We start from the raw sequence: 72,089 nt of genomic DNA on the forward strand, positions 1-72,089 counted from the left end.
TTTTAGCGATTTAAGCTAAAAGTTTAAAAATCCAAGCATTTCACCATTTTACAAATTAAGCCAAACATTTACAAATATTACGGAAAAAAAATCAAACGTTTCACCTTTTTTGCAATTTAAGCCAAACGTTTACAAATATTACGAAATACATTCAAATGTTTCCCTATTTTAGCGATTTAAGCCAAATGTTGACGAAACAAATTCAAACGTTTAACCTTTTTAGCGATTTAAGCCAAACGTTTATAAACGTTATGAAACAAAACCAAACGGTTTTAGCAATTTAAGCCAAACGTTTGCATATATTACGAAACAAAACCAAATGTTTCCAAACAAATCCAAACGTTTCACCTAACGTTTAAAACGTTACGAAACAAATCCAACTGTTTTACTTTTTTGGCAATTTAAGCGAAACGTTTACAAATCCAAGCGTTTCACCTTTTTAACAATATATGCCAAACGTTTACAAACGTTACAGAACAAAACCAAACATTTACAAAAGTTATAAGACAAAACCAAACGTTTTACCTTTTTAGCGAATTCAGCCAAACGTTTACAAACTCCACGAAACAAATCCAAATGATTACAAATGTTACGAAACAAAACATAACATTTTAAAACGTTACGAAACAAATCCAAGCGTTTCACCTTTTTAACAATTGAAGACAAATGTATACAAACGTTACAAAACAAAACCAAACGTTTACAAACGTTACAAAACAAAACCAAACGTTTACAAACGTTACAAAACAAAATCAAACGTTTACAAACGATACGAAACAAATCCAAGCGTCTCACCTTTTTAGCAATTTAAGCCGAACGTTTACAAACGTTACGAAACAAATCCAAACGTGTCACCTTTTTAGAGATTTAAGCTAAACGTTTATTACGTTACAAAACAAATCCAAACGTCAAAACGTTACGAAACTAATCCAAATCCAAACGTTTAAATCGTTATGAAACAAATCCAATAATGAAATGATTTGGGGAAACATTTACAAACGTTACGAAACAAATCCAATAGTGAAATGATTTGGGGAAACGTTTACAAACGTTACAAAACAAAACCATATGTTTCCCATTTTTAGCGATTTAAGACAAACATTTTTAAAATTACAAAACAAAACCAAACGGCTAATACGTTACGAAACGAATACAAACTTGAAAAGGTGAAACGATTTGGCGAAACGTTTACAAACATTACGAAACAAAACCAAACGTTTCCCATTTTTAGCGATTTAAGCCACACGTTTTAAACGTTATGCAACAAAACCAAACGTTTTAAATGTTATGAAACGAATCCAAACGTTTCCCCTTTTTAGCGATTGAAGCCAAACATTAACAAAGGTAACGAAACAAAACTAAACGTTTAAAACGTTACCAAACAAAACTATGCGTTTCATCGAGTTACCTTTTTAGTGATTTAAGCCAAACGTTTACAAACGTTCCGAAATAAATCAAAGCGTTTCACCTTTTTAGTAATTTAAGCCAAACGTTTACAAACGTTACAAAACAAAACCAAACGTTATTGCTATTTAAGCCAAACGTTACAAATGTTACGAAACAAATCCAAGAGTTTCATCTTTTTAGCAATTTAAGCCAAACATTTAAAAACGTTACGAAAAATATCCAAACATTTCCCCGTTTTAGAGATTTAAGCCAAACGTTTACAAACGTTACGAAACAAATCCAAACGTTTACACATTTTGGCGATTTAAGCCAAATGTTTAAAACGTTACGAAATAAATCCAAATGTTTCACCTTTTTAGCGAATTAAGACAAACGTTTATAAACGTTATGAAACAAATCCAAACGTTTCCCCTTTTTAGCGATTTAAGCCAAAAGTTTAAAAACGTTATGAAACCAATCGAAATGTTTCACCTTTTTAGCGATTTAAGCCAAATGTATACAAACGTTACAAAACAAATCCAAAATTTTCACCTCTTTAGTGATTTAAGCCAAATGTTTACAAACGTTACGAAAAAGCCAAATGTTTCACCTTTTTAGCGATTTAACCCAACGTTTACAAACTTTACGAAACAAATCCAAATGTTTCACCTTTTTAGCGATTTAAGCAACACGTTTACAATGGTTATGTAACAAATCCAAACTATACAAAACAAATCCAAACATTTCAATTTAAGCCAAACGTTTACATAGGTTATGTAACAAATCCAAACGTTTCCCCTTATTAGCGATTTAAGCCGAACATTTATAAATGTTACGGCCTAAATCGCTAAAATGGTGAAACGTTTGAATTTGTTTCGTAAGGTTTTAAACGTTTGGTTTTGTTTCATAACCTTACAGATCTAAATGTTTCACCTTTTTAGCGATTTAAGCAAAACATTTACAAACGTTGCGAAACAAACCAAACGTTTCTCCTTTTTAGTGATTTAAGCCAAACGTTTACGAACGTTACGAAACAAATCCAAACGTTTCACCTTTTTGGCAATTTAAACCAAACGTTTACAACCTCTACGAAATAAATCCAAACATTTCACCTTTTTAGCTATTTAAGCCAAACGTTTACAAATGTTACAAAACAAATCCAAAAATTTCCTTGTTTTAGCAATCTAAGCCAAATGTTTAGAAACGTTTCGAAACAAATCTAAACGTTTCACCTTTTAAGCAATTTAATCTGATCGTTTACAAACGTTAAGGAACAAATCCAAACGTGTCACCGTTTCAGCAATTTAAGCGAAACGTTTAACCTTTTTAGCGATTTAAGCCGAAAATTAACAAACGTTACGAAACAAAACAAGCATTACGAAAGAAATCTAAGTGTTTGACCTTTTTAGCAATTTAAGCCAAATGCTTATAAACTTTACGAAACAAATCAAAACGTTTCACCTTTTGTAGCGATTTAAGCCAAACGTTTACAATCGTTACAAAACAAATCCAAACGTTTCCCCTTATTAGCGATTAATGCCAAACGTTTATAAACGCTACGAAACAAATCCAAATGTTTCACCTTTTTAGCGATTTAAGCTAAACATTTACAAACGTGACGAAACAAATCCAAATGTTTCACCTTTATAGCGATTTAAGCCAAACGTTTACAAACGTTACGAAACAAAACAAAACATTTTCCCTTTAGCGATTTAAGCCAAACATTTTTAAACGTTACCAAACAAATCAAAACATTTTACATTTTTAGCAATTTAAGCCAGACGTTTACAAAACGTTACAGAACAAAACCAAACGTTTAAAACGTTAAGAAATAGATTCAAACGTTTCGCATTTTTAGCGATTTAAGCCAAATGTTTTACAAATGTTACGAAACAAAGCCAAACGTTTACAAGCGTTACGAAACAAATCCAAGCGTTTTGCCTTTTTAGCAATTTATTCCAAACGTTTATAAACGTTACAAAACAAATCCAAACGTTTCACCTTTTTAGCGATTTAAGCCAAACATTTACAAACGTTACAAAACATTCCCCTTTTTAGCAATTTAAGCCAATCGTTACGAAACAAACGAAACGTTTCACCTTTTTAACGATTTTAGCCAAACGTCTACAAACGTTACGAAACAAAACCAAACATGTCACGTTTTTAGCGATTTAAGGCAAACGTTTATAAACGTTGCAAAATAAATCCAAATGTTTCACATTTTAGCAATTTAAGCAAAACGTTTACAAATGTTACGAAACAAATCCAAACGTTTCCCCATTTTTGTGATTTAAGCCAAACATTTACAAATGTTACGAAAAAATCCAAAAGTTTCACATTTTTAGCGATTTAAGCCAAACATTTACAAACGTTACAAAACAAAACATACCATTTCACCTTTTTAGCGATTTAAGCCAAACGTTAACAAACGTTACGAAACAAATCAACGTGGTTCACCCTTTTAGCGATTTAAGCCAAACGTTTACAACCGTTACGAAACAAATCCAAACGTTTCACATTTTTTGCGATTTAAGCCAACCGCTTACGAACATTACAAATCAAATCCAAATGTTTCCCCATTTTAGCGATTTAAGCCAAACGTTTAAAACGTTACGAAACAAATCCAATTGTTTCTAGCGATTTAAGCCACATGTTTATAAACGTTACGAAACAAATCCAAATGTTTCATCTTCTAAGCGATTTAAGCCAAACGTGAAACAAAGCGTTTGGCTTAAATCGCTAAAATGGGGAAACGTTTGGATTGGATTTTTTTCATAATGTTTCTAAACGTTTGGCTTAAATCGCTAAAAATGTGAAACGTTTGGATTTGTTTCATAACGTTTGTAAACATTTGACTTAAATCGCTAAAAATGTGAAACATTTTGTTTTGTTCCGTAACATTTGCAAATGTTTGGCTTCAATTCTTAAAAATGTAAAACGCTTTGATTTGTTTTGTAACGTTTGTAAACGTTTGGCTTAAATCGCAAAAAAAAGGGAAACATTTGAATTTGTTTCGTAAGGTTTGTAAACATTTGGCTTTGTTATGTAACGTTTGTAAATGTTTGGCTTAAATCGCTAAAATGGGGAAACGTTTGGTTTTGTTTCATAACCTTTGTAAACATTTGGCTTAAATTGCTAAAAAGGTGAAATGTTTGGATTTGTTTGTAACGTTTGTAAACGTTTCCCCATTTTAACAATTTAAGCCAAATGTTTACAAACGCTACAAAACAAATCAAAATGTTTCACATTTTTAGCAATTTAAGCTAAATGTTTATATACGTGACGAAACATATCCAAACGTTTCCCCTTTGTACAAATTTAAGCCAAACGTTTAGAAACGTCACGAAATAAATCCAAATGTTTCACCTTTTTAGAAATTTAAGCCAAACATTTGCAAACGTTATGAAACAAAATCAAACCCTTCACCTTATTAGCAATTTCAGCCAAACATTTATAAACGTTACAAAACAAATCAAAATGTTCACATTTTTAGCAATTTTAGCCAAACGTTTAAAAACGTTATGGAATAAAACCAAACGTTACGAATCATATCCAAACATTTTAAATTTTTAGCGATATAAGCCAAACCTTTGACAAACGTTACAAAATAAAGCTAAATGTTTACAAGCGCTACGAAACAAATCCTAGTGTTTCACCTTTTTAGCAATTTAAGCCAAACATTAATAAACATTACAAAACAAATCCAAACGTTTCACCTTTTTAGAGATTTAAGCCAAACGTTTGCAAACGTTACAAAACAAATCCAAACGTTTCACCTTTTTAGCGATTTAAGCCAAATGTTTACAAAAGTTACGAAAAAAATTGAAACGTTACGAAAAAAATTCAAACGTTTCACCTTTTTTGCGATTTAAGCGAAACGGTTATAAATATTACGAAACAAATCCAAACGTTTCACCTTTTTACCGGTTTAAGCCAAACGTTTACAAAAGTTACGAAACAAAACCAAACGTTTCACCTTTTTAGCCAGTTAAGCCAAACGTTTATAAACGTTACAAAACAAATCCAAATGTTTCAAATTTTTAGCAGTTTAAGTCAAACGTTTACAAACGTTACGAAACAAATCCAAAAGTTTACACATTTTAGCAATTTAAGCCAAACGTTTACAAACGTTACGAAACAAATCCAAACGTTTCACATTTTTAGCGATTTAAGCCAAACATTTACAAATGTTACAAAACAAAACCAAACATTTGCCCTTTTTAACGATTTAAGTCAAACGTTTACAAACATTTCGAAACAAATTTAAGCATTTCACCTTTTTAGCAATTTAAGCGAAACGTTTACAAACATTACAAAACAAATCCAAACGTTTCACCTTTTTAGCGATTTAAGCCAAACATTTACAAAGGTGAAACGTTTGGATTTGTTTCGTAACGTTTGTAAACGTTTCGCTTAAATCGCTAAAAAGGTGAAACTCTTGGATTTGTATTGTAACATTTGTAAACGTTTGGCATAAATTGCTAAAAAGGTGAAACGCTTGGATTTGTTTGGCAACGTTTGTAAACGTTTGGCTTAAATCGCTAAAAATGTGAAACGTTTGGATTTCTTTCGCAATATTTTAAACGTTTTGTTTTGTTTCATAACCTTTGTAAACGTTTGTCTTAAATTTCTAAAAAGAAGAAAAACATGGATTTGTGTCGTAACGTTTGTAAACGTTTAGCATAAATTGTTGAAAAGCTGAAACGCTTGGATTTGTTTCGTAACATTTTTAAACGTTTGGCTTAAATTTCTAAAAAGGTGAAACGCTTGGATTTGTTTCATAACGTGTGTAAAAGTTTAGTTTAGTTTTGTAACGTTTGTAAACGTTTGGATTAAATCGCTAAAAATGTGAAACGTTTCATTTTCTTTCGTAAAGTTTTAAATGTTTGGTTTTGTTTCATAACGTTTGTAAACGTTTGGCTTAAATCGCTAAAAACGTGAAACGTTTGGATTTGTTTCATAACGTTTGTAAACGTTAGGCTTAAATTGTTAAAAAAGTGAAATGCTTGGCTTCAATCGCTAAAAAGGTGAAACGTTTGGATTTGTTTCGTAAAGTTTGTGAACATTTGGCTTAAATTGCTAAAAAGGTAAAACGTTTGGATTTGTAACGTAACGTTTGCAAACGTTTGGCTTAACTCGCTATAAAGGTGAAACATTTGGATTTGTTTCGTAAGTTTGGAAACGTTTGGCTTAAATTTCTAAAATTGGGAAATATTTGGATTTGTTTCGTAATATTTGTAAACATTTGGCTTAAATTGCTAAAAAGGTGAAACGTTTGGATTTGTTTCGTAACTTTGTAAATGTTTGTCTTAAATTGCTAAAAAGGTGAAACGCTTGGATTTGTTTCGTAACGTTTGTAAACGTCTGGCTTAAATCGCTAAAAAGGTGAAATATTTGGATTTCTTTCGTAACGTTTTAAACGTTTGGTTTTGTTTCATAACATTTGTAAACGTTTGTCTTAAATTGCTTAAAAGATGAAACGCTTGGATTTGTTGCGTAACGTTTGTAAACGTTTAGCATATACTGCTAAAATGGTGAAATGCTTGAATTTGTTTCGTAACGTTTGTTAACAATCCGTCTTTAGAAAGTGCTAAGGATTATATCCTATGTAAAAGGGATAAGAAACTGAGTTCTAAAGATATAATTCTCCTAAAGCATTTAGGTACATACACATTAGAAGCAATAATTATACATGTACTAGCACGATTGTTTAAAAACGTAAAAATGAATATCCGTCTGTTAGAATGACAACCCTGATCGATCAGCTGAATTCAAAAGTATTACGTCAAGGTGATCTTCTAGAATTCAAATATGACCTTGATCTTCTACCCATTAGAATGAATCTTCCAATATTTTTCCCTCCTTTACCATGGAGGAAAAAAACATGGGAAGAAATCCAAAAAGAGAAAGAAGCAAGGAATACAAAATTATTAAAAATAAAAGTTCAGGATACAACTAAGGAAGAAGCTAAGGAAGAGGAAGATGAAGTTAAGGATGCAGCAATTAATGCAACTAAGGAATTAAAAAAGACAAATCAGTCTCATTTGTTAAAAAATCTTGTTGGAGGTTACTTAAACACGCTATCTAATGATTTTAGAAATCAGTTTTATTTCTTAATTTCAAAGAACCATGAGTCCTTCCATGTCATTTTCAAAAATCACCATAAACTGTGTAACGTCTTAAATCTCCTTTAGAATTCAGCTTGTGAGATAAACACAAAGGTCTTGAATTTCATTCAAAAGAATAGTGATAAATTAGAAAAGGAGGGTTTACTTATGAATCGAATCCTTACTGATGTGAATATAAAAGAAGTCTCTTATATACTTAGGAATCTATATTACCAAAATAAAGATCTTATGATTAATGTAATTTTATGTGAAAAGTTAGTGAATACCTTACATAAAAATATTCAGCATGCTAGGAGTAAAACATTCAAAATCAATCTGGCATCTGCCTACGACGGTTTGCAATTTTATCTTCCAGACTTCATTGACTTCCGGGGTAGAATCTACCGAGCTGGGATTTTAAATTTTCAGCTAAAAGTAGAATGGATGAAAGTGCTTACGATTCTCAAGCAGAGAATATTTTAACAACTTCTGCAGCATTTATGTATCAAAAATTTACTACATTAGAATGTGCAAATAAATGGTGGTCAAATGTAGTAAAGCAAATAGGTGATTCTGACACTTGATTAATAGAGTTTCTAATAAATGATAAAGCAAAATCCCCATTTCTGTTCATATCCAAGTATCTTTCAATCTCTTGTAAAAAGGACATAATTCTTTAATTACATAAGATCCCGTTGAGTCAAGACGCCTCAGCGAGTGCTTATCAGATAATGAGTTATTTTATGCTTGATAAAAATCTTGCAATGAAAACGAATCTGATTCCCTTAGTTCATTTACAGACTGATATTCAAGATTTGTATATGTATTTAAAAGATGAACTTCTTCAATACTTAAAAGAATGGGCGTCTATAAAGGAAGATAAACTTATTCTACAAAAGTATGAAAGAATAGCAGATTTAATGGATAGAGACCTCATTAAAAAACTCTTTATGCCTAGGATCTATGGTAAGACACAAAGGGCTATGTCATTAGACATTTATAATGTTTATAATGATAGACTGAGTAAATTAGACCAAAATGAGCTTCTTAAAAAATGTAATGATTTTTTTCATATAAAATATAATAAAGTTATCTCTTTGATGTTGTTGATAAACAATATAGGATGGATATGTGCAAAGATAGATAAACCTGTCTTATATAATATTCCCCTGTTCATAATAGTTCAGAACTATACGTTAAGCTCTATCAGTAATGTATGGGTTTACAATAGTATGACGAAGAAAAAACATAAAGTAGCCCTCCGAATACCTGATACTATTAAAGATAAGAAGAAGAGTAAAGTATCTACCTGCATCAACTTTATTCATCAAAAGGATGCATATATAGCTATGTTAGTTTTAGATGAATTGACTCAGAAAAAAGAGAATATCTCTATTTACACTTTGCATGATAATTTCATGATGAATTCTGTTAATGCGAGTATTCTTCTTGAAATTTACACAAAAGCTTATATAAAGCTTGGATGTCCACTTCGATTTATCAACGAATTTCTTAATGATAACCTAATTAAGGAGAATTTCCCTTTTTACATGGATCTAGGTATTTCCCCCTTAAATACCAATTACAATGATTCAAAAGGTCCTATAGAAGAGTGGATTTCGAAGGAACCGGTCCCTATGACCTCTTTCTATCACTGGGTAGAAGATCCTATACCTCTTTCTCATCTTGAATATATTTTCAATTCTCATCATGAAGATGATAATGAGAAAAAGAAGTTAAAAACTTATGAAAAGAAGAGATGGAAAGAAATAGTAGGTCAAATTCTGTCCAATTATAGTGACTACGTTAATAAAGTGTGCGGTAAAGACGTGGCAGATCTACATCCTTCTGAAGCAGGTAAACTCCATGCTCAGGAGTGGAGTCAATTTACACAAATGCTTCAAAACTGGAGAATGTGTAGAAAAACAACAGTTTGACATATTAGAATGTATGTCATCAAACAATATCGATTGTTAGACAAAGAAAACAATCCTATTTGATAGGGCAAAGTCTTATTATATTAAAAATAAGTCAAACTTCTAAAAAATTGGTATGACTTAGAAAACTCAATCGAATTTGATAGATGCACGGTCTCATATCCAGGTTTGAAAATTACTGAAATCAAATATAAAGAAAATTGCTGAAATCAAATATAAAGAAAATTGTACCCCGCGATGTGGAGATTCAGAAATGATACTATTGGCAGTTTTACGACTCCTATTCATGTACATTTACAATATATATTTTCAATATGGTAAGTTTATGATAAGTTACAGAATGCAAATCTTTACGATAGATGCTGAGATTGAGATTCTTTCCTATACAATAGGTCCGGCTATATCTTTAAATGATGAAAAAAGGATTCGTCTTCCTATTCAATGTTTACTACCTATTATACTCAAATACATATTGAATAAAGCCGAGGAATACAAAGATTATAAGCTAAGTGGAATATTTATTCGTGCTTATCTTGAAGGAATTAATAAAAAAAGACTCACATTCACCTTCGACTTCTCCTGAGAAAATATCTAAGGAGATTTGAATAATATATCTTCATGAAAAGAAGAAAAAGACTTTCATGAACCTGAAGCTAAATCTATGGTTAGGAAGCGTGCTATCTACCCATTTATAACAACTTTAAAAGAAAAATCTTGTAAGGATAGGAAGTCATTGATTGGCGGATTTAGAGACTATTCTAATTGATAATGTACATGTGCCATACGCAGCGGAATTCTTTGTGGTCAAACCAGATGAAAATCTTAGTCTTTCTTCTTTAATATAAGTGTTTTTTAGTGAAGATCACAATTTCTTTATCTCTTCATTTCAGGAAAGGAGTCATAGAGTCTTGTTCGACTTTCTTAATCGCATAGAAGGGGTGGCTACTAAGAAAAAGAGTAAAACAATCTACTTTCATAACTTTTCACGATTTGATGGGATTTTCTTTTTAAAATATTTAGCAAAAGTTGATAAGTACAACTTCAATGCACTTATGAGGAATAATAACCTTTATGAAATCAAAGTCTATAAAAAAGGTAAAAGCAAGAATTTGCTCTTTTCTTTAAGAGATTCATTGACTATTCTCCCTAGCAGCCTGAAGGTATTGGCAAAGTCTTTGTGTCCTCATTTAGGAAAAAAAGGCGAAATTCAACATGATGATTTGACTTTGGAGAATTTGAGGGAGAATAGAGAGATAATCTTAGAATCTATGAAACAACATATTCGTCTCTTAGGCGGTGTTAGGGTAATGCCTCAATCTCTCTATATTCTTTATATAAACAGCGTTTCTCGACCTTTCTTACCCTATAGAGATGGGGATAGGTTACTTTTCCCTACCGGTGAATTCTTTGGTGTGTATTCGAGCGAGGAATTGCTTTTTGCGCGCTAGTTGGGTTACATGATTAGACCACTAAGGGGATACTTGTTTGAGAAGAAGGATTCACCATTTGATAGCTTTGTCACAAACATATGTAATGAAAGACTCAATGCTAAAAAAGGAGGGGATAATGCCATGACATATTGCTATAAAATACTATTAAACTCTCTATACGGTAGATTTGGTATAAATCCAGAGACTACTATAACAGAGTTGTTCGAAAAGAATAGATATACATCTTTGATAAAAAAAAAAAAGAAAAAGTTAATAGAGGCACATATACTAAGCAATATTTACTACATCGCAAAATACTTGAAAAATACATTCTATTCTGATGAAAATGGCTATCAACCTCCAAGAATATCTGCCGTTCATTTATCAGCCGCTACTACAGCATGTTCTCGCATTTATATGTATAAATACATTTCCAGACCTGACTGTTACTACACTGATACTGACTCTACAATTCTTGGTAGTCCTCTTCCTGACGAAGATATGTCTTCCAATGAATTAGGTAAGTTAAAGTTAGAGTACTTTGTAAAGGATGGTATCTTCTTAGAACCAAAAAGTTATTCCATTGTAACGGATAATGAGACTCATATCATTAAGAAGAAGGGACTGTCTAAACATTTAGTCAATTACGAATCGTTTTTGAACCAATACAACGATCTCTCACATTTTGAGAAAAATATTATGGAGACTAACTTCAGAATTAATTGGTCCTTTTTAAAAATTGTCAAACTATTAGTAAATGTAAACATTTCTTCCAAAGTGAATACAAAAAGAGATCCAATCTTTGATAATAATAATAAGTGGGTAGACACTAAACCTAAGAATATCCAAGAATTAGGTAAGTACAAGACTTTTTTATATAATCTACAATTGAAAGATAGGCTCAATGATTCAGATTAGACTATAGCTATATTGAAAAAGAGTTAAAAGCTAAACTAGAATTGAAAGATAGGCTCAATGATTCAGATAAGACTATAGCTATACTGAAAAAAGAGAAAGAAGAGTTAAAAGCTAAACTGGATTCGATCATGGTTACTATGCATCCTGAGGATTCTAAGGGAACCAGGATGAGAAGAGCACACCACCCACCCCTCTTAATGAAAGATTGACATCACACTAGGAAAAGATTGACCTCACTGGGAAAAGATTGACATCACTGGGAAAGGATATCCCCTGTCTAAGCTCCTTGTCTTAAAGAAGAGCAGTGGGTCGAAAAGATACGAACGGATAGGTAGTTTATCCAATTGGGATTCTTGTTATGCGGGAAAGGAGATAATAAGAAATTCCATATTTGCCCATTCATGGCAGCGTCTACCTTTAGAAAGAGGATTCCTCTTAGGTGGAACCTTCTACAGATAGATTCGTTCTACTAAACTTGATGAAGATCGCGCCCTGTACAGCTTGCTCAACCCTTCTTCCTAGCTTCAACCTTGATATTGACCTTCTCACGGAAGCGTCATCCCAAGGGAGGGTCCGTAATGAAACTTTCATGAAGACTTGCTCGGAATTGGATCAAAAGTTGTAGGTAAACGCCTCTCTATAGGAAGGGATTCGACAACCTTTCACTCCTACTCTCTTCATACAAGAGATTCTACGGAGCTAGTCATATACCACTAGATAAAAGGAAGTTTGAAAGACTAGAGGTTTCAGCTTAGCAAGAGGAAGACTAAGGCTAGCTAGCTGCCCCTTTCTTGCTTGCTTCCTTTCCTTGCCTATAGGGTGACTTAGGCTCTGCAAGACGTCCTATGTTGCACACTGACTCGAAATCTCCCTCATCTATTCCTGCATCAGTCAGTTGGAGCTTGCACAGGATGGCAATTGACTTCTGTCGAGTTCCTGCGACTCTGTACTCTTCTTATTCATTCAGGGATGGTTCTTGCTCAGCCGGACTCGTCGGCACCAGACTTTAGGGAAGAGGGTCCTGGGGAAAGATCTATACTACTTGGGGTATTCGTACTCTCTATTTAAGGAGGGGTCTCCCGTGTGACCTCGGTCGCAAAGGCAAAGGACTCAACCCTCTTTTTCCACAACAGGAGCTGTATGAGAGACTGAGTAAGTTATAGCAGTCTCTGTTTCATGAAGTGTCAGCGCGAACTGTTGTTCCTCCTCTGACTCAGCAAAGGAACAGAAAGCAATTCAATGGCAACTTCAAGCGGAATGTCTGTATTTATGCTATTTAAATTCAAGAATCTCTGGCCTCCTGTTCCTCTTCCTGGTCCTGGTCCTATCGAACCAGTCAATTCATACCTGGCAAAGGAAATAGCTTCTACGGCCTATGTATGAACAGAAAAACTGGTGTGGTGTAAATTGACTCGCTAACCAAGTGTAATAGTTTGTAATTGAAGTCAGGACAGAATGGAGAAAGATTCTTCCCACGGAGCGAGAAGAAGCAAGGTTCGTAGCAGGCATTCCCTCGAGCTTGTCCTAATTCTTCTTCTTCTTATCCTGTTCCTGACCCTGAGTGTAGAGGGGTTAGCCTTGAGCCAGATCTTGATTGTTTATTCCATTTTCTCAGTTCAAGTACTGGAATGGGAGTTCCGGATATCAAAATCGAAACTATGTCACCGACCCTGATCCCGCTAACAATAGCAATCACAGCTACCGACACCGACTCTATCTTAACAACTGGTAAAGCCCTATCTCTAATATATTGCACTTCACTGCTCGGAGAGAAAGGAATTCTTCTCTGATTTCATCACCTTTCCTTTTACCTTATAGTCAAGCATATTCTAACCTTTAAGAAGTCAATTATGTTCGTCAGTGTCAGCGGATTCAAATTCAACTCAAGCAATAGAAAGAAGACTCCTCTAACTATACTGACCACGTTCAATCAAGCTAAAAACTAGTGGACCCCTCCTTCTTTTGCGCTCCTTCCGTGAAAAGTCACAACTTAATTTCAGTTATTTCAGTCTTTTTCGAGCTACCATAGCAGCAGCGGATATGGAATACCCTGGAGCCTGGCAAAGAAAATTCCGATCTACGAGAGAATTTCATTAAGCGAAAACATCGCCGGAGTCTCCTCCTCTTGCTTCGCTCAAGTGATAACATACCTTATGCTTCACTAAAGCGACTACGTTTCAATCTGGATATAAAAAAAGTACAGTTCAATCGTCGAAAGTGATATCTCTTTTAGTCCGGTCTTCTTTTCTCTTTTGATTCAGGTTCTTTGGACAGGACAGGAAATCGGGTTTTCTGAAGAATGTCTCTTCCGGCCTATTAAGTAAAGTAAGTTAGTTCGAGATCGAAACTAGACCTGAAAGGGACTAAACTATTAGTAATAGTAGGTGCGCCTTCAGTTGAGGAGAGTTCTTCACAAGCAATGGTTATGAGCTCTTTCTTGTTTCAGTTCAGAAGAGGTAATTCCTTCAGTTGCACTAGTGGATTGAATAACCTTTTTTTTAATGCCAACAAAGTGCATGTGTTGTTGGTTAAGAAAAACATGAATTTTGATAGGCTGGATTACTGAGACTATAAGTTAAGCAAGACAAACGCCTCAAATTAAAAGAGAAATGAAAGGCATTTTTCCACTTATCCAAGGAATCTCTTTCTTGGCATTTGCATTTGAGAGAGAGAGAGCTATGCTTAGGTCAGTTTCTTTAGAAAACTTATTTGGTAAGTCAGAAGTGAACCCCACGGAGCAGTAAGAAAGTAGTCCCGTATGAAATTAATAAAAAAATGCATATTTGGCCCTTGAGGAGGTCAATCTTAAGTGTTGGAAGCTACTGCTAAGGTACTCCCCCTCATCTATAAAGGATATGCAATTGATAGAGAATAGGGCGCCGGTTTTGATTGAATAATCCTTTCATGTGCTTGTATTGAGGTATACCGAAGATATGAGTAAAAGTAGGTAACATAAGGGGAGGGGTTGCTGTTTTTTATTAGTGAGGGCGAGCAGTTTTCATTTTTTTTTGTTTGATAGGGCGAGTAGGCGGTTCGTATGTTTTTATAGCCCTCAGAATAATAACTAGGAGGATACGCAAAGCTCTTGCTCTTGAAGTCTACCGGGGCACGCTTCTTAATTCATCCATTTCATTTAGCCCCTACTAGGAACACTTAGATACATGGAACCTGGCCCTATCGAACCAGCCACTTCATCCCTGGCTCGGGAACATTTTCTTACTAGTAGGGGCTAATCACAGTAAGAGAGTCCAATCTCTGAAATAGAGCTTAGTCTCTCCATAGTAGGATACTAGTAGAATGTGTAGGTTATGACTTAATCCAATAGAGTCAGAACACCTTTATATCTAAAATAAATGGTGCTCGATGAAACGATCCAGATTCCACACTATGATGTGGGCTAGGGAGAGAGCTCCTCTGCGAAGCTGGTCGTTCAGTGTTCTTATGGAGGAACCATACTATAAAGAAAAAAAAATAGAAAAGGCCCTAAAAAAAGAGGGGGAGAGTGATGGGCAACCTTAGTCTATATGTTTCTCGTAAGCTGACAAGTCCCAGTTTCGCAACAGTACCGGTGCAAAAGGATCGGTCCTTCACTTGCTGATCGTTCGCGAGTTGAACTCGCTTTCTTGCCACGCCTTTCACTCACTCGCTTGAAGTTGGACTCAATCACTCTTTTTTGTTTGGAGGATTATTCGTTCTTCACCCTCTTGCCCCAGCAGGGAGCGCAACAACCAAGGTGAATATTATCATATAGAAAGAAGCAAGCGTAGCGAATCACATGGAGAAGCCCCTACCTACCAGCGCGTGGATAGATAGGGCGAAGGGGATGGATGTCTGAGCGGTTGAAAGTGTCGATCTTAAAAACCGAACTATTGAGTTGAATAACGGGGGTTCGAATCCCTCTCCATCCTGCTACTAGGGTATAGTCAATGAGTGCACTACCTTATCTCCTTGAAACTTCCTATTCTTATGATATAACTGCCTTTCATCATCCCCTTTCATTATGCCTAGATCTGTACTCGGCTTACCTTCTTTCCTTCCTCTAATTTGGTACCTCCTTTGAAAGAGAATAGGGATCGAGTTTGCACCAGCTTTGAGTCTCGCCTATGCCATAAGTCGAGTTCCACTTTGTACTCTTCTCCTACTGTTAGGAATAGCAATAGACTCCCTTCTCTTCCTTCTATTGAGATGTCCCATTCTTCGAGACGGGAAGGGAATTCCTCAGACGCCTTACCAACATAGATCGCTAGCTATTTCACTTGCTATGAGAACTCACAGGCATATTCCTAGACAACAGGAAGACCTTAACGGCCAGTCCTACTACCGGAGTACGGACCAAAGAAGGTAGTTTTCTTACTCCAGTACTCAAGCTCAAGACAAAGTAGTTCCTCAAGGACAAGAATAGCGAATCCGCAAGGACAACTTTGATAGTGGACCTCCTCCCTCTGTTCGAGCTCCATTTCATCGACCCGAGTGGCTACGCTCCTAGAGGAGAGCAAAAGTGATCTATTGAGTCAACCACCATGCCTTTCTTTATTCGGATTCCGCTCGAAACTAGTCATGTCTTCCTGCGAAACCTATAGGGAGAGACGGTGCCGGCTTATATTGGGTGGACTGGACAACCAGCCATGCTAATAGAAATGCTTTTTCATTCGCAAATACTCATTTGGGATCTGATATACCATACTGATGGGATCAGGTCTCAGGTCCACTCTCGAGGAGCTGTCAATCCAAACTGAATGGAATGGCTTTCGATGTCCAGTATGATTCTGCTTTCCTTCAACTCCATTTTCTTAGGTGGCTAAAGCACCGGGATCTCGTGCATTGACTTCTCTACTCATTTTCCTTTGAGGATTGCTACCTTAATAAAAAAAGCTAACTACCTTCCTTCTTTGCCTATAAATCGGCACCCTTGAGTCGAATGAGCTTCTTCATAACCATTTTTCTTTCATGGAAGAAACGGGAATGGCCAACGCTGATGGAGGTAATACTCGGCATGACCAACTACTAATGCTAATGGAAGTCCCTTTCTTTATAGAAACTATCGAACTAGTGGAACCCCTAGAAGAAGCGAAGACAGGAATCTTGTACTAATTAAGCGGGAAGACTTTAGCATTTAAGGAAAGTGAGTGTCCGCCCTAATATAGCCTACCATTAATACGGTCTTGAATGTAGCTCCTCCCCTGCTAATAGGAGGATGTTAGTGGATAAGCTGTAGAATATGTATTGTATAACGTTTACTACGGCTATCCTTAGTAGGATTAGCAGTCCTTACATGAATACCAAAAAGACAGTGTATACTTTATATAGTACAGCCCTTTCTACCAAAGGAGTAATAGGGCCTTGAAGTCCTTCCTTGGATATTTTGATAACAGTCCTCCTGGTCAGAATCCTTCTCCCATTAAAAAAGGAAAAAGATGGTTAACAAGAATAATAAGACAATAACCGAGGAATAGTAGTTAAACTACCCTTATTAAGGAGCGAACGATCTCAAGGCCAAGGCTATTCTTATCAGTGCTTCTAGGCGGTCCATAAGAGATAATACGTTGTTGGATAGGTTTGAGGCTTTAAAACAACTATTCGAACCAAGTACAAGGTCAAATATAACCTTTTACCATTGGTAAATATGTCTAGTCTAATACGAGGATAAGGTAAGAGGAACTCTTGACATAGAAAGCCATTCTTAGGAATGACACATCAGGCGTTGGATAAAAGAGCTAGTGAGCTATGATGGGTAATCGGCTTAGAGATCATTATATTAGAGAACCTCCCGGAGAATCAAACTATTAGATGAAAGCCTATCGGGATTAGTCTATCTGAAAAATCCTAGTCTATAGACGGTACCCTTATAGAATTCCTTGCCCTAAAGATTGATTAGCTAACCCGAACTAAGCACACTACCCTAATAAAAGGACATTATGAAGAGGGTTAGGCCAGGGACATTTCGATGTCACTTATTAAATGAAAGCAAGAACAGCCCTGAGAAGAATCTATGCCCTAGGTTCTTTGACAGAGATGAAAGAAAGTTGAAAAAGGGCTTTTCTATGATTTAGCAGCTTTCACCTCTTCTTATACTATTCTACCTGTTCCTAGAAGAAAGGATGAAGACAAGTTAAAGGAAGACAAGATTAATAGATCTATCACTTACTGACATCTACAACCCTAAGCTGTCTGTAAGTAGGAGCCTAGCTTTGAAGACAGAAGAAGCAAGGGACTTTCAGAACTGAATGAAACCCATTCCTCAAACAGATGAATTAGCTGCCGTTACTATATCAACATTTGCAAATCCAACCCCTTAAGTGACTTCAATCCCGTTATAGCTAACAACTGCTTCTTCTATATCAAGTGATAAGTAGGAATCATTGCTTATTCGACCGGTAATCCCCTATGCCCTAGTAAGGCTATGAAAATCAATCCATCCAAGCAAGGCTCTATAAGAGAGCTGAACAGGATAAGAAGACTTGTGATTAGATTAGCACTTTCTCTTCCATATCACCTAATAGACTGGCCTGTCTTCGCCCCATAACCACCTTTGGAAAGGTGGAACTATGTATGGATAGTCCTTTTCCTTCACTTGAAGATCTTCCAAAAGGTCCAGAGGTGCACTTAAAGGGTTAGGACGGATCCCAACATCTGAAGAAAGAGGAGACTATTTTATCAAAGTAGATCCCTTCCGTGTGCTCTTAAAAACCTTTCTTACACAAGCATTTCTATACTAAAGCGGTCGTGGACAAAGACTCCATTCTCTTCCTTCTATTGAGAGGTCCCATTCTTTCAAGACGGGAAGCCCCTCTGCTTCTAAGGTCTTCCTGTTGTCTAGGAATAGGCCAGTCCTACTACCTGAGTACGGACCAGACAAGTGAGATAAAAAATAGGTCCTTGATTTATGAGAGAAATGCGAATATGAGAGAAAAATAGGTCCTTGCTTTATGAGAGAAATGCGAATGAGTAGGGAGATAAGAATATTGACTTCACATAAGTTTTGGGATTTATGCCCACATACCCACTCTTCTTTCCCCAGTCTTCCATAGAGGGAATCATCGCCATCCAAGACGATTACAGTATTTCCTTTAGAAGAAAGACAAAGAATCTTTTACCTAATAAGGAGAAGATCTCCATAATCGGAAATGGTTTTTGAAAGAAGAATAGAAATAATTATAGACGCAAAAGAGAAGGCATATGCATATAGAATTTTCTTCTTATTGAAAAATAAAGGATCAAAAGCATATATATCCTCAAACATGTCTTTCACGGTAACATTGAGGGGCTCACCGCACACGCATGGTGTGTGCTACACATCACATATTCATATATATCCCTCAATACATCGACCAAGAGTCTAAGATCTGGTGATGTCATAGAAGTAGGATTACACCTTAATTGTAAAGGAACTAAATCCCACTAAATAGAAAAGCCTAAAGACTATTGATCTTTGAAGGGCCCTGCCTAAGGGTGGGTCATCCCGAGCTGGGAATTGGATATGAGTCCCCGAGTTCTGTCTCAAATAGACTATTGATAAGGGCGTAGATGCTCTAACTATATGGCCTGGGTATGTTGGGAGGGATCTCGCTTCCTAGGGGATGAGACCGGCCGATTCTTTACGGACTGGACTCACAACTATAGCAACGGTCATCCAGGGTTCCTTCGTTCTATCTGTTCACTTAAGACTGTGCTTTCAAAGGTAGTTATGAAATGAACCTCTTCAATCATATTCAACCTTCTATGGAGATGCCCTATAACTACGCTTGAAGCTTCATTCAGATCGATTCCAGTCGCCGCTACACCACATCAATCTGTTATGGCTTGACCCTCATCCTTAGCAGCTACGGATTCTCCGTAAAGCCATATTTCCGTGGAATGGTTCCCCAACAGAAATGGGCTCCAACTTAGATCACTTCGATTCGTTTGGGCAAACGGAATGAAGGACATGAGAGGCGTAGAGGACTCAAGGGCAAGACATGACTCAGATCCCGGAAATTGGATATTCGTTGTGCCTTCACGCATTAGAAATAGTCCATTCATGAGGACAGTATATGCTTTCTTATTGAAGAAATTCTCTCCTCTTTTACTGGTCGAGCTTCCGCTACTTCTGAATGGCAAGGTGCCTACATAGCCCGGCTCCCTCTTTGTTTGAGACTGCTATATACTGGTTTTGCCTGCCAAAAATCTTTTTGTTTGAGTTGCTTTCCCTCTTGTTGTTAAGGAATGATGCTAAGGTTGTTAAGGAGTAAGGAGTGATGCTACGGTCCTGAGGTAGAATCTCCCATTCCTAATGTTGTCTCTCGGCCAGCCCTCGGAAATTCTGTTAGATTAGTAAGCTAGGCCTATAGAGTTGTATTGGTAAACTAAACCCCCTGGAATTAGCCTATCATTACTTCAATTGGCATTGTATCATGAGTGTAGGATTCCATTCATCTTACAGGTTTAGCATTCCCCATAGCTTTAGTCCCCGTATGTTTAGTGGTCGAGTGAGGAAGTTTAACTCTTTTCTTTGGAACATAGAAGTTCGATACAGAAAAAAAATAATAGATCTTAGAGAGCTCCCAAGTGCTTAACTTCCCAGCCATAAGGTAAATGTCCAGAGCCACACTCTCGCGAGAGTCTAACTGACACGTGTTGAATGAATTTGAACTATAAGCCATGCGGTGGTCTTGAAGCTTAAAACACTGGGGGAGCTCTTAGTTGTTGCCACAGATACTGAGGTAGCCTTGATGGATATTACTGATTATCAAGTGCTTGGGTAAGAGCATGGGTTACAACTTCATGTTGAGATGTCTAAGCCAACTTTGTAAACTGAAATCAATGGTCATTGACTTGTTGGTTAAGTTTGAAAGTGAATAAGATTATGACCATGTGCTCTTTGATGGTCTGGTGGCTGACCAGTACATTACGGGGAGGCAATGGCTACCAAATTTCGACCCTGAGGAAGCTTATATTGAGAAAGTGGTGGTTTGGGTGAGGCTTCCGAACATTCCCATTTATTTCTTTCAGTTTCGGATTGACTAGTTCTATTTAGGTTTAGCCTAGCACTCCAACAGTATTGGCTTCTCTTTTTTCTCCCACTAGATAGCTAGCAGAAAGAATGGAATTTCCCGCTTCGCGCCTTGTCTTTCGAAGCAAGCTTCACGTTGGGAACAAGGAACAGGATATGCGACTACCTATCCCTAGAATACTCAACTCAAGAACATATTAAACTTACATGCAACCCTTGCAGACAGGTGAGACCAACAACTTAACGGGTGGCCCGATTGCTCTTTCGACGGTACTCAAAATCTCGAAGCTACATCCTCATGCCTAAACTAAATGTGGCATGACCCATAAAGGAACTTTGATGTCAATTGATCTTTCATCAAAATCGACTCGGTATCGGTCTGTATTGATACGTATAGGTAGTATCAGTCTTTCCTTACCAAACGAGTCCTTCGTCTGCGCCTGTGCCTATTCCTTCTGACTTCGCTAGTCGATTCGCTTGATTTAAGAAAGTCGATTAGAGCCGGATGTACCTAGTTTATGAATAACTACGGACCGCTTTCACAAGGATAAGCAGCTTTGATAGAACCAGGAGAAGAATGCAACTCCCCCATTAGAGTAAAACAAATGTTGTTCTCTAGTTAGTATGCTAGAGGGATACATCACTGCTCATTTATACTGGGTTGGCACATTAGGAAAATCCCATCTTGGATGGAGACTAACCTTATATAACTTATAAGGAAAAGCTCGATTCAATGTCGTTCTCCAGCTGTATGTCTTCATATTTTTCTTTCCGAGAACCTCTCATAGCAGGAGTATAGTATAAAATGAGACAGACTGATTGTCCGGAGTTGCGACACCTGATAAATTAATAAGGGGAAGAATTTAAGGGAAAGCCCAAGTTAAAGAAAGAAGACAAAAATGGAATTAGGAATTCAATTTTCGTCTTCTTGTAGGTCAGTCATCTGCTTCATCTGGAATTTAATCTCTTGTTTGGTTTCTGGTACCGGTTTCAGTTTCTTTGTTCAAATCAATATCTATGCTTCCCTTCTCGGTTGTCCTGTTCAATCCGTTTTTATTTTTTCTGAGTCAAAGGCGAATCCCTTATACTGTATACAGTCGAGCTAGCTTGGAAGGTACATCAAGCATATCGGCATATTTCTTGTTCGGTGTGGTACACATATCTGTCAATGTCAATCAAGTAATAGAATTCATTCCCACTCTCTGAAGAAAACGTGAAGAATATCCATTTTTATGAGCTTGTAAGACCCGTTGAAGTCCCCCGGGAAGACTATAAGTAGGCCGTTTGCTATTGCTATAAGGGCTACTCGCCTTTCAACGGCTTGGCTTCGCTATCGCTCATATGTAGTAGTCAGCCTATAAAGATTCCTACCATAAACAAATGCCTATTATCTAATCTAGAAGCTTTGCCAGAAGCAAGCAAGACGAGGTCGCTCTGCTTCGCAGACAGGGCTCATTCCGTACTTGACATACGAGCTCGTGTAGTACTCCCCCTATCTCTAAAGGGGCTTATGCACTCCACTCGCTCTCTACTAAACGAGCGTTAGAGCGAGGGAGTGAAGTCTTCCATTTCGTGTCTTCCCCCCTTTTCCCTCACCCTATTCTTTCATTCCCACTTAAGCTTCCCCTGTTCGGGGAATTAATTGATTGGATACCCGAGAACCATAATATTTCCTAGGAACAACTTCTATGATGACAGATAGGGGTCAGATTTGTTTGGCATCTATGCCCCCTACCCTCCAAACAGTATGCGAGCCTTTCAGCTCGTACTGCTCAAATTCCTAGATTTTCATGGCACCTACTCCACCACAGTGTGAGCTGGGAGGTGCTCCGAAAAGCGAGGCCAACTTAAAAATTCGTTTCAACAATAGCACCACAAAAAGGTAAACTATGGTTGCCCACTGATCTGATCATAAGTGAAATCCAATCTATTCGCTTTGCGCCATGCTTGGAAACCGTAAGTCAGGCTCCCTTCGCCTCTGGGAAGCGAGAAAGCGAGCAGCAAGCTGAAAAGGCCCTTTCTCCTTTTCATAATAATAAGGTAGCTCCAACCGGGGCAAGCCATAACCAGTTGAAGGAAGGGTTTCATAGCCTGACCTTGTTTTTAAAGAAACAAAGGGGAGCTTCTTCTTATTATATTCAAAAAAAATTATATAGGGGTCACCTCTTGCAGCCTTTTTTTTTAATGCGACACGAAATCATGAAGAAGCTGGAATAACTCAAAAAGATAATGGCGCCTAGCCGTTTGGAGAGTCTGTTGACTTTGTAGAGGAACAATACGATCTTGGACTGGCCCCCTTTGCATGACCTAGAAAGAAAAAAAGTCCGTTCTACTATAAGGCCTCTAAACTCCTCCCTCAATACATTGTTGCCTTGCCCATGGGGAAGGGGTAGCCCCGACTTCCATAGGTCCTTGGTTTGACCTCCTAATGAGAATAGAGGTCCTTGCGCGGGCGTCTCATCCCTAAGACTTGCTTGCTCTATATAAAGTGCCCCCTAGTTCCTCGAGTGCCAGCCACAGAGAGGAATGTCATCAACTAGGGCGCTATTGGCCGCTAACCACTCGCTCGGTGGCTGCTTGGGCTCCGCATTTCAAGTTCATTATCCTAACCGTCCCCTCTGCTCTACCGGGACCCCGGGGTGGTGCGGCTGAGCCAGAGTCGGATGAGCAGTCGGCCTATGTTTCCGGGCGCACGCATAAAGGTATGATTAGTTCCACAAATCTCACTCCACTGACCATAGTAAACTCCTTCTCGTTCTACCGAAATCGAGATCTGATTTAAATGACCAGGTACAACATCACATTTGACACCTGAGGAAGGTACATTCCAACTATGAGGTACATCAGCAGATGTTACAATAATACGCAGATGAGTTTTGGCTGGTACAACCACTCTATTGTCCACTTTTAGTAAACGTGATTGACCAAATTCTAGATCATATTCTGGAATCGTATAACTGTCAAAAGTGAGGGACTGTTCATCATAACTGCTATAGTCGGAATACTCATAAGTCTAATACCATTGATGTCCAAGCATTGATAGTAATGGCTGGATCGACTATTACCTCGTCCATTGAGTATAGCAGAGCAAATGATGGTATAGCAATGAACATAGGGATTATTCTAGGAAATATGGTCCGAACAATCTCGATAGTAGTTCTATTAACAATCCTTTGCAGGATTAGATGATTTTGATAGTAAAAATGCCATAAAGCGCGACCCAAGATCCGTAATACGAAAACCAAAATACGAATGAGGAAGAAAAATATATCGTGATGTAAGTCCATTATTCCTTGCATCATAGGGGTTGCTGCGTCTTGAGATCCTAATTGCCATGGTTCGCTGCATCACAAGGAGCAATTGTGAGGAAAACCATTTTATAATAATCATTTGGTTTGCTTCATTCTTTGACTGCTCTGCTCCCCCCCCCCCCCAAAAAAAAAGACAAATTCTTGCTCTCCGGAAGACGGAAATCACCGGTTGGGTTGGTCCAACCAAGAAAAACATGGGAGTCCTTGGGCATTGCTTGGGCCGAGTAAAGACTGGCTACCTAAAAACTAAACAATAAACATGAAAACTTCCCCCTTACTTAAGATCACTAAAACCTAGTTTTTCTACTTTTTATTTCATTCTCGATCTGAGACTCTAGTTCTCAAGAATATATTCAAGCACTCCTTGGAGTCCCTTTTAATACTATTTCTGCCATATCGTTGGTTGTGCTTTTTGATCGTGCGCAACTTTTCCAGACCATACTCTTCTCTGCTTCGAGCATTTCGACGATTCGTCGAATCTTACTATGTGAGCCTTATACGTTCGCATTTTTGTAAGTCGATAATAAGGTCAGCTACCTGATTTTCCAATGAGATGAGCCTTCGCATATGTGAGGCCTTGTTAGCTCCACCTGTTTGCTCTTGCTGCTCCAAAACCCTCCAGATGTCTTCTTGGGTTACTTCAGCAGCCTTGATTTCAAAGGAAGGATTTGAAAAACCTGAGCTAGTGGTAGTGGCTCAGAAGCTTCCGACACCGGGGGGAGGGCTTGCTGCACCTCCATCGAATCGACCTTATCCTCCTCAAACTCGCAAGCAGCGACGATGATGATAGGAATTTAAATGGGAATAGCCATACATTTTAGTATGGAGTTGAACAGTAGCAGCACCAGAAAGAAAAGAAAACAAGATCTTCAGATATTTTAGGGTCCGTGATGATAGATCTGGACCAGTTAAAAAGGCTCTTCTCTTTTCTTTTTCATTCTCAACTTGAATGCATCAATAAATCTGCCCTTCCATATAGATCTTCGTGGCATGAACTTTGTCAATAGATTCCTAGCCTTCATATTGATCTTGATTAGTTCCAGCTTGTTGAGAGTTCTCTTTTCTTTCTGGACCGGACCCATTATTAGACCGTCTCCTGAAACACCTGCTTATCCCGAGAGTTCAAAATAATTTAACACCAACCCAATCTCAACAAAAGTACAAGCAACTACATCAACAACTTCTATTCCTGACATGAACGGCCGCTTTCTTGAAACAAATTCATAGGCCCTTTCAGTTAGTTATACTTTTTTCTAACTATATAAACAAATATAACAAGCGTGGATATAAAGAATCAACCTCCGGAAAAACAAATTGATATACTATTGAGTGCAACCCCATAACTAGATAGACTATGGGTAGTTCAGGTGCGCTTAAAGTCAAAGTATAACGCATGTCGATGTTGCCAACGACAAACATTTTACTTTGAATGTGAAAAACTCCAAACGGTAGTTTAGAGTAAGAAAGAAAGGCGGTGATTTGGAATTTTATAGTCTACAAGCCCGCCTTTTAGAGCGAAGTCTGTTGCTGTGTCCGATGATGCTAGCACAGTCAGAAGAATGGGTCAAGGTCCAGTGGGAATTGATTCGTTTAAGTTTCCGAAGTATGTTCGCCTAGTTTTAGGTTTGATCACCTTCGCTGTAGAAGCACCTCTTTCTGACACTAAGCGCTCGAAGAAATAGTGGGACCAACCATCACTACCATTGGGCTCTAGTGGTAAATCCTGCACTCTCAGACTAATATTTCCCCTCACGTGTCAATAAGCAAGTTGGGTGATCTCCCTTAATAAGGTAGGACTCTGTTGTAGGTCTTGACGTTGGCTGATTAAAAAAGGCATCCTCGTCGCAGCAAAGCCTGTCTTTCTTAGTTTAGTCAAAAACTAAACTTTCACAGGTCCGATAGGTCTTTATACTATATTAGTAGGGTGGTTACCTTCAAATGCGTTAATTTGCCTTTTTCTTCTTTTTATTTGCCAACAAGAACCAAAAACTTGGTCTACAATCCCCTTGAGCTGCAAGCGAGCATCCCTCTTTGCTTTCTTTGAAGCGCGTATTGGTCACATAGATGACTTCGTTAAGGAAAGCTGCTTGAAAAGTGCTCATCTATTTGCTCTCCTCCTTCTGCTAATGCAAATATCCCGTTCTTGGTTCTTATCTTATAGAAAGTTCATGCCCCTGTTATGTTAGCGTCTCTAATCTCATCTATTGGTTGGAGCTCTCTTCGGGAAAGAGTATAAGCTGCCCGCCCATTTCTTCTTCCATTTCACAAAGAAGATTTGAGCTTCCTTCGGAACCCTTCTCCTATAATGTTAGGCGAGGTGAGTTTTCTGCTCTCTTCGATTTAGCAAGCAACTGAGTTGCTTTCGTTCTTCTCACTAACGTTTGAGACTTTCAGTACCTTGGCCTATTGTCTAGCGATATCGTGCCCCACCTCTCATTATTACTTGAGTTAGTGGATAGAGACATGTACTGTAGGAATTGGCCACTTCTTGGCAAGTTAAGAAGCTTTGGTGAGAGGGGAATTCATGCTAATAGTCTCGGATATGGCTCAGAGTACTGCCTCGCTTAGTCCAGCTGAGCTCTACGATTAACTAATGAGACTTACATAGAGTCCAAGTACTAAATACAAAAAAAAAGTGTATGCGAGTCGAAAGCTTTTGCATCTTCTTTTCCGTCAACTAATTTGAGCTCTTCATGTCGATCAGTGCGACTCCAAAATCCACATACAGAGAAAGCGGATGTGCCCTTTTTAGCGCAGTTGCAATATCAATATGTTGCATAGTTGCAAAGCATTCTTTCGTGAGCTAGACTTATTTCCTTCCTCTTTTCCTCTCTGTTTTGGATGTCCATCCAATCTCTGATTCCAGTCCATAACTTTCTTGAATCTAGCTCGTGTTTCTCTTCTCTAGCTAGGATGTCACTTATATGGCTATCTTTTCATAAGACTCAGGGTCGAGACTAAGGCCTGTAAAAGAAGTCTCGATTATAAGACCTAATCCGGCTTTCCGTGTGAGATTTCCTTGCTAAAAGCCTATCTCTCATCTTGAAGGCTAGTTGAATGGATCATAGAAGGTGCAAGATGTGCTTCCATTCCTTTACCTGTTTATGTGCTTATTTACCAATCTATGCTTATTTAGCGGTGGGCTTCTGTCATTCTTATTTAATATTAAGTGTTGTTAAATGATTGCTTGGGAATCAGTGTCAGGTACATGGAAGGGTCAGATTGAGAAAGAGAGGGTACGTAGAGGGGTCAAAAGTAGCGACGAGTTAAGTTAATCAAAAATAGCAAGTTTGTTCCATAGGCTTTCGTGAATGGGGCTCATGGCTTAAGAAGTCGAAATCACCCGCAATGGCTCTGATAGTTGAATATTTTGTTCTTTCTCAAAGGGATCGTATTGACCCTCTTCTGAGAATATAGGAGAAGACTGGGTAGGAGAAGCTTTTAGCCCCTTATCGCCGTGGACGAAAAAATCGGACTATTCGAGGGCTATGGAGTGAGTAAAACAGTACTTATTATTTATGGAATTAATTAACAACATTGCGAAAGCTCATGGGGGCGTATCCGTATTTGGCGGAGTAGGCAAACGTACTCGTGAAGGAAATGATCTTTACATGGAAATGAAAGAATCTGGAGTAATTAAGGAAGAAAATATTGCAGAATCAAAAGTGGCTCTAGTCTATGGTCAGATGAAGGAACCCTCGGGTGCTCGTATGAGAGTTGGCTTAAATGCACTAACTATGGTGGAATATTTCCGAGATGTTAATGAACAAGACGTACTTCTATTTATCGACAGTATCTTCCGTTTCGCCCAAGCAGGATCCGAAGCCGCCTTATTGGGTAGAATTCCTTCCGCTGTGGGTTATCAACCTACCCGTAGTACCGAAATGGGTTCTTTACAAGAACGAATTACTTCTACAAAAGAAGGGTCCATAACTTCGATTCAAGCAGTTTATGTACCTGCGGACGATTTGACTAACCCTGCTCCTGCCACGACATTTACATATTTAGATGCTACTACTATACTATCCATACGATTAGCTGTTAAGGGTATCTATCTAGCAGTAAATCCTTTAGATTCAAAACTATGCTCCAACCTCATTTCGTTGGTGAGGAACATTATGAAACTGCGCAAACAGTTAAGCAAACTATACAACGTTACAAAGAACTTCAGGACATTCTAGCTATCCTTGGGTTGGACGAATTATCTGAAGAAGATCGCTTAACTGTAGCAAGAGCACGAAAAATTGAGCGACGACGAAAAATTAAAGAGTCTACCAGGCCTTTGATATGGTAGGTAATATTGATGAAGCTACTATGAAGGCTATTATCTTAGAAATGGAGAACAACTTGAAGAAATGACCTTAAATCTTTGTGTATTGACCCCGAATAGAATAGTTTGGGATTCAGAAGTGAAAGAAATCATTTTCTCTACTAATAGTGGACAAATTGGCGTATTACCCAATCATGCACCTATTACCACAGCCGTTGATATCGGTATTTTGAGAATACGCCTTAATGACCAATGGTTAACGATGGCTCTAATGGGTGGTTTTTCTAGAATAGGCAATAATGAGATTACTGTGTTAGTAAATGATGTAGAGAAGGGTAGTGACATTGATCCACACGAAGCTCAGCAAACTTTTGAAATAGCATAAGCTAACTTGAGGAAAGCTATTGATAGTATAAGGAATGGAAAGTAGGGTTCTTCTGAGCTTGATTGCCGACAAGTTTATCTGCGACACTTGTACCGCCTTAGTCTATATGGGGCTTCACTTCATGCTTACACCTGTTGGTAGGAGGCTTCACAATCCAGAACATCTCTTTCTCAGCTCCTTCCTTGGAGTTAGCAGCGCAAGGGCCAGAACTAAGGGATCCTTTCTTGATAGGACAATGGACCATATGAGTTCGAGAGGATAATTTTGACTTCGAGGCAGCTAGTTTCGTTCCTATACTTTACAGCTCCGCTCCTGATACCTATCATCCTCCGGTTCAACCAGCTGTCGCGTCCTCCTTTTTATTAGCTCAGATGGTGATAAGCGGCATATTGATTCCATACCGTACCGAAGACGAATTTCCTGTTCCTGGCCCTTTCGAACTTTGCGCCCTTGGGAGAAACATTCCCTCTGGTAAGAAAGGATGGTAATAAATGAAGATGAATACCAATCAACCCCGGGAGTAAGATCATACCTCGCTATGAAGCATCCTAGAAGGATGAAAGCTGACTTTCACGTGGCAAAATTGCCCATTCATTTGAACCCTTAGGCGATTTAATTAGTCTTGCTTTGCTGCTGCCAAGGCGTCTTGGAGAAAGATCTCAAAACATGTAGGGGATCCTAGATAAAGAATGGGAGCTAGAATCAGTCATTCCCTGTCTCCTAGGTAAGAAAGAAGCTCAATTGAATATTCTCATAAATTGGGAGTCTCATGTACTGTACGAGACCAGACATAGCAAAAGCTATGGAGCAAGAACTCAAGTATTCTAGGAAAAGAGCAGTGGCCTGCCTTCATGGAATTCTAGTTGATTGCATATACCTCTGCTTGAAGAGAAGTAGAGTAGCTCAGGAATAAGAAGTACCGAGATGGAACAATTATTGCAGGCCTAGACAATCTATTGTGAATAGAAGGCTGCCATGCTGAGATGGTAAAGCTAGTGTTACAATAGTTAATAAAAACTAGTGTGTCTGATGTATGTGAGAAGGATCTTTACTGATAGAGTATTTCCAGTCAGTATGTAGAGTCCAAATCTTTTTTGGCTGATCCCGTGTCAAAAGGCCTTAGCAAGGACTATAACTCTTCCTTTGCTACCGGGCATTCACTCCCCTCCTAAATATCTACCCGCAACCTTCTCCTATGGTCTTGCAGGCGGGGTGAGCTTGTTCGCTTACTATCCTATACTCTATCCTCAGGGACTGCAAAGAGGAATTTAGGGATAGAAGACCAAGAACTATGTTGATCTCTAGCGGAACACTTCATATATATTCTAGGATGTTATAATATATATATATATATATATATATATATATATATATATATATATATATATATATATATATATATTCTATAGTAAGATATCATTTATATATACCGGATACTTAACATAAATGATAATCTATCTATTTGATATAATCTATATACTGTATTCTATATCTATTTAAGATATCATTGGATAACAATAGATTAGATAACATATAGAAAGTGATAAGCTCTTGAAAGAAAAGTCCCAAATACATATGACTCTCTTATAGATATAGAAGTTCTTTTCACCAGAGATAGGACTGTGTTGGCTGAAGCTTTCGGTGTCTTAGGAATTTTGTCTAGAGGATTTGGTGTAACCTAGCTAGAAGATTATTTGAATATAGTTCACAGTGCTTATTCTATATATACTGTAAAATCCACCTCATGTTTCCACTCTATTTTCATTACGAAGATGTATCACGTTTGGATCCGTTACTCAAACCGAATCACGCCAACGTTATGGCAGTTCCTGGATTATGTGAAATAAGAGTAGTACAAAAGGCACCTTATGATTTCATAATAAAAAATGGAAAATTGGCTATGGAGATTCCGTGCGGTCAGAAATTCATAGAGACACAAAGGGATTCGACAGGAAAGTTGTTTCGATCCAATCCATTCTTGGGGTCAAACAAAAAAGGATATGTCAGTGACCGCAAAGAACTCTGTGAGGGCATGGAATGTCTAATGTTTCGGTCAAAATCTCGATAGTAATGTCTCTCTTAGATTCTCTGGTCGAAATACGGGAAAACTCCATTCAATTTCTGATGCAAACGGAGTTTTGCGAATTCTCCCCAGAACTTGAAGATCATTTCGAGATCCTCGAGCATATTCAAGGGTTCAATGTAACTATTGTCACTTCGGCCAACACACAAGATAAGACTTTACCACCATTGAGCGGCTTTTTAAAAAAGATGAGGGGGAAATTCAGTAAGATGTCGGACAAGCGAAATATACGAGGATCACAAACATAGATTGCTCGCGGCTAAAAATGAATGGAGACGAAAGCTTTAGGAAGCCTTTTGTAAAGATCCTCCTAGGGATATGTGGGACAAACATCGTTATAAGTTGTCCAAGTTACAAAAAGGCTTCTCATCCTCTCCTTTCAGTCGACCTCCATTCTATCGACCCTTTCGTTCGAGCAACTACGTACCTTTACACGAGGAATAAACCGATGTATTTTTACGTGTCGCCCTCATTCCGTATATTAGTTCTTTCGAATTTTGCGTCCGTTTTTCGTGGATTAGCATCTCGAGGTCCTTTGATGGGCATAAAGAAATCGTCTTGGTAGCAACCACCAAACCAATAGAATAAGGCTTAGCTCTACAGTTGGTCCATAAGCAAGGTAAGTAAGTCCATTACTAGCCGGCTACAGATCGAAAAGACCTAACAGAGTAAAATCCCTTATCTCGGGTCGGAGATGGGGGACCTCTCTACCGCCCGTGTCTATCTCCTGTCAAGTATGCTCCCCAGACATAGACTACGTACAGGGTAGTCATCTTGGAAAGATAAAATATCACCACGTAAACATAACATTTTGTTACGAATGCAACTCCCGAGGGATCGACCACAATTCTAAATATCGTAAGGGTAAGGCAGAGAACTTTTGTTCATTGGAGCGCCGGAGTGCAGAGGTTGTTCCCATCATTGATGTGGGACTGAGCCCTCTGAATGATATAGACAAAAAAGTGCTTAGTTTTGTTAGAAAAACCAACGCATATCATATTTACTTTCTCTCACCCTACTTCTAAGGATAGATTGAAAAGGTTGGAGAGAGTCACTTTCTGAAATTTCTCTCCTTTCTAAAGCTGCGCAAGGCGGCCCCCCCAGAACAAAACCCTACCCTTTCCCCTTTAATGAAAGACCCTCTCCCCGCTTCCTATTCATTTTTGGGTCGGGACCGAAGGACCTTTTTTTTCTCAAAGAGTGATTGCAAGAATCAACCAACCGACAAAATCCGTAGCCCAGGTGACTCACAACCTCCCTCTCACCTAAATTAAGTGGGATGAATCAAATCAATAAGTTTTTTGATTGATTCAGGGCGCAGCGAAGCCAAATTCAATCAAGGCAAGGGGGTCTTCCTTTTCCTGACACTGAGTCATCCTATTCAAATTTAGCTATGCTAATGGAATAAGAAAAGTTTTCAGATGATATGGACCCCACGAGATGAGCGAGAACCTCCAATTGCTTAGGGGTCGCACTGTGTCAGGCTTGGTGAACGAAATCTTATCTCCTTTTCTAATTCTTTCTCCGTCACGCCTTTACCCTCTTTCACCTACAAGGAAAGAAAATCTTCCAAGCGGACAGAGACCTCAATTTCTATTAAATTCATTCCTAAGCTTGCTTTGATCCAGCAAGATTCCCAGTCGGAGAGGGCTGGAGAGAAAGCGGTAAAAACTTCTCTGATTCGGTCACCGAGCAGTCCGACGACTTTTCAGTAAGCCAAGACGACCCCTGAGACACTTATTTCGCTGTATACCCCATACATCCTTAGGAGGTGTAAGAAAGGGTACTCTATTATTATATCTATCTATATAGAATCAGTAAGTCCCCAGAACGCTAAATGAAAAGGTTGGGTAACAAGAGTTGTCACGATAGGAAAGAGAAATGATTATAAGGAACCAACGATTCTCTCTTCTTAAACAACATATATCCTCTACACTTAATCAGCATTTGATAGATTATGCAACCCCGAGCAATTTTAGTTATTGGTGGGGGTTCGGTCCGTTAGCTGGTATTTGTTTAGTCGTTCAGATAGTGACTGGCGTTTTTTTAGCTATGCATTACACACCTCATGTGGATCTAGCTTTCAACAGCGTCGAACACGTTATGAGAGATGTTGAAGGGGGCTGGTTGCTCCGTCATATGCATGCTAATGGGGCAAGTGTGTTTCTCATTATGGTTCACCTTCATATTTTTCGCGATCTATATCATGCAAGTTATAGCAGTCCTAGGAAATTTATTCGGTGTCTCGGAGTTGTAATCTTCCTATTAATGATTGTGACAGCTTTTATAGGATACGTACTACCTTGGGGTCAGATGAGCATTTGGGGAGCTACAGAAATTACAAGCTCAGCTAGCGCCATACCTGCAGTAGGAAATACCATAGTGACTTGGCTTTGGGGTGGTTTCTCCGTGGACAATGCCACCTTAAATCGTTTTTTCAGTCTTCATCATTTAGTCCCCTTTATTTTAGTGGGCGCCAGTCTTCTTCATCTGGCTGCATTGCATCAATATGGATCAAATAATCCATTGGGTGTATATTCAGAGATTGATAAAATTGCTTTTTAACGTTATTTTTATGTAAAGGATCTATTAGGTTGGGTAGCTTTTGCTATCTTTCTTTCCATTTGGATTTTTTATGCTCCTAATGTTTTGGGGCATCCCGACAATTATATACCTGCTAATCTGATGCCCACCCCGCCTCATATTGTGCCGGAATGGTATTTCCTACCGATCTATGCCATTCCTCGTAGTATACTTGAAAAATCATAGGGTGTAGCCGCAATAGCACCCGTTTTTATATGGTTGTTGGCTTTTCCTTTTATTAAAAGTATGTATGTGCGTAGTTCAAGTTTTCGCCTGATTCACCAAGGAATGTTTTGCTTGCTTTTGGAGGATAGCTTACTACTAGATTGGATCAGATGTCAACCTTTGGAGGCACCATTTGTTACTATTGGACAAATTATTCCTATTGTTTTCTTCTTGTTCTTTGCCATAACGCCCATTCTGGGACGAGTTGGAAAATGAATTCCTAATTCTTACAAGGATGAGACTGATCACACCTGATCAGTGAAACATTCTGACACCAATCATTTAAAAGTTAGTATTACACCAAGAATTGACAAGCGGCTAACTTTTCTAGTTGGCTATGTTGATATAGCTTAGATAGGGAAAAGAGACTCCTTTTCGTACGCTCGGCAGGTAAGTTTAGTACTAGCGCATCAGAAAGATAGGCCAGGATGATACGATAGAACGCAAGGGGTATTGCATAGAGTCTCCGTGGATTTGACAAATGTTGCAGCGTTTAACAGAGTCCATACAATTTTGGACCATTATAGGCCAGTAGTACCCCATCTGTTTGAGCTTAACTCGCATCATTGGCTCAGACCGTTGGGCACCATACACCCCTGAATCTAAGAAGTACAAGGCTTGCCTTGCTTCATTACTAGACAAACATCTCAGCCACAGCATAAGACTTTTTGTATAAAGTTCCGTTTAAAATACACATACTGGGGCAACCTCCTTCGAAGCTGGGTTTCTTTGTGGCTTTCTTCTGGCCATCCGCCGTGCTTAAAGTAGTTAATAAAATAATGTCTCCAGTCTTCAATAGAGACTTCCATGCAGTGAGCCATTTTAACTATGGTAACATAAAAAATGGCAATCCTGGGAAAGGCCTGGAAAAAGGATCCTATCATGTATAATGACTTATGTTCTGCCACCAGGGGGGCTGCTAGAGCGGCTACTAACTTGGTGAATGCGTCTGCTTTGTCGTTCTTTTTCTTTTGTACGTGGCAGAATTCGAGTAGCTCGAACTCTTTCATAGCTCCATAGCCATGGCGTGGTAGGGTCTTAATTCTGGTTTGCATACTTAAAATGTACCCTAGAGTTGGCGAATGATTAACAGCAAATTCCCAGAGGTTTGACTGGGAATATAAGTCTGAGGCACATCTTCTCGATAGGTGAGTCTTTCTTCTCTGCATCCACCATCATGCGGCTTAAATAATATAAGGCCCTTCATCATTCTTTCTTTTTTTCGAGCAAAGCGCCTAAGGAATTGTGCATAAATGCTATGTATAAGATCAAAGGCCTTCCTTGAATTGGTTAGAACGATGAAAGAAAGGGGTAGGAAGGCAATGAATATTGACTATCTCAGCAAGAAGTTCACTAATTATGAGACAAGATATACGGTTCTAGAAAAGACCTGTTATGCTCTTACATTGGCCTCGAAACGCCTACGCCACTACATGTTGAACTATACGACCATGCAGATTGCATGGATGGACCCGCTGAAGTCTCTCTTTGAAAGGCCAGCCCTCACGGGGCGTACAGCAAGGTGGAAGATGTTACTCTCAGAGTTCAATATTTTGTACGTCACCTAGAAGCCCTAAATGAGTAAGGCAAGGGGCATGCAATATCAGACCACCTGCGGATCATCCCGTGCCTGACTATGAGTTTCATTTTGGGATGAATTTCCCGGATGAAGCTATTATATATGTGGTAGGCGAAGAAGAATATGAAACTCCTCATGATTGGCAAATGTTCTTTGATGGTGCAGTAAATCAGAACGAAAATGGAGTTGGAGCAGCCCCTTTCTACATGCTATCTTAAAGCTCGCCAAAAGGAGCCGATATTCCCCTAGCCGTAAAGTTGAGGTTCTTTTGTAGAAACAATACAATATTGCAGATTATTCTGCGTGTATTACAGGCACTTCAAAGAAGCGCCCTCAACTTAAGAATCAAGGAGATTGATGTATATGAAGATTTGTCACTTATCATCTTTCAGACAACTGGTGATTCGAAAACCAATGATACGAAGCTCATTCCCTACCATCAGTATCTGGAAGATATCAGCCTAAAGTTCAGACGGATTACCTTCAATTATCTGTCTAGTACGAAGAATCAGTTTGCTGACACATTAGTCACACTAGCTTCCATGATTAGTAGAAGGTATTTCAATCCGAATCGACAAATCGGATTGAAATCAGTGTGAAGAAGAGTCATGCGAAGACTATTCAAGCACAGCTAAATAGTAGTCATGTCCACAAGGAAAGGAAAAAAGATCGTCAACGCTTCCAACGTCCATAGGAACTAAGTGGGAAGTTGGGCCTGAACTATAGGACTCTGTGAGACCCCATTTACTATCTACCTCTCTGAATCCTTAGCTGTGTTTTAAGAGCAGTAGAGACTTACGCTTTAGCCGCTTCATCTGAAGGAGGGCTTACAGAAGTCACAGCACCAGTAAGTGAAATAGGAAAATCAACATAAAGGCAAGAAAAAGAGGAAATTGTACATCAAGCCCTGTATAGCGAGACAGAGAAAGGGTACACCTACGCCCCTTATTCAAAAAATGCCCGGACGTTGCGATTAGATGTAGGAGCTAAGTTCATTTAGGAGCCACCGCATACGTTTCCTCTTGAATTCATTCGTGAGATTTGCGATCGCTCTTTCCCCCCACCATGCCGGTCCTCCAAATCCCCTTGAGTATTCAAGGAAAAATTATTTGATCATTCAATAGATCAAGCAAGATGTTGATTTATCTTTGAAAATAAAGGTCTTCTTCGAAAGAAGTGAAGTAAGGCTCTGAAAGTGCTCGAGCAAGGAAAATCTGAAAAACAGAAGACTGGGGCCCTTTATAAAAAAGTCCGGAAACCAGAAACGGAATACCTAGGTCGCAAGGGATGGAACCCCACTTTGACTCACCAAGGAGAAGGTAAGTACTTTTATATCCTTTCTTCTGAATAGATCAATGCCTGGACTTGGGGGCATCGGCCCATGGGAAAACGTTGGCAGATGCGACCATGAATCGAACCAGATCGAAAGATTCAGCTGTCGACGAACAAACTTTGCCGAAACATCGACCGAAAACGAAGGATGGCAAAGTCCCGGTTCCCAGGGTTAGAGTATTCCCTATTATGAGCCTACACAGATCAGAACTAAACTAATTTATTCTCTTTCGCCTATCGGTCGGCCGGCTTTAAGCAACCTTTGCATTTCCTGCTGAGATCCCAAGTTTCCAAGTGGCCCCTCTTGGCAACCCGCCACCTTGTCTTTTTAGAGAATCCCGCTCCTGTGTCGTGGGACTTGCAGCTCGGCATTCCACCGGGTGGGTTTTTTATCCTTCCAGTTTCGAGTGTCTTCTTGGATAGTTATAGCGGCCCATAGGCACAAGATGTACCTTGTGGGGTGGCGGCGGTCCCCTCAACATAGTCCTTTCAGGCAGTGGCCGTTTAGTCCATGGTCCATTTCATGGTCGGTGCAAGGCCAGAAATTGGAACATGTTGATTACGCTCGTTCCCGTCCTTCGCTTCAGGGCCTGTCCCTCTGTGTGGTCACTACTCCATTCTGTCGGGCAGCAAAGCTTACACTTGTTTACTAATTCTGACGGTTCGCCGGGGCCTCTTTCCTCCTCCTTTTTTCTGCTCACTCGTAGGGGTTCGGACCCCACAAAGGGGGAGGGAGTCGACTGAACATCTCAGCCATTTGCGGGAATGTAGCCCGCATCCAATCCCCAATTCTTGTTCACCCCGTATGATCGTGTTTGGTGAATTGTGACCTCATACGATCATGTCGGGTGAGCAACAGCCGCTTCGTCACAGTATTGACTTATGGGCTAACGGGTCACACTTTGGCCAAGTATCCTACAAAGAGACACCCGAGAGCCAAAAGTACTAAAGGAATGGCCATAGGAATGGGCGCATCATGACATCTAACGATGTCTCGCGCGAATTAATTAGTTGGTACTAGAAATGTTAGAAAAAGTGAACGAAAAGAGTAATAAGAAGTGAAAGGGACAGAGACACTTCCCAACCATAAAGCAAAATTCCCACTAATGGTATACTTAGTGTATGCGAGCTCTAAGATCACATCTCTGGAATAAAATCCAATTAGAAAAGGAAATCCAATTAGAGAGAAGCTGCCCATGAGCATCATGGCATAGGTAATAGGGAATGAGGAGGCAAGTGCCCTCCCATCTTCCGGATATCTTGCTCATCCAACATGGCATGAATCATCGAACCTGCACTCAGGAAGAGTAATGCTTTGAAAAACGCGTGATTTATTAAGTGAAAGATGATAACCAAATAGTTAGAGATGCCGCAAGAAATGATCATATAGGGTTATTGACTGCAAGTTGAATAAGCTATGACCCTCTTTAGATCGTTCTGTAATATTCCAATGGTTGCCGCAAGGAATGACGTCATAGCTCCTGTAAAAGTAATAACAATCAAAGCCGTAGGTGAGTATTCAAATAAAGGGGAGCACCTTGCTATCATAAAAATGCCAGCCGGTACCATAGTAGCTGCATGAATCAAAGCGGATACTGGAGTGGGACCCTCTATAGCATCGGGTGACCAAGTATGCGATCCTAGATAGCAAGCACTAGCTCCCGGTGCAACTTCATAAAAAGCAATCAAAGATAAGATCAAAGAGAATGAAACACACGTAGTGGTTATTGTAGCGGTTCCTTCTGATCCTAGAAAACGTCCGAAAAAACCTATTATGGAACTACCGAGCAGAGGCAAAAATACGATAAGTAGATACATAATTTCGAGTGTGATAAGACAACCAAAAATCAGACAGTGACAGAGCGGGCTGTGTTTGAGTGATAGATTGTTCGACGTCCGGAGAACGCTCGACCGTGAGTCCCAAGGTGAAAGGCACTTAGCAAATGGGGGTCCGGCTCTATGAGCTCATGGTCCTATCGAAACAGCTACTTCATCCCTAGGCAAAGGTTTCTCGATCAACTATCTTACTTGAGGAAAGATAGAAACAACTTTTCTTTATATACATACACAATTATAAAAACAAAACTTACTTAGCTACCTTTCTCCGAGTGACAATCAATTGGGAAATTCCTCATCTCCTAGGTTCTGTAAGAATCAAGGAATTCCATATAAAGAGCGGAGCGATTCCCGTTTCGGTGGACATCCTGAATAAAGAAGCAGAGTCTGTTTTCAAAGATTCGTTTTTTAATTGTTTTGCTTGTATCTGAGACATCTCGGACCTTGTCCTCTATGAATTTGTACAATTCACGTCGTATATCCTTTTCTGAAAAAGGCGATTGAGCAAGTATTTGAGTCAAGTGTTCATCCGGTTCTCAAATAAATCGATTCTGTAAATCGGCTTTCAGTTCCATGATAGTGATATCAAATATCTCCAAAGAGATAAGCTCTGAGACTCCCGGATGTTACAAGCCTCTCTCAAATAACTTCTCACTAAGGCTTCATAGTCGCCTTCGTTGAGTTGAGGAGGAAGGCTGTGCACTAATTGGCTTTCAAGATCTCGGGAAAACAAGGCCGTTTCCGCTTGGTCATTTTTTGTCCGGAAGTTTGAAAAGATCTCTGCTTCGTTCCTCTCCTCGATGGAATCGCTCATCTCTTCTTATGGTTCGTCCAAGCCTTTACTTCATAAAGTTTATTTTAGTCGAGTTTTGTAAACGAGATTTGATATCGAAATCAAAGTAGAATCGTAAGTACCGACCTTGGGACTGGGACATGGGAAACGAAAATCAGCCTTTCCCGGAACAAGCAAAAGCTAGAGATCAGCAGATTTTCCTGTCGAATATACTTTATATAGGTGACATCTTTTAGGGGAAAAGCATCAAGCTATGGGAAAAGCAGAAGACCGTAAGTAACTCAGTGCTAATAAAACTGACACTCTTTAGGGGAAACACACTACCCCTTAGAGCATGATCACCAAAGAGCCCAAACTCATGAATAAATAAAGAAATCATGATTTTACACACAAACGGCATTGCCTTAGCCAAAATCAGAAAAAACAGAAAATCGAGTCTGTTATTAAGTATTTCAATGTTATTTAATCGTTCGTTTGGTATGATGTTCTATCTTCGGTCCTATGTTACTATGAGAAATGGTATAATTAGAAATTGGAATCACGGGGATTTCTCATCTTTTACCTCTTCTATTTATATTATTTTATTATTGGAAAAGTCTATATTCTGGATCTATCTATGCTTCTATTACTTTTTCAGATCCATACCCTAGAGCAATTGATTTTGAAATTCTAACATTAGCCTTCATAATATTGGTCGAATAGTACGCTTACAATGTTGATTCTGAGTATGAAATTAACAATAGGATATACTATGCTTTTACCATCATCCTATGAAATTTCTTTTACTTTAGGTAATGCAATTCCATTGTATGATCCTTTAGGTAATATAATTAACAAAAAGATGATATATGATATGATTGAGCAACTTGTTAGGTTAAATGGTGAGAAATACAATGATGCTGAGGTTAAAGGTGTCTTTATTCGTGTCTATTATAAATCTAAGGATTCCTTTAAACCATTAGACTTTCCTAATATATCATATGCAAATCTAATGGGTATAATTAGCAATGTTATTATGAATTCTGATATAGTAAGTGGTAATCTACCCGAAGTGAAATCACTTTTGTATAAAAAGAGTCGTATTCCCTCTTACATAAGCTCAATCAAAGGTAATAAGAAAGGATGTCATCCTTTCATTGTATCCAATCTAGAGACTGTAGTCGAAAATAATGTAAATATTCCTTATGACGCGGGTTACTTAGTGGTGAAGCCTGGTGATGATCTTAGAAACCTACCTTCATATTCGATTCAAACCTTTTTAAGTGAAAATCACATAAATTTCTATCCTATCTTTGAAGAAAGGAGTGAGAAAATGTTCTTTGAATTTTTCTCTAATTTGGAAGAATGTGTGAAAAATAGTAGTCTTCGTCTTAGAACTGTTTATTTCAATAATTTAGGCCGGTTTGATGGGATTTTCCTTCTGAAGTATTATGTAAATCGTCGTGATAAATATAAAATCAAACCATTGTTGAGGAATCATAAGAATTACGAGTTGAAAGTCTATCTTGGTGATCGGTTCTTAGTTCGTTTCAGAGATTCATTAACATTAATGCCTAGCTCTCTTGAAAAATTGGGAAAAACATTATGCCCTGAATCAGGATCCAAAGAATCTATTCCACATGAGAAATTGTCTTCGTCTAATCTTCTATTGAATAGTGTGGATTTGATAAACTATCTTCGCTATGCTATCCTTATCTTAGGTGGTGTGATGTTGAAGGCTCAAGAAATTAATTGGTCTAAATACTGTATTGATATCGAGGATGTGATGACATTATCATCGCTTTCACTCAAAATCATTCGTAATAATTTCTTTGATGATAATACCTTTCATATCAATATACCTAATAGAAACCAAGATATTTTTATTAGGCGTAGCTATTATGGTGGTCATGTTGATGTCTATAAGCCCTATGGTGAGAATCTTTACTATTATGATGTGAACTCTTTATATCCATTTATTATCAAATCCTATCCTATTCCTTGTGCTATACCAGTTTGGAAGAAGAATTTGAAGAGCGTTGGATTGGATAGCTTGGTTGGCTTTATTGACGCCTGTGTTGTATGTCCTACTAATATATCACGTCCATTCTTTCCCTATAAAGATCAATCTGGTACTTGACTCTTTCCTACAAGTAAATTCGTTGGAGTCTTTTATAGCGAAGAGTTGAAGTTTGCGCGTGATTTATGTTATTGTGTAATTCCTCTTAGGGGTTATTTGTTTGAGAAGAAGTCAAGTCCTTTCGAAGGTTGCATCTCAAACCTCTATAAAAGCAGACTCGAAGCCCAGAAAGCTAGTGATGAAGCTATGACATTTATTTATAAGATTCTAATGAACTCCCTCTATGGTAGATTGGGTATGAATCCTGAAAGTACAGTGACAGAGATCTACAATCAAAAGAAATATGAAGAATTGATGAAGATGGATAATTTTCAATCTACAGATATGCTTTCCGATCATTGCTATATAGAATAGTCACTTACATTAGCAATAATATCCTTGCTGACGACGATGACTGGAAACCTCCTAAGATGTCTGTTGTTCAATTATCTGCAGCTATAACGGCATGTGCTCGTATTCATATGTATCCATACATTTCCAGACAAGATTCTTACTATACTGATACTGACTCCATAGTTCTAGGAAGTCCTCTTCCTGAGAACAGTATCTCTTCCATTGAATTGGGTAAGTTTTAAATTTGAACGCCATGTCAAGAGTGGTATCTTCTTAGCACCTAAAAGTTATATGTTAGACATAGTAGATGATAGGCATATAATAAAACACAAAGGTCCGGCTAAAGAGTTATTGACATCTAAATGGCTTAAAGACATATTAGCAGATCAATCTCTAAGAGATCAGATCCCAACTATAGCGAATTTTCGAATAGATTGGAAAAAACTCCAGATTGGACGAAAAGTTATACTAATCAAGCTAGGACTACCACAGAGTACGAAAAGAGATATGTTTTATGATTCAAATAATGTATGGATAGACACACGACCTATATATGTTATAGATTTAGGAAATCAAGATGCTAATACTATTTTAAAATACAAATTATTCAATAAAAATAAAGAATCAGTAAGTGATGCGAGCATGCATTTTAAGAATCAGTAAGTCATTCCACTACTGAAGGTAAAAAGACTATTGATGGTAAAAAGACCACTACTCTACAAAACCATGGATGAGGTTAAGAAGGAGAAGGCTAAGAAGGTTGACTTATCTGCCTATCCCTTCCTCCTATTCAAGATAGCAAAGGAACTTCATTAGAATGAATTCCATGTCGATTATGCTATCGAAAGCACTTCGTTAGAATGCATTTCCTACCCGTTAAAATAACAACTAATTTCAAGGAATTGATAATAAGGATTACACAGATAGAGGCAGAAGCACTTCCAAGTAGAGGAAGTATACTATGATGAGATAAGAATTGTGTGGATGCGGTTTCGACGTCAGACTCAACCTCCTTTCTTAGATTACTTAGAGTAAGCTGGCTATCCACAAGCTCTAGGTGATTTATGCTTGTAAGACCATTCTCTTCCAGACTGACTAACCTAATGAGATCTTCCCGAAAGAGGTCAGGATTCCAATCCGGAAAAGTAGGGAGATTCTAAGGATCCGGAAAAAGGACAATAAAAAAGAAAAGAGAAAATGCTTCTATCAACCTTTGTTCGAACAGCAAAAGAAAAAACATTGCGAACAAAATCCTTATTCTTAGTAGATGATAAAGAGAAGTTATTGAAAAAAGTGTTCAACATCTGATTCTCCTCTTAGTGGAGGCTACTCACTCACTTTAGTCTAAACCCTCTCTTTTCTAATAGAGAGAAACTTAGTGCTTCTACCCGACTGTAATAGCCTCACTTCGTTCATAAAGAGCTTAACAAGCATCTAAAATATAACTGGTAGAGATTTCTTTAGGAGATGAAAGACAAGCAATACAATCAGGAAATGTAATTGTTGATGTAGTTCCTTCTACGATTGGCTTAGTGTAAAGTGTACCTGAGCAGGGCATCCATCTTTCTCATCTCGGGAAATTTCCCTAGGTCAACTCATTGTCCGGTCTGCTTTCTCTGTTCCACAACCCATCCATAAGGGGTATAGGTAATGATGGGCGGGGCACCTATGACTACGAATTGCCCATAGACGGGTTTCCGGGTACTGAGGATCTAGGCCATTCCTTTAAGCTGGGAATTGTTGATTGGTCATACAAGATCCTAGAAAAAGGATTTAAGAACACTAGGGTTAGGAAGAGATTTTTGAAGCCTGTCTAGCATTGCCCTGCTTGAGGATCAGATCCTCATGACCCCATGGCCGATTGTGAGTTAATCCACCCCAAGTTCAAAGCTAACTTGGAAGGAAATGAGAGGGAGGAACCTATTTCCAGCACTAGCCAATCCGATAACAGAAAATGAGATCCTTTGAGCCCAGTGGTGTGGTAAGGTCCAGTTATTTACATATCCTTACACCACAAGGCTATACAAGCTAGAGTTGCTTGATGCAGTTTTATGGTTGAAATTTCTTCACAAAATTCCCAGGAAAGATTGATTTGGTTGATTTAGAGGGAACCTTTCTCCTCGGACGAATCGACCTCTTGTCCTTCTTTCTTTGATAATCTATCAATTAAAAGAAACAAAGTTGAGCGACTTCTACTTATCTTCTCTTCACGTTTATGCAGGTGAAACTTCCTTCCTTAATGGACGAGGAGCGGGAGTAAGAAGAAGGAGTGGATCCTAAGCAGATTATGGGGTTCCCCCCCAAGTCCAAGTGTCTCAGCCGACCCTGGTTCTCCATTTCTTCCCAGTCAATCTCCAAGCTCACCTCCTTTACCCGAACTTGAAGTCCCAGCTCGAAAGTCTCACTCAAGCTCCAAGTCTTCAATCAGAATCTTTTACACCAACCGTTAGCGAAGAGTTCAGATATGCCAGTCCCGATTTAACCTTTAGACCAGTGCCTGCTAATGATTTCAAACCTGTCTTTCCTGCACCTACCTACCAGAAAAAAAGTCTGACTTTTGGCTTAGCGGATCTCGGGAATGAAAGTAGCTTCTTTATTACATTACGCAATTAGTAGGGTTTCTGAAAGTGTGAGGAGTTAGGCAAGCTAGACTTGTACAGAACTGTAAGCATTCCATCTGCCTCATGCCAAGAAATCCGACCCTCCTTTTCCAGCTCGTAAGGCATTAGACGCCTGAAAAAGAAGAACAGATCTATCCGCGAAAGAAGAGTTCCGACTTAGAGTAGCTCCAAACTCGTGGTCTAACAGGTGAGTATAGGCCAGAAGATAAGATCTTATTCCAGCTCTTCTGGTATACCCTATTTTTGTTGTCTTCTTAGGACAAGGGACCAGACAAGTCCAAGGATTCACCCCCGAGTTATCCTCTTCCGCCGGACTTAGACCCTACCCTATTCCAGCACTTCCCGCTCCATTTCTTTATCGTTCTTCTCTTTCACATCCTGGGGTACCAGAGTAAGGATTCACAGCAGAGGTTCAAATTAAGTAAATAGACGGGCAGTCAAGCAAAGCAAGAGAGGCGAGTTTCCTTGTCTCGAAGAAAGATCTCAGAAGAGGTAGGGGTCCTAGATAAAGAATGGGAGATATCATCAGTCATTCCATGTCTCCTAGGTAAGAAAGAAGCTCAAGTGAGAAGGATTCACCTCCCTTTTCAATAAACTTGCTCGACCCTGATGATTTTAAAGTTCACAGGGCAGCACTGCTAGCATGAAAGTCGTCGAGAACTCCATATGGACTAGTTACGGACGATTCAAAGAGAGTTAAACCAGCCGTGCCTGGACAAGAACTAGATTTGGCTAAGACTTTTAAGGTGGCAAGTCATTTACAGGTCCTGGGGAACTTGACTCATTTGCAGCTACAGCTCCTAGGGGCCTAGTTCCGACTCCTTGTTCAGATGTAGAAAATTTCCCAGGGTCAGGAAGTCCACAAAAGTAGAAGTCTCACGATCCTTCTTCAAAAGATCCCGAACCCTAACTCCCAGAATTCTAATCGAAGTATCCCAGCTCTTTGTCCCCGTTAGCATAAAGAGACCAGAACAGATGAAACTCTTCAACTAGAAGGATTCCCCTCCCCACCTTATTAAGCAATTAGTCTCACAGTAACTACTAGGCCTCACCTCAGCGGTCAGACCCTTTTCCGAAGAGGAGCTACTAGCCGATAAAGCGGAACTCCTATGTCTTCCCCTTCCCAAGCTAGTAATAGGTCTACTGCCCTCCGCTTCTGAATGTTGATACCCTGGATAAACTGATTCAGGATCCTTTTCGATCTCATTCGTTAGAACAAGTCCTGATGGGCGGGCATGCCAGCCTTTATTTCCCCTATTTCCATTGCAAAGAAGTAAGTCCTCTTCCGAATTTTTGGATTTTTGATTGTGCTTTATCATTCACGTGAGAACCCTTTGCTTTTCAAAGCCTTGATCATCCGTAGGAGAGGATACTTTCAAAAATTGGCTATAGAGAGCTACTTTGCTTTCCATGCTTCATTCATAACATAAAGGGCGGTGAGAAATAGAAATTTAAGAGGGAGTAGCGATCAATTAGAAAGAGGTTGGCAAAGTCTCTTATATGCCAATCATCAGATATGGATCCCTGATCTTAGTACGATTACGCAGGATCAAGCAAAAAGGGAATTTGTGATCCCAGTAACCGCTCTTGGGCTAGATTATTGCCGTATAAGTAGGGCCCTACCAATTGAGCTCTAAAAATAAATACGATAGTTAGTCATTTTCATTTTGATGCTAAAGGGCTTGAGTTTGAGCTCTCCAACTCAATGAGAGGGAAAGTTATAAGGCTAATGAAAAAGATTGAGCTCAATGTATAGATCCGAGTAATATTAATGTGCTGCATCGATTGAGGGACCCGCTTCACATCCATCCCAGATACTAGAGACCCACTATCATTCAGTGAGATTGGCCTTGGCTATTTAAATTGAACTAAGTCCAACTCCATAAGGAAAGTCTCGGAGGGAAAGAATTTAGAGGGGCCGCTTGCTCTATTCTCGGATGTCAAGAAGGAAGATGAACCCACTTTATTAGCTCCACATAAGCATGAGCAATCGGATCCCTTTACAATAACACACTTGGGCATGAAGAATTAAGCTCCCATTATGTCGGGTCTTACTGAGACTCTAATTGAACTCTTTCGCGATGGTCTAAAACCTTTGTTTACGGGCTGCTATCCGTCTTCAACCATCATTACTGTGCTGCTAAGGGTAAATCGCCTGAATCAAGGCCAGAAGGTGACCCCTAAGATTAATGATGCTCCTGTGTAGAAAGGTCTGTAAGCGATCTGCTTAGCTTCAAATCCCTTCATTAGACTCATTGAGCCCTACTCTTAATATGAAAAGTAGATCTTACTGCTTAGCGAGTGGAGAGTAAGCACTAGGATTATGCTAGTGCCTTGGGAATGCTGACTTGAGTATGCTAGGATTTGAAGCTAATTCAACTAGGACCTCTTGTCTTTCTTTTCCTTAAGGATTGTAACGTGATTCAGTAAGTCGATCCTAATACTAGAGTAATGGAGGGACTAACCCCATCCCCAGTCTTGACACAAATGGAGTTTCAGACTTAAAGAAAGCATTGTGGGGAAAGGAAGATAAAATATCCTTGCTAGTTCAGTGAGTAAGAGATAAAATGTTAGATCGCTAATGAATGAGATAGAAAATAGCTTGACTAGGTTTGACTTATCCGCCATGCATTTCTTTATAGGCTTTCTCGAATCCTGTGAGGAAGCCTTAGCTCTTAGCCAGTGCAGTTAGCAAGCTTAAGCCCATATCTTTACCTCGAAAGAGGGCTGTCTCCGTCCCACTTTCTTATGCACCAGTAGGAGTGGCTTTCGTTCTCGCTGGAGCGATAGCCACTCGACCAAAGGGAGAGGAGAGGATAGGAGATGGAATGGAGTTCAACTAAAAGGAGAGGAGAGATTTGGTACGTAGTCGCTTTAGCGAAGCTTACGAGGAGTTCTCTTCAAATCGAGCTCGAGTGATAAGGTAAGCAAGCCCGGGAGGGGCGGATGACTTTCTAGCCTAACCTTAACTAGGCAATTTTTTTGGCTATTTATATAGCTAGAATCAGGGCTATAGGAAAGATAAGACTCATCTATCCTTTGCAGGTCTTATGCTAGCGAGCTAGTTCTTGCAGTCTGTGGGTGTGCCGGTGAGTGAGAGTGCCCAACCAAGACTGCTATTCTCCCACTTGATGTTCGGGATTCGCTATCGCTTTCGACTTGTAGCGTCTCACCTCCCTTGTCACTTAAAGGGCAAAGTCGTTGAAGCGAGTCTAATGGCCAAAGAGTGCTCTTTGAAAGCTACTACGTATCCTTAATAATAGTAGTATAGTGTAATGTAGGTTTGGGTATAGCAGGACTTGAACCTGCGACCATTAGGTTAAAAGCCCAATGCTCTACCAACTGAGCTATACACCCCAAAAAAGATGTAGTAGTCAATAAGGATTGGTGCGGAAAAGAGGGCGGCCCCTCTTCTTCTCATCATATTAGAGGGGCTTGGGCTCTAAGGCAGGCCTTACTCAAGAAACACCTTTATTAGTAATGTTGCTTCTTTCCACTCATTGAAGATTCTATCTAAAAAAGAAAGAAGGTCAACGGGGGATAAAAAAGTTGCTCTCACTGACACCATCTACGAGAAGGAGAGGTCTCTTTCTTTCCAACGCCATACGGTTGGTTCGCCTTAAAGCCGTGAAGACGAATAAGGGGAGGAGTAGTTATCTATGTAATTACGGTTTTTGTTGGCCGTTGTTCCGGTCAAGCACTCTCTTTTCTTTTTCCAATCCCGTCTTACCAAAGAAGATTGACTTCTGACCAACCCGCGAAGGGTCGTGAGGTTTGACCAGGTACAAAGAAAAAATAGATATCTGTGTACAGGAGTTGCCGGGCGGCGGCCGCTCAACTGTTCGAGCGCAATGCAGTGGTGGTTGGTTCCGATTCGACAAGGGTAGAATGCCTAGTCGAAGGTCCGATATCAGGCGTGTGCGTTTTTGATCCCAAGCAAGAACGAGAAATAGGCGATGCACCATCCTTGCTGCTATGTACGTTGACTTGACAGATTTATCCAATTGAACCCACACTCAAAGGAGGACCACAAGCTTGGGGCTCGACGAAACATAAAGTATCAACATTAAGAAACTTCTCTTCGTGGGGTTAGCAAAGAGCCCGACATTCATTTCTTCATTGCTTAGTCGACTAAAACAGGGATCAGCCTTCTCGTGGGGATTATAGGACATCTCTTATCGTTCACCTCTAATGTGACATGTTCCCTCTCAGTTATATGATCAACGACATCACTCGGCTAGAGAACGGGGCTCTTCTTCTTCCGTGGAGGCTAAGTCGTCCCCTCTACTGATCGAACCCTCAGTTCAGAGGTCTTTGTCAATATGTTACGAGGCTCCAGTCTTCTGCAGGTCACCATTACTTGACTTAGAAAGACAAACATCTGGGCAAGGGAAAGCGCAGTGCGCCTGGGCATATCGAACCAACTACTTCATCCCTGATTCAAATGGCTTTCTTTTTTCATGATATACGAATCAGAATGGGGGCCTACCTACATAAATAATTGATAGAATCACTACATAGAGAGGGGGGGTGGTCAACTTGATGCGGGAGAGGCATGAGTGCAGTTTGATCTTGTGGTGTATTCGTTTGTAGTGAGTAGGCCTCTTTCTCGTTGATCAGTTTGCCTCCGCTCTATTGACATGTCTCTATTCCTACAGTAGTTTTGTCAACGAATGCGTCTCAGGCCGGAATGACTAACCTAACCCTTAAGGGAATGGGGCCTTTCCATAGTTGGGTCCTCTGCTTTAGTGTAATTGACAAAGGCTAGGCTAAGTTTGGTAATACCTAAAACAAATGAAAAGAGATCGGGGTCGATAGTTGGCAAGGAACTTGATCCTCGCCAAAAAGGGGTAGCTGCGGTCGAACTCTAATTCTTGAAATAAGTCGGGGCCCTTTTTTACCAAGTCTATCAGATATAATATAGGATGATATAAGGCGCAACTGCCGTTGCGTTGCACAAGACGGTGCCGTCTCACTTTGAGTTCCTTCCTTCGATGTCAAATCTGATGATACGCTTCGGCGATGTTACCTACCAAATTAAAGGCCTGCTAGGCACTTGAAAAAGTCGTCAGTGAGGACTCACTCACCAACTCCTTCTAATAGTTTCTTCTATATATGAAATTAAAAAGGCGACCCGTTGCGCCGGGCAACAAGATAAGATACTGCTGTTGTACTACTTGACTGGTAAGAAAACGCTTACGTAAGAACTGGAAGACTCATGTATGTACGATAATCTTTTCTTCTGCTATTGGTGGATTGTTGCACAGAAAGGCTGACAGAAGCAACGTTTTTAGCGCGCTTTTCAAGCGCTTAGCTTCTGCTAGCGGCGGGCGACAAGGCTATGAAATAGGTTACGTTACCCTCAGGTCATAATAAAGTCTAGTATGCCATCGGTAGGAAGAAAATGCAACTAAGCTGAGACTTGCTTCTGAGGCATTTCAGACTTTACTTTACTTGCTCTTGCTGATATGATCTTTTCTCTTGTTGAAGAAGTGGAGTTTGCTGGTATGGTATAATAAATCTTAAAAAGTGGATCCCCGATAGCTTCAGAAGTGGCAGCAGTGGTATCGTATAGTTGAGGGAGGCTTCTTTTCTATTTGAGTTTAGAGAAGAGTTCTTTCGAACCATCGGCACTCGTGTGCCATTGTATAGGCTGACATTGACTACCTCATTCTTGCTCGATGCGTATCACAGCCTAGTTTTGTAGTCAAGGGGCGAAGGGCAGAGAGTTCCATGACCCAGTTCTTTTAACCGAGATGGAAAAATAATAGGAATCGAGTGAAGAAGAAAAGAACTTAAAATAGAGGCAACAACTCGTTATTCAAATGCTTTCTCTGGTTCGCTTGCCCTTGTTCAAACAGTTTCTTTTTCTTTGGCTACTGCGGATTAAATTATTTCGGAGGATAGCAAAGGAAGAATAGCCTTCCTTTCGTACCCTTGCAAGGGAATCCACTTCTGAAAGATGCCGAGAAGAAGCTTCTATCTCTTGCTTGTTTGGTTTACCCTTATGAAGCCGTGAACTCTTCTTTTGCGGGTACTCTAAGCATTGAAGGAACAAGCGCAATAGCCATAGAGTAGTAAATACCCGAATAACGGTAAATGGATTTCAGAGAGAAAGATCCTAGCCTAAGTGATAGAGTGGCCGAGCCAAGTCAAACTGCACTCAAGAGTTAGGAAAGCAGGGGGGAGATTCGAGTTTACAGGAAAGATCAGAGTAGGATTACCAGTCTTTGAAACTAGCTACTAGAACTAGACATTGAAACATAAAATTCTGTTAAGCCGAATGAGATGGCATGGTTCTCTAGCCTGGAGACCGATTCAAGAAAGAAGGTAGGAGCGTCGTCACCAGGGATTTGGTAATTAAGACAAAAGAGGATCCGTTCGCAGACGCTTTGCGGGAAAGAGAGTCCAGTGATTGGGGAGGGGTCGATTTAATCATAAAGAGATTCTCTTCTTTCTTATAGAAATAGAATAAGATCAAATCATGAATGCTTGAAGCTATTGTTCTAATATCCCCTCCCCAATCACGCTCTTAAGACGAATGAATCCATGCCCAGGTAAGATCAATTATAAGGAATTGCACTATCACTTCTAATCCGAATGGAAGGCGGCTGTGCTTATGCTTTTTTTCTTTATAGCTTGTTGAAAAGCGAGCTTCAAGCTCTAGCTTTTGGGTTAGATTTTACTGACGTACCTCGCTTTCTTTGAAAGTAGAGTAATGATCAACCACTAGCGCGATGAACTTCTTTTTTTAGCGTCTTAGTGACAAAGCTCAATCCTTAGAAGTGCACTCTGCCTGGAATGGAATTATGGACTAGACTTTCACCGAGCCGAGCGTGATTAGGAACAAAGCGGATAGAATCCTTCTATTCCCTGCCCCACCCTGGCCTAGTTGAATCATACTATGTGTCTTTGCCCGTTTTTTATTTTTTTATAGTAACAACGGATCGCGCTTAGAGTAAAGAAGGTATCCATTCCTAAGCCGTCAAGCTAGATTCATCTTTGTATTCTATTCCAAGGAGATTCGATTCAGTCAGCTTGGTTCTTGACTTTGCCATTTCAAAATCACTATTCAAGTGAAGTGCAAGATCCATGACCCGACCGCTTAGCCTCTGTAGGGGAAATACCAGAATTGAATTCTGCCTTTAAAGAAGGACTTTCAGATAAGCATGCATAGCTTTATGGGAAAGAGAATAGAAGGAGTAGGTCCTCTTATAGTATCAGTATCCCTGTATCCATCTGTCTTGCATTGCTTTGCTTCACTGGAGCTTATATACAGCGGCGATACGAAGAATAGAGATAATCTGTCTTTATAGTGCAGATGGACTGAATAGAGTTATTACAGCTAAAGCGATAGCAACTCATGAACGAAGTGCTCGACCATAGGGAACGAGCGGAATAAATGTAGCAAGTTAAGGGTTAGGTAAGTAACAGAAAACTTAGGTATCTTCAACAAGGGTGATAGACTTACATTTCTACAATGGCACATAGCTGGAGCGCCCTTCTATCTTCTATTTTCTCCTACATATTATGCCAAGCCTTTCTCGGCCAGGCCAAATGATAGAGGCACAGGAGATTCATTCGGGTTCTCAGCTACCTGCCATATATAGATCTTCCTGCTTCATTTCCGGATAACTGAACTGAGAGGTGCCCAAAAATGCGGAACCCTTAGACCGATTTAAGTACTTGACTTAAGTCCGAGTACTGAAAGACGTGACTAAATCAACACCTGGTACTAACGAGCTATCCCTTACCAAAGATGGTGGGGAAAGTGACTTTGTACCCTTCCCTAGCTCTGGAGTTAATGAGTTCAGAAGTAGCTGAGTTCTTACTTCTTACCAAGCTATGTGAGTCTATACCCGAACGAGGGGATTTGAAGACTTGAAAGGAGAAAGAGAACTCTTATTCATCTAGAAGTGACTGAAGTAGCGTTTGAGCTTAAAAAAGCGCTGTCGCACCTTCACTCTTTGTTTGTATTTGTCGGGCTTACCAGCGCTACTACTAATGTCAGCGTAAGGACTGTTTATCGGATACTTCTATCTTTTTTGGAGGCCTAAGGGCTGCATCATCTTATGTAATAGCTTTTTTCAACCTCCCCTCGGGATGTACGGTAAGAGGAATAGCCTATATTCTATGTAACCTTGAGCCCGGTATCTTGATTACTGCTACTTTGATTTATCCCGAGCCGGTGCCGGGGGCAGCGTCTATTAAGAAGGGGATAGCCGGCTTATTTCGCTCCTAAATCCATTTACCTCGACCAGGATCAACTCCTTCTATGCCCCACGAAAAAGCTCAAAGTAAAGCAGTCATCAAGCCAGAATGCCTATGGAATCAATCGGTTGTTGTACTCTATAAGGAAATTATAGGCATGGTATGAAAGGACTTCGCCTAAAAGCAAGGGATTGCTGTTTGCACTATTTTATCAAAGGGATCTGTGTCACTGTCACTATCCTTAACACATGAAATTAGATGCATCCACCGCCGGATAAGCATCCCAGTCAATCAGATCAGAAGGAATCGGTACTAGCGGTTCAATTCCTTAGTGATCTCTTATCATATGTTCTTAGAGATTAGCATCGAGGGGGTGGTAGGCTTCCGTTGTACAACCCCCATGGAAACCAAAAGTTTAAGCGATTTAGAATAACAAACGAAAATGAAAACATTCATCTCAATAAAAAGGATGGGCGATCGACATGATATATTTGCTCACATTCCATGCGAAGGTCATCATTTGCAGGAACATTCTATGGTGTTAATAAGAGGAGGTAGAGTAAAAGATTCGCCAGGTGTGAAATGTGATGTTGTACGTGGTCGTTTAAATCATATATTTTTTTTATTAGAGCAGCCGTAGCTGGTCTTTGCAATGGGGGAAAATCCACCGGGGGTTTTAGACCCGCCTCGTCAAGTTCAAGAAGGGGATGGGCTTTTCGGCGAGGGGACATCAGCCGCATCAAAGTCAGAGTCTTCGGCTTCCCAGTCGGGCTCCCTTCTAGGGCATGCATCCTCAGAAACGGATTCGGACGAAGAACGATTCTTTACTCCACCACAATCCGTCTCGTCCACGTCGTCTTCCTCAACACCCTCCAGTGAGAATTCCACCGATCAGTTGGACCTTCTCTCCAAAGAAAAGAGGGTCCTTTGGACAAATGATTTAATTCATTCTTTTCGAACGAGATGGATCCAGAGGGTAAGATTGGGCATATTCCCGAAAGAAAAATCCTATATGCTTTAATGATCGATTCCCCCCTTCTAACAATAAAAGAGATGCAAAATCTTAGTGAAGTTTATGGGGCCCATGGCCCAGTTACGAAAAAAGCGAAAGAATCTCTATTTATACCCATATTTGGAACCTTCTCGAAAAAAAATAAACGACCATAAATTGGATTTTTCATGAGGTATAGTAACATGGAAAGCTGCTAGTAGTAAACTTCATATAATTCTTTTTTCTTTTCAATGTTAGAAGTAATATATTTTATTTATAGAAATTCTTGCTTTTGTTTTTCGCTTTGTGTGCCGATTTGGTGGGGGGTTATGGCAAGTGGTGTAGTTCTTCAAAAAAAGAAGAGGATGAAACCCCCAGCGATGGCAGGAAAGATGAGTGGGTATGTGGGCTTTTTTCACTTGAGTTTTGGAGAGAGCATTATGACCTAGTGCCATTATCCTTTTTCTCTGGAATTTCTCCTTCATAAGGAAAAGAATGAATTAGGAGTTAATACCACCAATTAGTCATTCATTCTGATTTCGAACTCTTCAGCCTTCTCTTAAAACTTTGAAACCACTATACTAAGTTTCAATGAATCTTGTGCAATCAAGTTCGGTTAGGACATTATGTTGAAACAAATCACGTGCAATTACCTTCTTTAGCTCGATTGGTAAAGCCCGCAATTCCTGACTCATCTTAGGAAGGATTTGAGTTAGGGCCGAACTACTTCCTTTTTCCTTTCCAAAAAAGTGCAATTGCTAACTTGCGCATTCAAACTTTTAGCCTTTAACGCTTTAGGAGAGGGAAATGGCAATCAAGAAATTACCGTAGAGCGATGCTCGAAATCGATCATGTTGGTTTTGCCCAGTAGCCATTCTCAGCGGAAGTACGAACTTGGTAAACAGAAAAAGCTGGCTACCGACTACTATCCGGCTCTCAATAATAGAAGGTAGCCGACTTGAGAAGAACCTGAGAACGACAAGAATGATCTCTGGCCCCCGCTATTCTTTTACAAAACCAATTTAAGACTGTCGAGCAAGTGAAGTTCGGTATGTTAACAATGAGTGGAGAGTAATCTTGCAAGTGTTCCGTGAACGAGCAGTGGACAGAGTGGGCCTGCAAAATGGAATGGATTGAATCAAAACTGCTAGTTAAAAGATCGGCATAAAGGAGAAGGGATTAGAAATAGCTAAAAAAAAGAAAAGTGGAATAAACCCATATAGTAGCCGAAGCCTTGAAGAGAACTTCAAATGGTGTTAAAGGGGGCATAAACCCCTAGTATATAAAGAAGGTCTTATCTCGGTAGGAAATCTCACAGGTAAGGTGAATATCTAGACTTACAATAGGATACATATTCTAAATCTTACTTTTAACAGAAAGGGATTACCTAGTCCTGTAAGGAGAAGGATTCTAGTGAGATTGACTCCTCGTAAGAAACCGTCTTTACATCTCTAACTTGTTGGCTCGTTATGAAGGGAAGCACTGATAAGAATAGCTATGGAGAGCCTTAAGTAAGAAATGGCAAGGACTAATTAGAAGGTGCGTAAACAAACTCCTGGTCTGGAGTGGACACTATCCTTCAATGTCTTAGCCCCCTAAGTTAAGTAAAGACTAGTTATCCATCGGCTGGACATGTTTCCTAAGTAGAAGTAACTAAACTGGCTTAAAAAGACTCCAAGATTGATTGTAGTTGCCCTCGGAAGGGACTAGGACTAGGTTTAGGATCTATTGGAATGGAAGAGTTAACCTTAGGACAAGAAATGCATATATTCTAGTTACAACACTTAAGGAAGTAATTGTAGCTGCAAAATCCCCATCCAAGGCACTAGCACTTGAGGAGGCCCTTCCCCTATCATTTTAAACCCCTAGGACTCATTATGTATGGTATGGGCTTCGACTGCTTATGCATAGTCTTCCACCACTTATTCATAGGCAAGAACTGGCTGGCACGACAACAGTAGATGCCTATTCTCTCATGAAAGGATGAGTACACGGTAACTTCGTGGAGGATTAGCCTCCAACTGATCTAATTATAATATAACCACGTCCTGCGTGTATCTAGCTTCCTAAGGTATATTGCTCCAATCACATCATACATATCTAGAGCTAGTGAAAACGCATATCCAGTATATGTCTAAGTCTAAGGCTAATCATTTGAGTTAGGAATGGATTAAGCCGAACTCTAAATTAAGCTTTATCCTACTATGGCCACTGGAAAGAGCACTGAGACAAAATAAATAGAGCTAAATAGATTAGGTACAACTACTGGATCGAAAAGATAGGGCGCTGCCATGATAGCACATATAACAATAACCCATCCTTTACTCGGATGGCCAGTTTAAGATATTAAAAAAAGCACTTGCTTATCTTATGGGATGTAACCTTTCGTTCAATGGATCTATATGGATGTATCCTCTAGCACTGAGAATGTTTTTTTTAATACAGACTTGCTTACTCATTTCATTTAGGACTATAATCAGCTATCCATATTTAGTTGCTATCTTACCCAGATCCTAAACCGCCATTGAGTCTCTCCTGTTTACGCCTAACTTTGCCTTCTTTCCTTGCTTTTGTGCTATCTGTTTGTATCGTATAGATATTTCCTACAAATGAATAAAGGTAGAATGCTTAGCTTAGACATGAAAGGATGAAATAAGAAGTTGCTCTTATACCTCAGGTATTTTCTAGCTTCACTAACATGAAGGAATGGCTACAAGGCCTTTTTTGTCATACTGAAAAAGACAATTAAGTGTAGCCAAACTCATATGACAGGGGGTTACTCTAAGTTTTTATTTTACTGCTTTCAGATTGGTCTCTTAATTGAAACCCTAATGCGCATATGCAGCCTATTGAGAATACATAGTAAAGTGAACTTTTATTTCGGGCCAAGTCTCTTTCTCTGTAGCAGGCGCTAGAGAAAGCTAGCATCAGTAATTCTTTCTTTCCTGAGCGACTTAGATAAAGAAATTAAAGAATTTGTCTCCGTAGGGAAAGATTTCTATTGGAATGCGGTCAACAAAAGACCAGGAGTTAGGAGTTTTTTTTTAGGCTGAGTTAGGAGTTAAGGCATTGAAAAAGAGATATTCTAATATTAAGGTAGTTAGAATTTAGGCTTTTTAACTCTTTATCGGTTTTGGGACATGAAACTCAAACCCTTAAGGCAATTGCCTTTTACCTTTATTCATTATTAAATAATATGCCAGCGAGCGGAATAGCTATTATAGTAGGAAGCTACAGCTTTACTTGAAAAATGATCTTTCTTTGCTCAATGAAAAGTCTACGCGCATCGTCAAAGAAGATAGAATGCTGATACCTTTTGCGAATGACGACAGTAGGCCGATTTCTACTTTTCTTTAGGGTGAGAGGTTATCTTGCAACTTGTTTTTTGTCTATTGTGAGATTCTCTTAGAATGAGAATGTTGTAGTTAGAGTACTCTGCCTATAGTCTCATTCATTGACGTAGATAAGGATTTACTTCGTTGATTACCTCTTTATAGTGCGAGAGAGAATGCAAACATAAGATATTGTTTTATTCAATGCTAGATGCACTTGTATGCCTCCACTAAAACTGAAATTTCCTCCTCACTTCCATTAATGCATATTTGACTTCATCAAGCATTTCCCCTTCAGCTGGTATTTTTGCGTCCTACGGTTACATTCTTTTTTTTGGAAGGTGGCGAAGCGAAGCTCGAGTCCTATCGTGATCACGTAGCCAAGTTTAGCTTGGTGTAGTAGTAGGCATTTATAGTAGCTACTCAGATCTTTATCTTTCAGCTTTCTTTACTCCTTCTGATAAGATCTAAGTATATGGTAACGATGTAAAGGCCTAAGTGTAGTTCAATCGTCATGTCCTCGCTGACACATATCCTTTTTTGTCTATTTTGAAGGGCGGTTTAGTTTCTTTTCAAGAAAGATTCTCTTATCGACTCAAAAATAAAACGGCGCTCCTCAGATTTTTGAGTTCTTGGCCTCTATTCACAATTACACATCATATGCTTGTGTGGATAGCTGCTGTATGGCACGACGAAGCTTTGCGACTATGCCCTTCTTGGCGACGGTGATCTTAGCAGCTTGGCGGTGTACCACCGATTGGGAGCCATTGCCGAAGAAATCGTAAAAGGCAACTGCCAGGCCCGGCAAAAAGAGGTTACCAGAGCGAAAGCGCTTGAAGTTGAATATACTTCTACGAAGCGGGGCCCTTCAAGCGCGCTTTATTTTATAAAATACTTTGAAGTTTGGACAACGGGTTGATCCACTGTTGTAGATGAGAGAGTGGACCACTTGCAATATCCTCCTTCAGCACCTTCGGAAAGTGCCGCCTTATATTCGGATTGAGAGTCGGGGTCAAAGAACTAGGTTTGTTGCTACTACTACTTCTACTAGAAGTACCATAATCGAGCCGCTTGAAAAACGACACTCTGTCTTGTGTGCTCTGAGGAACTTCAGTAACCAACTAGACTTGTACACTCCTGAAATCCCCTAACTTTGGCAAGGCAACAAACAAGTAAGCTCTTAGAGCTTCTTTGGAAAAGGCTACTCGCTGGATTAAACCTCTTCTCTCCTAATTCAGTCTATAGGCTTTGGTTTAGGTTCAATCTTATAAGTCTAGCTTAGGTCCATCAATCAATCTCTCATAAACCCCTAAGTTGAATCTATATGGGGCCTTGTGGTAGGCCTAGCTTGTGTAGGCTATCTATCACCTATGGTTTCACACATACTTTAAACTCTTGTCCTTACATTAGGCTCCAAATTCCTTGTAACGCTCTAAGAGGGTAGTGACGCTTAGATTCCATAGAGTACAACCTGCATTGGGCTTTAGTTAAGCTACATCCATTTTAGAATGGATCTTTTATGTAGCCCAACTCATAGAGAGTTATGTCACTTGGTTTGAACCTATTTCTTATATTCCTATGATTGTTCAGTGATGGGTTTTCTAGGATTAGGTTTATATCCCATATTGTGTTGTGCTAAGCTCATTTCTCTTATTAGGTCTTAGCTTTTGTACGCTTTGGACGTTCAGATTGCATACCATGCAAGTCATTCATTATCCACACATGTCATACATCTTTCATATAGGATAATCTTAGAAAGCACCGAAGTGTTCGACATTTGCATGATACAAGTAAACTATATCCTAGAAAGAAGCAGGCCAATTGCTCTAGGTTAAAATAGAGCCTACCTCGGAAAACTACTTTATAAAACAAGTACTGCAGATCGACATCGGAGGTGGCCCAAACCTAGGATGTGACGCTTCCTGTTGAGTACACAATTAAGACTTGAAGTTTGTTTACACAGTACGAAAAAGACAATTATAAAGAATGGGACTAAAGCAACTTTTTTAGATTATATTCTTTAATGTATCAATAGCATCAACATGACAATAGCATTACAAAGCGATATATGCATTTATCCCATCCATCAACCGAGAAAGACAACTCCGTTACAATAACAGGAGCGCGCTTCTTTATTAAAAAAATACATTATGAAATGAACCCACATATAAAAGTGGGCTGGTCTGCTCATTCTATGTGTTCGTACATTTATTCGTTATTGCAATACAAATAACACCTCCACTAGAATAGTGATGGAGAGGATTCACGCCTGATGGAACAAGGCATTTTGAACCATATACTACTATTGCTGGAATGAAACGCAGCCTCGGATCAGAATTATGCTGCTTGCTGGGCCGTGATGGTGGAACTGGCATTTTTGGGGGGAAGAAAGCGGCCCCCTTTTCCTTTTGCGGCAGAGTGGGTAGCATCGCTTTCCCTCGTGTAGCTATGATGCCATTCAGAAACAACACAAGAAGAAAAAAAAGGAGTATTTCGCGGATTCTTGCCCTGGAAGTTGTAGAATTGTAGGCATCAAGGTGAGGGACCGAGATTATATACTGCTGCAGAAGCGGAATCGAAGGGGTTGAAAGGCAAGGATAGCGTGATTGACTGGCTGCGGGTCCTTTGGATAGTGGGCTGCATCTACTTGGGTAGAGACCGTTGAACATCATTTGTACAGGTAAAGGCTATATGGGCTTAGGCCTATTGATAGCTTTCATTTTCTGGGCTATTTTGAAGTGTTAACTAATTTTGTATATTAGCAGTCAAACAAGATCGGATGGAATCTAGCATGACAAGCACGCAATGGAGAAGAATCTCTCGATCTATTCTATGGTGAGTAAAGCGCGTCTTTTGAGTCAAGAGAGGGATCAGATCCTATGCGCGCACCGACGCGCATAGGGAGGCTACCTGTTCGACGCCATAACCGATCTCTCAACTTGCTTGATGAGCGATCCGCGCTTCAAAGCAAAGTGGCGATAGCTTGCTGTACTTCGCGCACAAGAAGAGCGATCAAAAAACTAGAGGGCCTAGTGAGCCCACTACCATGTCACTGAAATGGGGTCTGTAGGACGAGAACCCTACACCAGCTGAGATCCTTTCGTGCGCATGGCGTACTAAAAGGCATTAGCAACTTTGTGACGGGGCGACTATGGATTAACTAAGAAGATTAAATAGCTATCATAAAATAGCATGGATTGAACGGCTCTTTTTGAAACCCGTGTTTTTCGCCTAAAATTAGCTAATGCGCGATAGAAGCCCTAAACTAGCTAATGTATGCAATAGCGCGGGTAGAGCCCCTACCCTATAGTTTGAAACTAGTTCTGAATCAAAGAAGCTAGCATAGCATAGCGAAAAGATGCTCAAAATTATTTGTTCCTATATTCTTATACAAGATGCTCAACTATTTCTCAAGACTATATAACTAATCAATGCTACACTCACTGGTAACGAACAGCAGGAATCACATTCAAAAGTTCACAATAAGTATGCCAATCCATCGCTGAAGATAAAGGCACATTTTGAGAAAGAAACTCTAAAAGAAAATGCTCGACGAAGGGCCTGCTTTAGCATTAAGGTGCATTAATCAGGCTTTGAAGGTCACACAAGAAGGCTATTCGACCGGCAAAACATAAGAATTATTGCGTGCTGAAAAATGGACTTTTCTTTTTCTAAGTGAAGGGCAGCAGAAAGAATCTTGCATCTATCTCGAGCTGCTCCCTTGAGCGATATGTCCCTGGTTTTGTGACGTCGAGTTTGCTCTATTCTCTTAGCTCGGGCTCCTATCAAGCTTCGCTTCGCGCATGATAGCGGCATTATTATGGAAGGAAGTCGCTCGCTAGTGCACCTCACCCAAGGTTCACGTCGCTAAGTAAATTCATGCTTCGACGCCACTCCTGCCTCGTGTTTTTGACAGAGTGTTGTGCCATACTTCGAGAATTACACGATTCAGATAAGCTATTACTCATTTGGGTGAAATCCCTTTCTTTCAATCCAGAAGCCTGGAAGAATTGCTTGAGAATAACAATACGATTGACCCATTGAATTAGCTTTCAATAAAATACATCATGCCTTAGACGCGAGGGTGAGTAAGAGACCCAGGTGAATTCTGCGAAGATAGAAAAGCGGACTTATGAGAAGACTGCAAGCCTATAAATAATAGGAAATGCGAACTGGAACCTCATCCTTCAAAGGTTTTGTGTATATTTTTCCTATCGTAACGACCCCGACCTTGCGTCAGGGAAAGTGGTAAACCCCAAAGACTCTACAAGCTAGCCGGGCCTAAAGGAGCTTCTAAAATTCCACATCTTTTCATTCTATCTTTATTCCCCTTTTGCGCTATCAAATATTTACTATCCCTTTAAAGTCAGAGATGTCAGGACGGGGTAAAGGTAATCTCCTTTTTTTCCTAAGGTTACAGAAGGAAAGAGGCCTCTTAATTAAATAAGTCATAAATCAAGTAGGAACAGCAACATAGAACATCGGAGAAGGAGATTGTTTTTTTCTATCTAGTGCATACAAAAAAAGGAACTCCCTTAAAGAACTTTCATTCTTAAAAAAGGACTTCCCCCTCGGCCCCATCCTCCCATGGGTCACTTCGCTCGAGTCCTCTCGTGTCAATTGCATAAGTGATGCCCGACATCGCTGATGGAGTCTTCAATCCTTAGAAGCTTACATCCTATGAACCAATTGCCCCTTAAAGATCTAGCTCGAAAGGTAGGTGCGTATATGTTTCGCGGCAAGTCAGCTCGCTCTTGTCTAGTAACAATTCTGAGTGGAGGTAGGGCGTATTGTTGAACATGATTGAACTTATTATATTCTATTCGAGAACATCAGAGCAGTCGCCAGCTCAACAACACCAAACACAGAATTGCATAGAAAATGAAATTAGAAGTGAAACCTAACCTTTTATAAAACAAAGCGGGGAACGCAGAGCACTAATCGGGCTGCGAAACTAACGACTATATTAAAAAGTAGAATTACCCACTTTTACACGAATTTTCAAGTGCATTCTTTTTTGCAAAGAAGAAAAAATGGACTTACATTACGATATATTTTTCTTCCTCATTATGATTTTAGTTATTTTAGTTGCATTGCTTCCATTTTCTTTTACGCTGTATGGCTCGCATGTGGGTGGGTAAAAATGTGTTATATGGAGGGGAAAGAGGAATTTGATACTTATGTCTCCCCTTCCGGTCATCAAGGAAGAGAACTCGAACAAGAGCTCAAAGGCATTCTTCTTTTTGTTGGTTCATAGTCCATTATGATCTTGTTACTTTATGTTTCGGAGTCAATTGATATCTCGATCAAGTTTTAACTAGAAATATATTAAGAGAAGAAAAACAATAAATCGTTTGCACTGTTGGGGGCCCTTCCCCACCGTTATGAATTTCTTCTGCTCTCATCTTCAAAAAAGAAGGCTAGAGTAAGGGGGTGACTGAGTCTCATTCCCATAGTTTTCCCTGGGTCTAGGAATTTTCCACCTAAGCGCCCTGAAGAGTTGTGGCTCAATTGCAGAGCACCAACTGAAAGATCGACTAAATGTATCCAAGCTCAATCGAAAAAAAAGAGTAATCAATTAGATCCTTACGTTACGCTGCTGGGATTCCTCGGCGCAGGGAGTACATGCCTTCATCTCTAGAAGAAAAGAATCTAGTGCGCGAGTGCATCTTTCGACAAAACAAATGAATTCTTGAAGTTAAGTTATGGCAGAATGCGGAAAATCCCTAACTGTGCTGGTTCTTCCCTCCACACGTTCTCAAAGCGATCGATAAATTGAAGTACCAGAAAATTTGTCTTTCGGAAGAAAAAGATTGAAATTACTATTCATAATTTCACCTGTACCTTTGAGATTAAAAAAAATTGGATTTTCTTATGAAATTTTTATTATTATTAAATAATCGTTGATAGCTCTCTTCTTTAAAACATATGCCGCAGAAGCTGACATTAGGCTATTGGCGTTTTATCTGCATCTTCTCGACCAAGACCCGGAGGGGGTTTGATTTGTTTGGGATGAACTCGCAAGGACTCGACCCGCGGACTTCCCTCGTAGAGTGGCGTCTTTTATAAGACTCTCTCAGTGGAACTAAAAAAAATAGATCCGGGACGGGAAGAGAAATGCATTGCAATTTCCTTACCCACGCTACACTCTGACTCCAAGCTACGCCTGCTGAGCAAAATGAATTGCAATTTCCTCTTCTGTGGATGCACAGGAATATGATCCGGGACGGGAAGAGAAATACTTTTTTTTTCTTCGGCGGGCTTTCTCTCGTAAAGTCAAAGACGCCCAAGACAAGGTACAATTGTTAGAAAGGGGACATGATCAATAGAACCTGGCTGGATCAGGGCTGGGATAGTGGCGCCCATTTGTAACCAGTTCCGAAAAGGTTCGCTCATACTGGAGGGAGCATCCCCGCTTAGTGATCGGTCTGCTAGTTCACGCAAATCCGAAGAAGTTATCACGGACGAGCCACATGCAAGGAAACTTGCACGTATGGTTATGGCCAGGCTTTCCTGAGGTATCTAATAACCTTGCTTCTGCTCGCCGCTGACGCACCTTTCCTAACTATTGCCCATTTATTCTGGAATAATCTTTTCAGGAGGGAAATTTTACATATTTCTGCCAAATCCTTATATTATTAAGTACGGCTGGTACCATTTCGATGTGTTTTGATTCTTCCGAACAAAAAAAGGTTTGAAGCTTTTGAATTCATTGTTTTAATTCTACTTCCTACTCGAAGTATGCTCTATATGATCTCCGCTCATGAATCAATTGCAATGTATTTAGCAATTGAGCCTCAAAGTTTATGTTTTTATGTGATCGCATCATCAAAAATAAAGTCTGAATTTTCCTAGGAAGCCGGCTCAAAATATTTGATCTTAGGTGCATTTCCCTCTGGAATCTTATTATTTGGGTACGACCGGACAACTACCGATATCTTTTAATATCTTTCATTTTTGAATGTTGTTGTTAGTTAAATCTGTATCTATCTTTATATATCGTAAATTATCGGATCGGGTATTACTTAGATGTGAAACTTGCAGATCTTATTGGTTTTGCTATTGATCTTACGGGGGGAGGAAATCAAAGAATATATAGACTTGTAGAGACCCTCTATGTAGTTGTCTATCTAGGGCGATCGATCTACATCTGTCCCCATAGCCCTGGCTCTATCGAACCAGCTATTTTCATCCATGGGGCTGTGTCTCGATCTCCTACATGTAAAATCTGAGGGACTAGTTCCTATGGAGTTCCCCCTTGGTCTATTTCCACGCCATATGACGAAAAGGGAGTCGGCGTAGCGTGAAGTGAAGATTGAGGGAAGTAGATAAAAATTCTCTTCTGTGGTATTCCGAAGTTGTAACCTAGGCAACGAAAAATCGGCCCGATACTTCAACTAAGAGAAGCGACCAGTTGGTTCACCAAACCCTGACCCAGCGTCACACGTTTTCTAGGTCCGAAGGGATCTAGTGCCCAACTACCGACTCCTCCCGGAATTGAGTAATCGGAGCCGAGCCAGGAATGGCTGTTAGTGGACACTCACAACGGTTAGAGAGGCCCTCTTTAATACATTAAGAAAAGATGTTCACAGGGGCCAGAAAGTCTCGGTTATAGGAACTTAGACCACCTATGCCCTGGTAAACGAAACCACCTCGACCAGATCAGAGTAAAAAACAATATCGAATCAGGCCGCCCCTTGCCTTGAAATAAATCAATTCACATGCGGCCACCAGCTTTCCAAAAAGAATGGGAGATCTGCTGCTTACTGCTCACGAAAACATTCGACATATACTTATAGTCAAGTCGTCCGTGTATTTTTCTGATCTACTTTCCTTCTATTTATCAGATTTTTGGATCCATTCAAAGGGAAAAGTGGGTTTGATGATGTAGCTAATAAGGGGGAGAGAGGAGAGGTTTGGGGTACGCTCACTTCTGCATTTTTTTAGGTTATCGAAATTATCAATCGCTCTTTTGAGTTAGGAGGAGTATGCTTCTATCGATAGAACTTTCTCGTGTGCGCATAGAATAGTTTTTTTTTTCATTTCTTTTCCGTTATTAATATATCATGGGCAGTTGCATGGGAATCCGTGTGATGGTTCTAGAGTGGTTTCAAATATTCTTCGCATCCATCTTTGGCTTTGTGTTAGAAGTCCTGTGGGACTGAGTGAGTTTTCGAGTCGTTTTTAGTAATTGACAACCGTCGCATTAGTTTAAATTCATATGTTACAATTCATAGTGAAGTAGTCCTCTTTTTGATTTCTGAGTGCCTTATTCTATCTATCAAAGTCTTTCTTTGTCTACATCTCGGGTCAGTCCCCCATGGTCCGCTTTGATTTTATCGAACAGTTTCGGCCTGCATCAGGGACTCTTGTGCGAGCCATGCAACGTTCCCCTTATAAACCAAGCCTTTCCTTGAGCTCTCTATTTAGTTCCTCCCAGGCGTTGATCTCGTAATGGCCCTCCAGCACGTCCTCATATCGCGTCCGCCACCACACCTTCGCATCCCCAGAGAGAGACATTGTCGCCATTGTGACTTGGTTGTCAAAAGAGGCACGAACAACTTTAATTAAAGTACTCTTCCATGTCCCAGAGGTCTTTGAGTCTTGGCATTTCGAATCCCGTTGAATGGATGTGGTTCCAGGACTCAAATGCGTCTGGAGTCGCCAGGTGAAACATTCGGTTCACAAACCGAAGACCTATCTCTACAGCAAGCTCCTCAATTTTACCTTCTCCGTCACGCTTTGGAAATCGCCACCGGGATCGTTGGGGCCCCATGAAGACGGCTCTCCTTCACTGGGAAGACGCATTACTCATTAGCGAGCGTCTGGTGACCAATGATTCCTGATTTTACTGCCTTTCTGCCATAGTCTACTGTCACGACCCAATTTCATGGATCGCGACCGACACTAGGGTATGGGTATGGTCGTACCAAAACCCGTAGCAAGCCTCGCGGAAAACCATATAATCAAAATAAACCTGCAAGAAAACCAATGCTCGGGGGCAACCGAGACTCCAACCTAAGTCTAACAACTTATATAACAATTCTATTACAACCAATTGATAATATTCCGAAACTAGAAACATGCCTCATAAATCAATAATCCAATGTAACATGTCAACGTATAAATAACATAACAGTCGTACCACAACGACAAACCAAAGTATAATAATAAAGACAACTAGCTCTACTGCGGTCTAAGAAGTGAAACAGTTGACTAGTCTGATAATATAAAAAGACCTCCGAGGAACCAAAAGATCGGAGATGACCAACGCTCTCAAAATCATAAACCTGGAAAAGTTTGGAAAGCAACGGGGTCAGATATACTGAGATGAGTTCATAATGTTATTTACATTTATTAAGATTAAAACCTTAAAACAAATCCTTTTATACTAATATATATATTTGATTATGGAAGACAGTATTGAAATGAAATCCCAAAGTAGGTGTGACGTATCATCACCAAATCCCAAAGTAGACGGGAACAAATCCTCGTCGATCCCAAAGTAGGCTAGACATTAGTCTGCCGATCCCAAAGTACTTACCGGTGCACACAGTCTCGATACAAGCCTATCGAGTAGCTCGTTTCAATCCAGATCCATAATCCTTAAAACAGTTCACAAATATACTAAAATAATTTGCGGTACTTAATAAAGCGGTAAATAACACTATAAACTCACTGCTGGCGTATCCACGTGAATATCTTGGCAAACAGCTAACCCTGAGCGGACTCCGAAGCACGAACAGACGACGGGTCTAAAACAAGGTATAAGTTAAAATCCATTCAACCCCTAACTCTAAGATTACTAGACACCACATAGGACTAGTATCTCAAACACAACCAAACACAACCAAAGTAATCAAACATAACCAACGTATTAGCATAACCAAAGTATACCATATAACAAGTTAGGCAAATTAAGCTTAGGTGAGTTCTTATCTTTAAAACAAAACCAAAGTCCTTTCATAGCTTAAATACTTTATTTAAAATAAAGAGATTTCCCAAAGTAGTGTGTTAGCCTCAACTGCAGTATAGCTCAACAACACATGTCGGAAGACCACGTCTAACCCGACCCATCCATAAACCAAAGTTTAAAACCAAAGTCTTAAATAAATCCTTAAATGAAACCAAAGTATTTTTAAATAAGAACTCATACCTAACTTAATACTACCACGAACACCAAAGTAACAAATCAATTACCTTGCCAACACTTGACAAGTACACCCAAAGTATAATCAAATGTGTCACCTTAAATAGAATTAAAATGATTCAACAATTAACAAGTATCAACTTGAGAATAAAATCACTCAATCAAAACCTTACATAACGTATAACACCTTATATGCCTCATATTGTTTAAACAAGTTAATCCACAACCTAAGATAATAATAACATCCTTGAAATAAGTTCAAACCATTTTATAAACAAAGTTTCCCGTTCTTTAAAACAAGATCAAACCACCCTAAGTAGGCATTTAACAAAGCCACAATCTTTGATTAAAATCATTAACCATAAAATACCAATTAACCTTTGAAATACCAAACTCATCTTTTGTAAATGATTCCCATTAATACAATCATTTCAAAACATTGATTCAACCCTTTAGAAATCCATATTAAACATATAAATTATCTTTAAACATTTGTCTCAAATCACCCAAAGTATAGTTGTTGAAATCAACCTTCTTTGACATCACAAATAAATTTCCAGCTTTTAATTAATTACTCAAAACAGTTTTAACTCAAATACTTAATCCATTTGTTATACTAAATCAATTAGGCAATTTACCCAAACCATTTAAAGTAACATTAGACATCTAACAACCTATGATTCATATTTATAAAATTTCCAGATTTTAATAAAGTTTGAAAACAGAATTTATAATCCAAAAAAACTAGAAATTTGATAAGTTTTTAATTCAAAACAAACATTTCAATCCACCCAATGTATTGATAGTTATAAAACAATCCCTAGATTAACTTAACAAAATTTCCAGATTTTATATCATAAGAAAAACAGAATTTAAATTCATTTATAAACCAATTCTTTCATGCCATTAATCGAAACCACCAATCTCAAAGCCATCTAGAATAATCATCCAAGGTATAACAATCACAACACCATAGAATGAAATCTCAGATTATAAACAATCACAAAACAGAATATAATCACAAACCACCCAAAGTATCGATTTCAAATCGAGCCACAACAATCACAACACACAAATATAAGGGATTAATCCACTAACCTCTTGAGATAGATTAAGGACAACAATCAATGGAAAACCCAGAGAATATAATTCCAAAATCAGCCTACAAACAAACCATACGATAGCTAAAGATCACACAACTCAATTATGTGATAAAACACTAATTAAACCTTAAGGAAATGATTAGAATACTTACTAATGATCACCAATGGATTAGGAATAGCTAGGATATGAATTTCAGAGAGTATAGGCCGTTCTAGGGTTTTAGAAAACGAGAGAAATGAATTTAGGTCGCTTAAGGGGTCTATTTATAGAAATCAGCGAACTGAACAGTGCACGAGTCGCGCCCGCTACACTTCCATCGCGCCCGTGAAACATGAACGATACATACATTGCGCCTGCTACACATCCTTCGCGCCCGCGAAACATGAATCGCGCCCGTGATGAATGAATCATCGCGCCCGTGAAAAGCTACTGCCTCCGATGAAAAATTGAGATTTTGAAAATGAAATCGAAAACGTTTCAAACTCCAAGGTTACTTCTAATACACCTTAAAACACATTTTAAAAGGTTTGGAACATTCGAACCGCGAACCGAAGTGGTCGAACCACTCAAACGAACCCAAAGTACCGTTTAGGCCTAACGAAACTAGTCGGAAAAATACGGGATGTTACATTCTCCCCAACTTAAAAACAAAATCGTCCTCGATTTTAAAACAACGAAACTAAGCCCAAACTCAAGTAAACACACCAAAGTAACTCACATAAAACATGCCCAAGGTATAACACAATCAATTTCCCAAAGTAGTAACACAACTCAAAACACAACAACCACAAACCCAACGTACCTCAAAGAAAAAGGAAAGGATAACGATCACGCATATCGGACTCCGTCTCCCAAGTGCATTCTTCGACCGAGTGATTTCGCCACAGAACCTTGACCATCAGAATCTCCTTGTTCCGCAACTTACGCACTTGCGTATCAACAATTTCGACAGGCTGTTCCTCATAAGACAGCTCTTGGTCAATCTCGACACTCTGTGGTACTATCACTTGCGAAGGATCCGAAACGCACTTCCGCAACATTGAGATATGGAATACCGGATGCACCAACGACATATCTGGCGGCAAAGCCAAACGATAAGCAACTGCTCCAACTCTCTCTATGATCTCATAAGGACCAACGAACCTCGGTGCCAACTTTCCCTTAACACCAAAACGCACAACGCCCTTCATAGGCGAAACTCGAAGAAACACAAAATCACCAACTTGAAACTCGAAATCCTTCCGCTTAAGATCAGCATAACTTTTGTGCCGACTGAAAGCAGTCTCAAGCCTACGCTTGATCAAAGGTACCTTCTCAGAGGTAATCTGGATGATCTCAGCTCCAGAAAGTTTACGCTCGCCGACCTCTTCCCAACAAATAGGAGATCGACACTTGCGCCCATACAATGCCTCATATGGTGCCATCTCGATACTAGCGTGGTAACTGTTATTATAGGAAAACTCAATCAAAGGCAAATGAGTATCCCAGCTACCCTGAAAATCCAGAACACACATTCTGAGCATATCCTCCAAAGTCCGAATCGTCCTCTCAGACTGACCGTCAGTCTGAGGATGAAATGCAGTACTGAAATCCAACCTCGTGCCCAAAGATTCCTGCATCGCCTTCCAAAATCGAGAGGTGAAAACTGAACCTCTGTCCGAAACTATCGACACTGGTACACCATGGAGACTAACAATCCGATCGATGTACAATTGTGCCAACTTCGAAGCCTGATATGAAACCTTGATCGGTAAGAAGTGAGCTGACTTGGTCAAACGGTCAACTATCACCCAAATCGAATCATACCCCTGCCGGGTACGTGGTAAACCAACCACAAAATCCATAGCGATCCGCTCCCATTTCCACTCTGGAATAGGTAGCGGTTGCAGATATCCAAACGGTCTCTGATGTTCTAACTTTACTTGCTGGCAAGTCAAACACTTAGACACAAACTCTGCAACATCCTTTTTCATACCGCTCCACCAGTACGTACCTTTGAGATCATGATACATCTTGATAGAACCCGGATGAACACTGTAAGCTGACTTGTGCGCTTCCTCCAGAATCTGGTCTCTCAAACCATCCGAATCTGGAACACACAGTCGAGAACCGTACCTGAGAATTCCATCCGCCAGAACAACTCGGAATTTCCATTCAGATGGATCTCATCCATAATCCGTTTCAATTGTGGATCCTCAGCTTGTGAAGCTTTGATCCTATCAATCAAAACTGGTTGCACTTGCAACTGTGCCAACAAACAACCTTTCTGCGAAACCTGAAATCGGTATCCCGAAGCTAACAGACTATGCCACTCACGAACCATGGGTCTCCGCCTAACCTCAGAAATATGGGCCAAACTGCCCGAAGATTTGCGACTCAACGCATCGGCTACCACATTAGCCTTACCCGGATGGTACTGAATAGAACAATCGTAGTCTTTCAGTAACTCCAACCATCTCCGCTGCCTTAGATTCAACTCCCGCTGATCAAAGATGTACTTCAGACTCTTATGATCAGTAAAGATCTCGCAAGTCGCACCGTACAAATAATGCCTCCAAATCTTGAGAGCAAAAACCACAGCTGCCAACTCCAGATCATGAGTAGGATAATTCACCTCATGCTTCTTCAGCTGGCGAGAAGCATAGGCAATCACCTTACCATGTTGCATCAGAACACAACCCAAACCGATACGAGAAGCATCACAATACACAGTGAATCCCTCGATGCCAGATGGCAAAGCCAACACAGGAGCTGTAGTTAAAATCTCTTTGAGCTTCTCGAAGCTCGCCTCACACTTATCAGTCCACTCAAACTTAACACCTTTCTGTGTCAGTTTAGTCATCGGTGCAGATATTCTGGAGAAATCTTGCACGAACCGACGATAGTAGCCAGCTAACCCAAGAAAACTTCTGATCTCGGTAACTGATCTCGGCCTCTGCCAATCCATGACTGCCTCAATTTTCTTCGGATCAACCTTGATTCCATCCTTAGACACCACGTGTCCTAAGAAAGTAACATGATCCAGCCAGAATTCACACTTCGAGAACTTAGCATACAGTTGATGCTCACGCAAAGTCTGCAGTATTGTTCTCAAGTGAAAAGCATGCTCCTCCTCACTCCGAGAGTAAATCAATATGTCATCAATAAACACAATGACAAACTGGTCCAGAAAAGGCTTGAACACCCGGTTCATCATATCCATAAACGCTGCTGGTGCGTTAGTCAACCCAAAAGACATGACCAGAAATTCGAAATGCCCATAACGCGTTCTGAAAGCAGTCTTAGGCACATCGACGTCTCGAATCCGAAGTTGATGATATCCGGATCTCAAGTCAATCTTGGAAAAACATTTCGCCCCTTGCAATTGATCGAACAAATCATCAATGCGAGGAAGAGGGTATCTATTCTTGATAGTAACTTTGTTCAGCTGTCTGTAATCAATACACAACCGAAAAGACCCATCCTTCTTCTTGACAAACAACACCGGAGCACCCCACGGGGAAGTACTTGGTCTGATAAAACCACAATCCAGCAATTCCTGTAACTGCTCTTTCAACTCTTTCAGCTCAGCAGGAGCCATTCGATACGGAGGTATCGAAATAGGAGCTGTTCCAGGAGCAACATCGATACAGAACTCAATGTCTCGAGCAGGTGGTAATCCAGGTAACTCCTATGGAAACACATCAGTGAACTCATTCACTATCGGAACACTATGCACATCACCACAGCCACCTTCTAAATCACGAACCACCGCTAAGAAAGCCTGGCAACCCTTGCCCATCATACGCTTGGCCTTGATCGCTGAAATTAGATTCTTAGGTGTTTCCATCTTCTCCCCTTGGAAGGAAAAAGGCGTCTCACCAGGAATCCCGAACAATACCGACTTCCCTCGACAGTCGATAGAAGCAAAATGGCATGAAAGCCAATCCATCCCCAGAATGACATCAAAAGATAACACATCAAGAACAATCAAATCAGCCCTAAGGTCTCTACCATGAATAATCACAGAACAAGAAGGATACACCACATCCACCACAACACAGTCAGACAAAGGCGTAGATACA

The 72,089-nt window shown here is 39.7% G+C and overlaps 2 protein-coding genes, 1 non-coding gene and 4 pseudogenes across 3 annotated transcripts; 4 read left to right on the forward strand and 3 right to left on the reverse strand.

Moving 5' to 3' along the window:
• Window positions 1-22,382: 22,382 nt before the first annotated feature.
• Window positions 22,383-24,157, reverse strand: LOC126669969 (cytochrome c oxidase subunit 2-like; annotated as a pseudogene).
• A 2,384-nt stretch (window positions 24,158-26,541) lies between these two features.
• LOC126668433 (ATP synthase subunit beta, chloroplastic-like) lies at window positions 26,542-28,437 on the forward strand (annotated as a pseudogene).
• A 2,040-nt stretch (window positions 28,438-30,477) lies between these two features.
• On the forward strand, window positions 30,478-31,064 carry LOC126668434 (60S ribosomal protein L5, mitochondrial-like; annotated as a pseudogene).
• A 1,633-nt stretch (window positions 31,065-32,697) lies between these two features.
• LOC126670679 (cytochrome b-like) lies at window positions 32,698-33,879 on the forward strand (annotated as a pseudogene).
• A 3,551-nt stretch (window positions 33,880-37,430) lies between these two features.
• On the reverse strand, window positions 37,431-38,353 carry LOC126668435 (NADH-ubiquinone oxidoreductase chain 5). Its single transcript, XM_050361635.2, is given in 2 exon segments — window positions 37,431-37,772; window positions 37,775-38,353. Coding segments are annotated over 2 exon segments (921 nt in total).
• A 1,523-nt stretch (window positions 38,354-39,876) lies between these two features.
• Window positions 39,877-41,637, forward strand: LOC126668436 (DNA polymerase-like). The gene is made up of 2 exons (XM_050361637.1): window positions 39,877-41,275; window positions 41,327-41,637. Exons 1-2 carry the CDS (start codon window positions 39,877-39,879, stop codon window positions 41,635-41,637), a joined length of 1,710 nt encoding a protein of 569 aa, XP_050217594.1.
• A 5,884-nt stretch (window positions 41,638-47,521) lies between these two features.
• TRNAK-UUU (transfer RNA lysine (anticodon UUU)) lies at window positions 47,522-47,594 on the reverse strand. Its single transcript has one exon. It is a non-coding gene; the product is annotated as a tRNA-Lys (tRNA).
• Window positions 47,595-72,089: the final 24,495 nt, after the last annotated feature.

Source organism: Mercurialis annua, linkage group LG2, assembly GCF_937616625.2.
Source record: "Mercurialis annua linkage group LG2, ddMerAnnu1.2, whole genome shotgun sequence".
NCBI classification, from domain to species: domain Eukaryota; kingdom Viridiplantae; phylum Streptophyta; class Magnoliopsida; order Malpighiales; family Euphorbiaceae; genus Mercurialis; species Mercurialis annua.

Excerpts from the sequence above, each read along its gene's own strand:
- LOC126668436 (XM_050361637.1), top strand. The coding sequence starts at position 39,877 with ATGTTGATTCTGAGTATGAAATTAACAATAGGATATACTATGCTTTTA. Across the intron at positions 41,276-41,326 it reads TCCCTATAAAGATCAATCTG|AGTTGAAGTTTGCGCGTGAT; the intron begins GTACTTGACTCT and ends TTTATAGCGAAG.